Source organism: Diuraphis noxia, unplaced genomic scaffold, assembly GCF_037042655.1.
Source record: "Diuraphis noxia isolate RWA-SAM2 unplaced genomic scaffold, SU_Dnox_SAM2 contig0003, whole genome shotgun sequence".
NCBI classification, from domain to species: Eukaryota; Metazoa; Arthropoda; class Insecta; order Hemiptera; family Aphididae; genus Diuraphis; species Diuraphis noxia.
In genome coordinates this window covers 71,603,928-71,674,090 of record NW_028301713.1, presented here as the reverse complement: position 1 = coordinate 71,674,090, position 70,163 = coordinate 71,603,928, and the positions used below count along the sequence as shown (strand labels likewise).

Sequence of the window (70,163 nt, the reverse complement as noted above, 5' to 3'; positions counted from 1 at the left end):
GATGGGCAAGATCGGTATCTTGTCTCCCAATAGCATCTCTGAGATATATGTACTTATCAGCTCCGAGTCACATTTGATTGTTTCTAATAAAATTTAACCGCTCTGTTTCAATTTTAGCGTATATAATATCAACTAAATATTGATTAAAAAGTGATATACAGTACCTACAATAAATGGTTAATTTTAGTTTGTCTAATCAAGATGTGGTAAGAATAAAATTGCAATGCAGAAACTGTTTTCTGAAGTAGTAATTTAGTTTTTGGATCAATCTGAGAGATATTAATGGAATAACCATTCTCACCATGATAGAAAAGTAAAAGGTACTGGCATACTGCAGTGTATCGTATGAACGGTGCAATTCACTAATGTGTTATAATTTGTTATCATGACTTTGTAACACAATATCTCGTTTTTCAAACTGTTGTCCAACTATGACCAATGATACTTCACTTGCTGTTGGTGCATTATAACGTCTTCTGTGAGCATTATCAGGTTTTCTATCAGCGTGTATTATAATTTCAAAGCTTTTGATATTTTGAAGTATTCTTTCGAGTATGGTTTTAAAGTCCTTTATGTATGTGTTATTATGGTGCAACATCGCTTGTAATTGTTTAACCAGGATTTGCTTTACATCAGCGAAGTTGCTAAATCTTAAGCGTGTTTCTCTCTCATCATCTCCAACGAAATAAATCTGTATAAATTTAGGACTTTGTTAAGGTAAAGCTTGCAAACTACCAATTAAATGATACATTTGACCTTTCATTTTAAATGTAGGAATAAATCCATCTTCGATAATTTGTTTCGCTCCAAATGATGTCATTTGGAAGCAGTTATTGTATTTTCTAACACGGTCCATGAAATGTTTATGATCAAGATCGAACCCCATAATCAAACTATAAAGAGGTTCAGGAAGAGGTAAAAAAGATAGAAATTGTACTTTACCATCTCTGAAACACATTCTAGGTGCCTCTTTGAATTTAAGAACATTCAGTATACGCATTTATGACTCATAGTACCCAAAGACACAGTTTTATCCGTCTCAAAATCTATTTCCAATTCATATTTCATGCTGGAAAAAACTTTTATTTTCCATGGAAGGATTCGCCTTTCTGATCGTCCTCCTGGATTATTTTGTTCATATCTATGAACTTGTACCCTATTTACTTCTGGTTTTTTTTATATATATATACTTATATATTTATATACTTGGCTGCTGCTACTTCATGAACTTCTTGATTTTTTAGCTGATATTTAGTTACAGATTGTATAAGCTGTTTTTTTCTGATATTATTTGTAAATCTTTCCCGTCATTTTTTAGTATGCTTCTAAGAGCTGGGCATGGTATCAAATTGTGTCAACACATAAATCAGGTTGTTATAGCAATCATTAATAAACAAAATTTCTATCGTGAATTTCAAATCCCCGTTTGAGCAACCCTTTAAAATGTGAATTTTGAAAAATTCTTTCTTAGTGCACTTCTACATTGCTTAAGAAACCTCTGTACAAAATTTCAAATCTCTAGACCCAGCGTTTTAGTCTGGGCATTGATGACAAAGTGACAGACTTAACACTTAAATATCATTCTATTGAATATTTGAATTGTCAGACTTTTCTCGATAAAACGAATAAATTTACATAATGATAAACTAAATTGATTATCAGTGTAAGTTTATTACTTAGTATATTTTAACCATTATCTATCTATATGTATAAAAAAATACTACTAGCATGATCACAAGAAACGAATTTAATTAACAGTTTGAGACATTCAAGAGGTAGGATTTTTAACGGGCTACGAAGTGCACGGGTTCAGCTAGTATATGTATATATAATATGTGTGTGAGTTAATATTTGGTGATACACAACTTAACATAATAAATTATAATTATAAATTATGACTACAATAAACATATGTACACTATACAGGTATGTAATTACATGACAGTATATATATATATATTTTTTAATAGTTATTTTAATTTTAATTTTTATAATTATCTGTAGTTTATCTAGATAAAATATTTTTGTATCTTATCTTTTTGTTAGATGAATTTTATTTGTCTATATTTTATCTGTATCTTAGATAAAATGTAGTGTTGTACTGTTGTTATCTTTATCTTTATCCAGATGATATTTTTGGTATATGTTCCTAACACTGATTATTAGCAATAAATACTTATGAATTAATAAGCATAGTCGGTGGCAATTTAAAAATAGGAAAATTCAAAAATAAAGCCTCCATTACATATTCCATAAAAACGTTTACAATTTTTTTTCTAGTACCTAACTAACATTTATAACATTTCCAATTTTTTTGATAAAAGTAAAAAATATAGACGAACAATGTTTTAAATATTTTTTAATTGAATATAAAGCTAAAAATTATAAATAAATAAAATTTAACACAGAATATGAAAATGGTATGCGTGGAGGTATATGTCAGAACCATGCTAAATCAAATTTAAGCTATGTCACTGAATACGTTTGTTCCGAAATCAAATAAAATATTTATTGTATTTTAATTTTGGACTGTGTGCATTTATACGGTAAATAAATGCTTGAAGTTCAACCACATAAAGGATATAAATGGTTTCATGATTTTATATTAAATGTAACATGTAACTACTAGTGTTTAGACTTGGTGGTGTATTTTTATCATTCGTATTTAATTACACACACACAATAATTATTGTAGCTAAGATAAAATCAGTTTTAGAATTAACTTTAAGTTTAAAATATGTTACACGATGAAATAATAAGTATGTAATTTCATCATACTTATTTAATTAAAATAATTATTTTAGTCTATATTTTTAATTGGTATTAGATTAGTATTTAGTTTAATTGTATTTAATCTTTGAATAGCACACCATAAAATTATAAACATAGAATCGCATTATAGTTGATTAATTAAAATAATTATTTTAGATTTTAGTGTATATATTTAATTGGTTTAAGATAATTTTAATTATCTTTAATCTTTAAATATCACATGATAAAATGATATGCATACATAGAGACGGTAGTCATTGAAGTTTTGTAAAAGGTCACGACACCATTTCCTTTTTAATCTGCGATTAGGGTAAGAGTTAGGGAGAGTAAGAATGGAAAGATCTTTTACGAGAGGGTTAGGATGGGTTAGAAGTCGTTTGTGAAAACGTGTGTAAAAAATTCGTGCTTCCTCTTAAATTTTTCTCATATGAAGATCGTTATTTATTTAATTAAAATAATTATTTTAATGTATATATTCAATTGATATAAGATTATTTTAATAATCGACTTTAATCTTTAATTGTTACATGATGAAATTAAATAAATCTGTCATTATTCATTACAATATGTCTGAATCAAAACCCGTGTTTGAGAATGTGGAAAAATAATGACCTTAACATTTTTTTCCCCACTTCATATAGCAATAATGTACAGTAATTGATTTAATTCAAATTTATGAAATATATAATTTTATTCAAAAGTAGATGAATAATTATTTTGATACCTTTGGAGTTTTGTTTTCTTAACTGACTAAACTATTACAAAAAACGTAAATTTGTAGTTCGATCCCCATAAATACGAGTTATATAAAAAATTGTAGGTACGACTGTTAATAACTTATGAAGAAACTTGTATTAAATTTTCAAGGCTTAGATTAAGTGAAAAAATTGTATCTACATTTGTATAAAAATTAACTTTAAAAAATGAAAAATTCCAAATGTATATATAACATGTATACTGAGTATAGCTTAAAAATAGTTAATATACATTTTTATACCAAATAAAAAAGTTTAATTTTGTTAAATACTAGTTTTGAATTAAAAATTGTATTTAATTTTATCGATTATATTGAAAAATACAAGGAGTTTTTTTTAATTTCGACTTCTCAAAATACCCCGGGGTGCCCCAATAAATCTATTTTTAGATGGCTTTTTTTAACGAGTCGAAAGTAAATCCCTAATGTCTGAACTGAATAGGTTGTCTATTTTAGCGTAGGTGGTAGTTCCGGGCAGAAAACGAATAATATGACGTAGGAACTGAGATAGTTCCCAACCACCTTTAAGTAATGTCCTCTACCTTGTTTGGTTAGGATTAGGTATAGAAACCGTACAATTGGTTTTGGTATCTTTAATATTAATTCAGAATACTAGAGATATGAAACAGCGATTCCACTTTAGAGAACCTTATACACGATCCTTCTGCCCAAACCGGCAACGAGCTTGATTTCCGGTGATTGTTACGACAATTGGATGTTTTAAGTCCGAGCATTTTCTGCATGTAATGATAGGTAGGGGGAAAGAAGCCCATGGAAAAAAAGCCAGAAATATAAATATAAAAAAATGATAAATGTGAACACTTATATAATATCGTTTTACACTTTTACCATTTTATCGTTATAATTTTTTAAGTTTTTAGTATTTTGATTGACAATATAGCTTATTAGAGTTTTAATTTCATTACATATTTATTATCATACTACACTATACCCAACAAAATATTTATACTAATATACTATAATATTATTGTTATATTTTTAGTCGACTGACCTGCTGTGACTATAATTATTATTATATAACTATATTATGTATCTACTATTTTTGTATTTGAGTATCCGTAATCCGTATATAAATTTGACTATATTTGTTATACTTTTTTTCCGTGGGCTTTTTTTCCTTAGGTTTTTTCTCCGCAATTCGTAATGATAGCCTCGATTATGTCTTTAGTTCATTTAATTCCTATTCGGTTTATCCATTTTATCATGCTTCTCTTATGACAGTATTATAAGAGAAAATAGTTTAATTAGTATTTCATGATTAATAATACGGACTTTTATACTCGTAGTATTCTGGACTCTGGAATCAATTTTAAGTTTAAGTTATTATTTAATATTTACCTATCAAATATAATACTATACAAAAATCTGTTGGATATCTCGCGGATATCAATTAGTATAATAAATCCAAATATGCTATTCATGATTAAATTAATTTCATCCGTGATATAAGATAATAAAATTAATGTCTACAATAGTCTCTATTTTATAAGTACGTAATAATCCAAATTTATTTATTCGGCAGTTCTAGTTTAGCTTTATTAATTGTAATATTAGAGACAAACAAGCTGGCTAGTGTTTACACCAGGCTTATTAATTGTTATATTATATTGTATATAGGCACTGCGTATTGATACTTTTCACGATAAACAATAGCGGTGGCAGTGGAAAAAATGTTCGGTTTTTCTCGATTCAACTGTAGAAAAAGTTGTTACATGAGAGTGAGTATACTTATTATTCAACTTAAAGGTAATAAGAATAACATGTACAGTAATTTGTTGGAATTTTTTAATTTTTTTGTTGATATTTTAATAACATTTACAAAAAATGTTCACATACAGCTGCGTATACATAAAACTGTATAAAAGAAAGAATGTCATTAGCAGATATTTCCTGTCATTATAATACATTTTGGAAATTTAAAGTCTACATCAATATTTAATAATGGGCTTATAACTATTTAGACATTTTACCAGACACGATTAAAAGTAATTTAAAACTCATGTTTATTGATAAATAATATGCATTTGCAACCTGTGCAGCTGCGCTCATTAAACTATAAATAGAAAACGCCCTGTCATTAGGAGTAGAAAGCATTTCATATCATTAGTAGACATTTCCCCTACCATTCGTTCGTCACCAGTCTTAAGCCGTTGTACACAATATGTTTCTCGCTCCTTCCGTTTTAAAATATTTTAAGTAGTTCTGATTTTACATGGTAAATTTCTATTGAAACGAGTGTTATATTATGGCTGGTTCAATCGCTGCAGCTGTTTACGCGAAGCTATACGTTCTACTGCTTGTATAACTTGTAGAATTAACATAATATATACTCACTGTAGCCATTACACACTTAATTTTGCCAACCACAAGTTCGTAGTTATTGCTATCGACCTAACAGATAAATTATAAGTCAATATAACACCATCGTGATATATAATATAATGATATATACATTATGATATATCATTATTTAGAATTACAATAAAATGTAAATACAGCTGCACAGATAAAAGTTGAAAAATAAAATATCTTTAATCATTAAAACACATTTAATTAAAGAAAATAAACAGAATATTATTTATACAACTATATAAAAATTAAACAAACTACTAATAATTAACTTACTCTTGGATTCTGGACAGTAGATAATCATAATCTTTGTAGCTGTATAAACATTAATTATTTAGTACATATCATAACAATTTACTATAATGTCACGGAAATGAGTAAGGCGGCAACTCGCTAAGTCGAGTACAAAGTCTGCCATCAATATCTATAAAAGCATACACGACAATCAACACCAGTCTCAGTCATCCAGTAGCTCACCCGATGTTATATTTTTAATAATTTGTAAATTGTATATGTGTCGATTTTTTTATAAGTAGAAATAAATTAAATTTGCTGTAATCATTTTTACCGATTTGTTCAATCATAACATTTTAATATACCTCTCACTATTCTGGTCAGATCAACTTCAACTATACGTTGGATTATACAAGATAGTTTTCTACCTGAGGGTTCTTCGAAAGGTAAGTAAAAATTATACATAACAAATATTTTAATATATTTATTTGTTTGGAAAGGAAAAACTCTCGTATCTATCCCCCGTAATATATTTCATGAAGTGATGAGTTAAAAAATATATCATAATAATTCAACACTTAATATATCTTTCAATACTATAATTTTCTTCCTTCTTATTTTTAACTCATTACAATAAAAATATTACTCCGGAATTTTTAACAAAAATGTTTTCATTTAAGAGTAAATGGGTAATATCGTCGATTTTAAAATATACGGATTAGCCATATCGAAGGATTTTTTAGTGAATAAAAAAATTCCGTCGGACGCTTGACAAAGTATACAGGTCGGCAATATTTCATTCTGACAATTTTCCGCGCAAAAGTGGCGTATATAATTGCTTCCACTTCTCATTGGCCGAAAATTGATTACATGATTTGTCAAATAAGTATAATTCATTTCGCGATTCACTGATGTAAGATTTAAGTAATACAATTTACTGTTAAGGAGCAAAACGGCAGCCATTGTATTGTATGCGTATAAAAATATTGCCGACATAATATTTGTATATTTTGTCATGGCTGTACATTGCCTCAATACAAACGGAACAGCGAACCTAGCGACTGACAGCATATTTCTAGTTACTGAAAACTCCTATACAATGGCTTATCTGTGTACTTTTCAATGGTAATAATGTAATATCCTATCATTCATATTAGGCCTGCATCAAAACTACAAGCGAACTTTATCTCAGGAAACCAATACTTATCCACAAATTATCGATAGTTAGTGATGAATATAGCCATCTCTCGAGTACAATTAGATACAATTATCTGTTGATAAGATAGGATGAGATAATATTTTAATAATTCGCGTAAACTCCTCGTTATTAATATGTTAGTTGTTTCAAAATTAAATGTACCTAATAAAATTAAACTGTGATTTGGTTAAAAAAATATTTCTGTGTTCAGAAAATACCTATTATACTATTTCATTCGTTTATTTCCAGAGGCAAACATTTCGCCGGACGCCGATCTAATTATTCATAAAGTCCAATTTGATATTTCAAGAGATCTACTGACGTGGAGGTGCTCGTTTTGGCTCTGTCAATTCACGTCTGAAAAAACCCTATTTGAGTCTCTCTTATATAGTTATATAGACATACACTATACGGCTGTGTATCTCCTATCCTAATGTTAAGAGTATTGTTCTCATTACAATGGTTTACGTGCCCACAAAGGTCAGGAACAGCCATCGACCCACGCTCGCAAGTCGTATAACGTCATGTCCTACGTGAATCTGGCGAGTTCGAACGAATTCTATTCTGACCATGCTGTTCCGCCGCAGTGCGGTGCGTCCGAAGCGGCAAAATACAAGCTGTTTTGTTTTTCACCGCACTCGCCGGACTCACGTAGGACACATTTTTAATATACTGTATATTATGTGCTCATAACTCACTTAAAAATTGAATTATCGTAAAAAGAAACCTGCGTACAAACACAGATAATGTTCTTATCATCAAGTTTCATAAAAGGACGATTCATTGTAATTTTTAAACTAAAGGAGCTACAAGTGTTCTGCTGAGCGTAAATTTGCTATATAACTCACTGGCATGACGGAGACAATAACAATACCACTGTTACGTACTCTTCAGCGTGTATCCTTAAAGTGTGTATCCTTATTCCTTTGTAGTTGCGTTATCGATAATTCAGTATGTATTTTTAATGATAATATTATAATTATTATAATTAAAAATTGTATATTATTAGGATAATATGATGTGCTATTGCTGGGCGTATTGACCTATAGTTTTTTATCAATACATAGTTTTTCACAAGAATAATCAGTTTTACAATGTAATTTTTATTATTGTGTCTCCATCATATTATTGTGATGACTAGATTATTATTTACACATGTCATGTACTTCACAATCACAACATTCACAACATAATCCTAATTTTATCTAATTTGACTCTCAGAAATAAGGGAAATATTTTAATGATTTCTCCAAGGTTATCTATTTTGCTATTAGCCCATGCTTGTTTTACATTTTTTTTTTATCAAATTTGTGTTTTAAAGGTACTATAAAACCTTTACTATAATACCTTTAGTATTATAAGGATGAAGATTCCTATGTAGTAGACGGAATAGGTTTAATAAAATTAATCAACAATATAAGTCTATTATTTATTGAATTTTTTTAAACTGTTTAAATCATTTTACTGGTGTATTTAATAAAATTAGATATTATTGTTAGGTATTAATAACTAGTATTAAGTAATAATATGATATTTACAATTTGTGATATTGTTTAGTATTGAGTTGAGGTTTCACTTTTCATGAATTTCACAACCAAAATTTAAGTGTTAATTTTAGGTGTTGCATATTCGGATGTAAATGTCTGTAAGAAGATATTGTACGTATCAGCGTCTTTTTTATATTATGTGAACACAATATAATATGACCTTACTATATCATTTTATAAATTATTCGACCCAATATTTACATGAATAAATACATTTAAAACTGCAGTTGAATAATTAAACAACGAATATTTTATGTTAACTAGTTCGTATTTCTATAGAAGTAATTCTAGTCGTATAGAATTTATACTATGTTATTCTATTTTATTATCTTTGTCTAATTTAATCATAACTTAGATCAATTATGTATGAGGAATCAAGAAACTTTTTTAATGTACTGCTACACAGAATTAACAAATCATATCAATGGTTTTAGACTTTGTGTATACATAATACATAAATTATTACTTTCGTCGAAATAATACAATATGTAAGCTGTTTAAGTTCTATTAAATTTACATTTTTAATATATTATAATGTGGCGTGCCTAATCGTTTCATTTGACGTACAACATATTTAAATTACGTGACTATTACTTGAAGTTTAATTAATATTATCGTAAATTGTAAAATACATTTTGAAATAAATACGACTTCAAAAATATTCGAAATACATATTTCTCGACAATCGTTATTCATTAGTCTCTACATAATATTATAACTTGATATAACGTGTTTCAAATATCACATTATACTCATATGTAATATGTATAAATGTATATTATAAGTATATATTATTTGATATTTTTCGTGTGTATTTATGTTTATATAATTTAGAGTTCGGTACAATAATCATTATAGTAATTAAAATTTAATTTTTAAGTGAATACTTATAGATTTTTCTCTGAATTCATATTATGCTCATTATAGCCAATAGCTGGGATGCTAATGATAATAGGTATTATAGACAATTATTAAAGATAATAGGTATATTAAAATAATATATAGCTACTGTAGCTATTTCGCACTGAAGGTGAATCCCGAAGAGGTAGATCGTAGGTGGATAGGAATTATGAAATAAATAAATAATAGAAATAAGAGTTTAATTGATTTAAATACACTATTCTATAAATGTATGTATATAAGTATCTAAGTTGGACGTCAGTACATAGCAGACTCAAAGATCCTCTGAAATATATTTACTAAGAAACGATACAAGCTAGTTCATACTTCATATACAATGATCAATTTCACGTGATTTAATGTAGGATAATAATAAATTAGAATCACAATTGTATTGTATTAATATTATCACGAATATAAGCACCGATAATTGTATTAAAACTTGTGTATCATGTCGTTTTTGTACCAGAGACTCAGATGTTGGTGGTTTTTTTTTAATTTATAATTTAAGACACAATTTTAACATTAATATAATGATGTTCATTTGTTATTTCAATTTAATTCAAGTAAATTAGGCCTATATAAGAGTGCCTTGAATAGGATATAAAAAACTATTGGACAATACGCGCCTGTAGTGAACCCAAAGCTATAATGTAAATTTATAAGTACAATTTAGAATAATAAATTATACACGAAGTATAATTTATAATGAAATAATGAGGTATAAAATATAAAAAATGTTTAAAAGCCTACATAGCAGGAAATATGGATCAAAGGTGAAAACAAGTAGTCTTCCTCTATACGCATAATAATGCGATCCAGCAATATTGGGGAATAAAATTATAATATTATAATACACGCTATCATACGACATCGATAGAATCCGCATAAATACGGATTGAGCAGTATGTTTTAGAAGATAGACAGCACTGCTCGAAAGCTTAACACGTTTACGGCAGTTTACTTTGATATATTTGTGTTTAACTATAACAATAAATTGTTTTTTTTTAATAATAAAATGAACCAGTGTTCAATTATTTTACAAATCTTTCTCAACACATCATCTCAAGACTGACGAGGACAGCAGCTACGTCGTTTAAATAATTAATTGTAATTGTTTTCAACGTGTCCTGCACGGCGATCACTACACACCCAACAGGGCATAATATTATCGTAATAATCAGTTTTTTATTATAATATTATCATTAAAAAATACGTACTGCTTAATCGATAACGCAGCTAAACAGGATACACACTCTTACACGACTGCGAGCAGTCGTGTAATTATGGCTTTTCCTGACCTTTGTAGGCACGTAAACCATTGTAATGAGTACAATAATCTTAACAGTCTTAACATTAGGATAGGAGATGCACATCCGTATAGTGTAAGTCTATATAATTACATAAGAGAGACTCAAATAGGTTTTTTTCAGACGTACATTGACAGAGCCAGAACGAGCACCTCCATGCAATAGATCTCTTGAAATATCAAATTAGACTTCATGAATAATTAGATCGGCGTCCGGCGAAATGTTTGCCTTTGGAAATAAACGAATGAAATAGTATATTTTCTGAACACAAAGAAACATTTTTTTATCTAAATTTATCTCTTGGAAATTTGGTGACACTCAAATTGCCTCCCAAATTCCGGTAGGTAACCTTTTTTCACTCGAATCGCCTTCGGATGTTTTCGGAGGCAATTCAAGTATACCCAAACAGTCTACCCGAATTGCCTCCTATAGTATACTTAGATTATCGATAGTTCTTATTTATAAAATATATTATTATTTAGGTACCCATATATATTTAATATTTAGTAATCTGGTTACGTACAGGTGTCTTTGACTAGGAAAATGAGTAGGTTATTTGTTGATGAATTTCTGAGAATTAATATTTAGTGTAATATTGTTGAACCAAACATAAATTTCTGATTACCTACCTACCTATTGTACAGTTAAATTTTTTTCTGAATAATCAGCTCAGTAAAATATTTTAAGTGTTGAAATATAATCGATCAACTCGTTTATTTTCTAAGTCCAGATATAGAATAATGCAGGCTGGCGTGAAGGTGCTCTATGAAGGTACTTGGTCAAATCACGTTGGAATAATGGCCATGTAGAGGTCTCCTATACAGAGGAAAGGATGGTAGAAGAGTAGAACACCTTTTAGTCCTTTTAGCCCTCTCAATATGAGTAACATTTCCTCGGATGTGAATGATGTGATTCACGTATAATATGCTAACTTGTCGAAAATTCTAACTGCCTACGCTGAAATGCGTGTGTTTATCCTGGGCGTCAACATTTTTGTTAGTCTTATCTATCATGCGTATTATTATTTCAAAATATCCATTATTTAGAATATTATTCTATGGTGAAAATTGTTTTACTAGTAGTTAATGATACTAGTTGTTCTGTTTGTCCTGTTCATGCGTACCACGATATGTGACCATCATATTCATATACTTGTGCACTTTTTATAGTTTTTATGATTTTATCCTATTTCCAAGAACTGTTTATTTTTTTGATCAATTACTCTTTATTTATTTTAGATTCTGAGCGGAGCGATGAATGTATTGATTTTACCATGATGTGTTTTTTTTTTTTTTTTTGTGTCTGTCATCACGTTTTGGGGCAGTAAAAATGCTTCGATTTTTGACTTCAGTACCTCGTTCGATCAGAAAGTGAATCTAGTTGGTACTTTGGGGGGGTCAAAAGTAAAAAATTCTTAATACTTTTCTAAATAATTGAGAAAAACAAACTAAAAATTAAGGGAAAAACGGGAAATTTTACGCACACTCATTTTTCGACAAAATCGATTTTGGTTTTTGATGTAACTTTAAAACAAATGACCATAGATACATGAAATTTTCACCTAATGTTTATATAAGTATATTCTATCCACCATGCAATTTTCAAAAAATTTCGACTTAAGTTAAACTATTCATAGGCATTTGAAATTTTCGATCATTATTAGTTTTTTTTAAATTAATATCGATAAAAATTTATTTGTTATGCAGAAAAGCTTGAAAATTTAATACAAGGCTCTTAACATATTGTTACAATAGCAGTTGAAAAATAAAAGAAATTCATAGTCACAATTTTTTTTTATAAGCATTCAAAGTTTGAATTTTGACAAAATACGTAAAAATCACGAAAATTCACAAATTATTTTAAGCTAGAAATTCATAAAAAATTTTCTTTTTAAATCTAAGATTTAAAAATTTAATACAAGATTCCTTACAAGTTTTTCAATCTTTATCACAAATAAAAATTCCACTTGAAATTCAAATTAAATTTTTATGAGCATTTGAAATTTAAATTTTTACAACATTGGATTTTCACTTTTAGCGATTTCCTTATTTTGGTGTAACTCTAAAACAAATTACCGCAGATACTTGAAATTTCGACTGAATGTTTATATAGGCGTTTTATATATTTGATAAACTTTTCAAAATATTTAGACTTGTTTTGAGCTGTTTACTGACATTTTAATTTTTCAACTTTTTTAGTTTTTTTTTCTATAAATATCGATAAAAATTTATTTGTTCGGTAGAAAAGCTTGAAAATTTAATACAAGGCTTCTAACACATTGTAACAATAGAAGTTAAAAAATATTAAAAATTCGTAGGCACGGTTTTTTTTTTATAAGCATTTAAAGTTCAAATTTTGACTAAATACGTAAAAATTACGGCTATGTTCAAAATATTATCTTAGATAGAAATTCATAAAAGTTTTCCTTTTTAATTCTAAGATTTGAAAATTTAATACAAGGCTCCTAACATATTTTTACAATAGCAGTTGCAAAATAAAAGGAATACATAGTCACAATTTTTTTTTTAAGCATTCAAAGTTTGATTTTTGACAACATATTATGTAAAAATCACGAAAATACAGAAATTATTTTAAGCTAGAAATTCATAAAAAATTTTCTTTTTATATCTATAATTTGAAAATTTAATACAAGGCTCATAATATATTTTTACAATAAAAATTGAAAAATAAAAGGAATGCGTAGTCACAATTTTTTTTTTACAAGCATTCAAAGTTTGAATTTTGACAACATATGTAAAAATCACGAAAATTCGCAAATTATTTCAAACTAGAAATTCATAAAAAATTTTCTTTTTAAATCTAAGATTTGAAAATTTTTAATAATCTATAATATATCCTAGACAGATAAACCGTCTTCGCTCAGAATCGTTTTTTGTATACAATGATATAATATCATTGGATTCAAATTTAATTCCATCCATTACAGTAACCCACTTGTAACCTACTGTACAGCAGAGCGACATACACGACTTACCCGCTTTTTTTTAATGTGTATATGATTTCATTGTTGTGTTCCAGGAATTATGAAAATTATCTATCCTATTTTATGGTAAATTCCCAAGGTAATGGCTATGGTTCTATAGTAATTAAAATTGTAATTCGTGTGAACCCTCTTATCATAATGATTATTTAATAAATAGTATTTTGCTAGTCTATACCAATATTAGTGTAAAAAAGGTAAATAATTTTCTTATACTACATTAATATAGTATTATATTTGAATTTGATAAGTTATCAATGATTTCCTTGTACATAGCTTACAAATATTATATTTCCATATAAACATTTGAAACAATGGTCAATATAAAATTAAGTCCAAAAATACTATCAGCCAGTGGCGTAACTAACAGCAAATATTTGGGGTAACAAACACTTTTAAATACTTCACCTTCTCCAATAAGCATAATGAGTGATGAGTACCACTTATACGCATAATTTCCTCCTAAATTATTTTAAAATAATCATTATACTTATATATTATTATTATATTATACTTATCATTATACTATTATTATACAGTTTTATAACACGAAAATTCCGGTAAAACACGATTGCGTACGATTTTTGTCTGCAGCTTTGAAGCACTGTTGCCATTTGCTTTGAACTTATAGAACAGGGGTTACTTCCATAATTTTTTTTTTTATTATTATTGAATAACTATTTTTTATTATATTATTTTAACATTTAATTATTTTATTTAATGTACTATATTATTATAACATAGGTATTTATCGAAAATTGAGATTTTTAAGTGGTACCATAACTTGAGTCATTTTTCCAAAATTTAAATTTTACTGATCAAAAATAAAAACATTAATTTAGCAACGATGCACAGTAGATCGTACGCAATCGTGTAACGTACGCAATCGTGTTTTCAAAAAGAAACATCGTACGCAATCGTGTGGTACCCCGAAAATTCACAAATAACGTATTTTTTTCTTGATAACTATTTAAAGATAAATAAATAGTAAATACACACTGACGCGGATTTTTTTTACTAAATTATATAAATAATTTTGGGGTAACAAAATGATACTCTTGCCACCCCATAAAAATGTTTGGGGTCACGACCGCTACCCCTCGCTACCCCATAGTTACGCCACTGCTATCAGCAATCATTTAACTGTGTTCAAATTTCACTCAAACACAACTGCAGAGTGTAGATTCCTCTCGAAGCTTTATCGTCTTACCCATTTATGCTAATCGCTAGGTTAATCGTTTCACCTTCTAATGATCATCCATTCATGTCACATCTAGATTAAGTATTGATGGCTTATGATTTTTTTTTTATATGTTGACTTGTGATCCATTCTGTTTTATTGTTTAAATACTAAATCTATGAATATTATAATGATGTTATCAGTAAATTATATTATAAGTTTTAACTAATGAATTTCATTAATATCCAGAAAAATAAATACAAATTTCACATTCACACACAAAAAACAAAAAGGGTGCTAGCCAAATTATAAGACTCCGGATCTAGAAAAAGTGGAGCAAGGGTCATATACATACCTATGTCCGAATACAGAATTTGACAAATTATACGGCACTGGTGATTAGTTTCCTTTAGTTCATCGCCTAAGTGATTGTTCATGTTCCATCGTCTTGGGCCGGAGTCCGTGGAATTGTGACCTGCAAAGCTAGAAAATGTTAGACCAAACTAAGATAGACAATGAACCACGTAGGTACACGATATGGTCCAAACATCCCAGCATCCTTTTTAAAAGTATAAGGAATTTTTACTTTTAGTACCAATTTGTTACTGGCCACTGGCGTAATAAACTGTCTTTTATGTAATTAATATATGCAGTTATCACCTGAGTGGCTGAGTGGGCCGATATTCCAGGGGGGTAAGTAATAAATATAATACTAAGAAATTACATTACAATGAGGGTTAACAATTGATAATCGCAGGGGAGGGACGGAGTAGCCAAGCATTCTAAGGGGCGATGCCCGTTTCCACCAAAAGTGTATCTTTCCCTTTTTCACCAATATCCGTTTCCACCAAATAAAATTATTTACCACGTTATTAAAAAAAAATTGTATACTACTATATTCTACGATTGAAAAAAAAATATATCAACCAATTATATATATATAAGTAGATACAATATATACATAACTAAATACACTAATATATAATTTTTTCAATCCAGCATTAGTATTTTAAATAAACTTATCACTGTATTATAGATTTTAATATAAGCGTAGTATAAAATTATTTTGTTAAATTAACCGTGGTTTAATTATAGGTAGATCTCATTTGGTGGTAACGGATATTGGTGGAAAAGAGAAAGGTTTACTTTTGGTGGAAACGTGTTATGCCCGTTCTAAGGTGTCGACTGCAACGCGCACCGTCGCCGGTTTGAATCTAGGTCACGTGCGGCATCTCAGTCTCATCGGACAGTCACGGTGTATGGAAAGAGAAGCCGCCACCCCCACCCGGGCATGGTAGAAACCTACGGTTGTCCCCTAGAATTTCTGCCAAACAGCCGTCCGAACTAGGCTTTTGTGCCTATTCCCGAACGACCCGAACATAGGGCCATACGCAAAAGAAAAAAATCAATAATCATAAAAGAGAAACGATTCTTGAAAATAAATTGAAATTATAAAATAAAAAATGTGAACGAAAATGACGGTCACAGATAGGCAGTGTGCATGAACAAACCGTGGGAACGATAAGTATCATCACACGCTCATAGGCGCGCAATTTCAATAAAAAAACTTAGGGTGCTTATGCTATACATTCTCTCATTTTTTTTGTTAGGAGAAGTTATTGATCCACAAACACGATCATTATTTGAGGGTACTAATTTAAAAATTGCCGGTGCTAATACCTCCTAAGCTCCCTCTCCCTATTTGCGCTTATGCATACGCTTCTAATAAAATAGAATTCCATGAAATAATATTCTAAATAATGAATACTTTGAAATTATATAATGATAAAATAGTAATAATACACATGATGAGAATGAAACTATATCGAAAATGCTGCCACTCAGGACGCACACTCGCATCCAAGCATGGGTAGTTAGCATTTTGACAAGATGATTATTTCGACGTGATTTGACTATGTACACCTGAGCACCTTCACGTCAGTCGGTTCTTTAAATTAATTATTTGGACCAAAATAGTAATTTGGACTTGAATAATAAACGAGTAAAATCGGTTATTTTTCTAAACACTGAAGTAAGAGTTCTGTAACAAATAATTAACAAATTTACACCGTGAATCAAATATTTGAGTTCAAAAAAGAGTTGTTCCTGTTTATGTCACGGACTCCATTTACACCGTTCTACCGTAAATGGTACATCAGTATTAACTTATAAGTTAAACACAATAAACTACATGTAAGGTTTTTGGTGCAAATTATATAGTAATCAGTACTACGCACTCTTATATTTATAATAAGGTATAACCACAAGGTGTGCGTGGGACGTTAGGAGGGGAAAAGCAAAGAATCAGTACTACACCTATAGAAGAAACCGAATGGACCAAACTCAGAACGGTCGTCAGTATGAACACCTTCACGCCAGCCGATCTCTTGAAATTGTAATTCGGACTTAGAAATATTTCAATCGAATGAATTTATTGGGACTTGGAAATATTCGAGTAACCTGGTATTTTCTAAACAACAACGGACTTCAACGGTTGGACTATTTCAAGTGTCTATAATAGATTTATCAGTGTGTGTAATAAAATTAATTAATTAATCAATAAAAGCAACTTGTTGACAAATTTCGACAATCTCCTTTCATGTCCCTCACAACGATTCACCTACTGTATGTGGGATCGCTACAGTTGTAAGGAGATTTCCGACTATAAAAAATAGTAGGGGTTAACACAGGACCGCATACAGTTTGCCCGCATACAGATGCCGTTGACTGGAGACGGGATGAAGCGGAGCTGTTGTAGATACTATACATATAATTATTAATTGCAAAAACTAAAATAGTGTTTGACTTTGTTCCCTCACTGTTTGTTGTACATGTTTTGTGAACCCAAATTATTAACTGCTGCGGGCGAATGAAGGCAATTTCTATAATATTCTGACTACGATTCTGTACCGCACATAATAGATATATTTTCTGTTTTATCCAGCATGCGTACCTACAAATCATCTAGAACTTGTTATTATAATCCGTGTAAATCAAAAGCACGCACGCACCGGAATATTGAATCGTATAGTATTGTCGAAATCTCCGTTTATGATTAATATATTAGTGTTGAGCACCAAATTTCGATCAATCCATATCCGGATTAGTAATTACTTAAATACCTATAAGTTAATAATTTATTACCAATTTGGATCGAAACAAACTTTATAATCTATTTAGTTTGGATTAAAATACTTAAATACCAATCAGGATTTATGATGTTGTATGCGAACAATCAGAGATCAAAATATTGGTGGTTTTTTTTTATCAAATAGTTGATAAAATTTCAACAGTTAATATAATGATAGTAGTTTATTAATAAAAATAATGTTATGTTTGATTTAATCAAAAATTACCTATAAAGTTATATTGTTGCAATATCTATATGTATAACAATCAATTTTTCGTATTGCAATAACAGATAAACAACCGTAAATGGGGACATCACAAGACAAAAATTCAAAACTAGCACAAGTACGTAGTGTGTCTACATTATGAAGACACATAATCAGCATGATTGTCAAATCGATACACTACCGTCAAACGGCCGAACTTGAGGCAATTTTAAAATTCTATATTGTATATCACTAAGATTAATTTAATTAATCAGCCTTATTTTCAATTGGATATTTTTTTTAAATGATTTATTGATTTCTGATGCGTATGAACCGTACAATATTATTGTTTCTAAGGTTTTTTATTTATTTTTTTACTTGCCCCATGTTGTTCTGAATTTCGACAATAATATAGGGAAATCATGTTTTTCTTACGAAAAACCTATTTTATCTTTTACTTAAACCAATTTGGGACACTATTTTAATTTTTTTTTAAATACTAGACAATTTTCTGAATTTTAGAAATATATTTTGTACTTGGTGAGTAGAACATATTATTTTGTACATCATTTTTATGTTTTTATTATTAATATTATTATTTTAGATTCTGAACGAAGTGATGAATGTATTGATTCTACAATGATGTGTGTGTTTTTTTTTTTTTTATGTCTGTGTACAGCATAACTAGTCGAAATAATTCTTAGATTTCAAACTTTGGGGGTGGTTTCCGATGTAAAAGTGAAGATCTTTGGTGCATTATAAAGGTCAAAAGTAAACATTTTCCAACAGTTTTCAAAAAAATCGAGAAAAACAAAAAAAAAAATGACAGAAAAACGGGAATTTTTACGCAAAACCAGTTTTCGACCAAATCGATATTTTTATATGGTTGTAATTCAAAAACTAATCACTGTAAATACTTGAAATTTTCACCAAATGTTAATGTTAGTGATATCTATATACAGTTTAATTTTCACTTATTTTCGACTTTTTTTGAGTTATTTATAGACCACTGAAAATTTCGATTTTTTTGAGAATTTTTTTTTGAAGTGTCGGTAAAAAAATTTTGGACGACCAAAAAAACTTGAAAATTTAATCCAAGGTTCCTTATGAGTTGTTCTTATAGTAGCTAAAAAAAATTAAAAATCGTAAGTCACAATTTTTTTTAAAAAGCGTTTACAGTTCAAAATTTTACGAAATCTGTCGAAAACGCGAAAATTTGCAAGTAATTTTGAAGTTGAAAAATCATAAAAATTTTTGCGTTAATAACTAAGGATTAAAAATACAACACTAAGTTTTCCATAAGTTTTCCTTCAAGTAGCTATATAGAAAACTCGAAACATCATTATAGGAAAAATTTTAAGTGCGTTTGAATTTTTACGAAATAGCGTAACGATAACGATTTATCCTGAAACGATTTTAAATATTTGTTATTATTCAAAAAGTATAAGTCGTAGATACTTGAAAATTTTATCAGTTATTTAGATTGGAGTTTTATTTACATGATTTAATTTTCAAATTATTTTGACTTTTTTTGAGATATTTATAGACGACTGAAATTTTCAATTTGTCTGAAAATTTTTTTTTGAAGTGTCGAAAAAAAATTTTTTGGCCCTATCAAAATACTTGAAAATTTAATACAAAGTTCCTCATAAGTTATTCTTATAGTCATTAAAAAATTATAAAAATACATAGGCACGATTTTTTTTTATTAGCATTTGAAGTTCAAATATTGACTTAATACGTAAAAATTACGGCAATTTTCAAATTATCTTAGATCGAAATTCATAAAAGTTTTTCTTTTTAATTCTAAGATTTGAGAATTTAATACAAGGCTTATAATATATTTTTACAATAGCAGTTGAAAAATAAAATAAATGTATAGCCACAATTTTTTTTTACTTGTATACAAATTTTAATTTTGACAACATACGTAAAAATCACAAAAATTCGTAAATTATTTCATCCTAAAAATTCATAAACAATTTTCCTTTTATACCTAAGATTTGAAAATTTAATACAAGGCAAAGGCTCCTTAAATAGTTTTACAATAGCATTTGAAAAATAAAAGAAATATATAGTCACACATTTTTTTTATAAGCATTTATAGTTCAAATTTTGACTAAATACATAAAAATTACGGCAATGTTCAAATCATCTTAGATCGAAATTCATAAAAGTTTTTCTTTTTAATTCTAAGATTTGAGAATTTTATACAAGGCTCATAATATAGTTTTGCAATAGCAGTTGAAAAATAAAAGAAATACATAACCACATTTTTTTTTACATGCATTCAAATTTTAATTTTGACAACATACGTAAAAATCACGAAAATTCGTAAATTATTTTATTCTAGAAATTCATAAAAAATTTTCCTTTTATACCTAAGATTTGAAAATTTAATTCAAGGCTCCTAAAATATTTTTACAATAGCAGTTGAAAAATACAAGAAATGTATAGTCACATTTTTTTTTACAAGCATTTAAATTTAAATTTTGACAACATACGTAAAAATCACGTAAATTCGCAAATTATTATAAGTTAGAAATTCAAAAAATTTTCTTTTTAAATCTAAGATTTGAAAATTTAATACAAGATTTCTTACAAATTTTTCAATCTTTATCACAAAAAAAATGTCCACAGGAAATTCAAATTAAATTTTTATTAGCATTTGAATTTCAAATATTGACAAAAATTCGTCAAAACCATGAATATTTGCAAATTATATTGTAGTTCAAAATTCATAATATTGTTTGTATTTATATCTAAGGTTATAAAATTTAACACCAAGTTTTCCACAAATTTTGCTTCAAATAGCTATAGAGAAAATTTGAAGCGTCATTATAGGAAAAATGTTTTGAGCGTTCAAGTTTTAAGTTTTTATGAAATCGCGTAATGATAACAATTTATTTATCTTCAAACCAGGTATTCGTATATATAAGGTAATATGAATTATGATAACTACATGATAACTAGATAACTACATTAATTGATTAACCATGCCTTATGCAAAATGCGTCTTAATTGAAAAATAAAATATTTGTTTCAAAATAGAATATATGACAATATTTAAATATAATATATCCTAGACTGACAAATCATCTCCGTTCAGAATCGTTTTTCGTATACAATGATACCTATCAATGCATTCAAATTTAATCCCATCCATTACAGTAACCTACTGAACAGCAGAGCGACATCCACGACTCACCCGCTTTTTATACTTAATCACTGTAAAATCCTATGATACAAACACGCGATAATAATATACCACCACCGCACCCAACAGCGACAAAGAACCCCCACCCACCACAACCGAGCTCGGCGAACACTACAAAACACTTAGAATAATAAATTGTGTAGCGCACTAACGCGTTCATGATTCACATATGACTGGCGACTGCATACACCGCAACGCTTTGCCTCTTTTTCGAATATTTTATTATTAATTATTGCGATTATTCACTATTTCGTTAATAGTTATTAATGTTGTGTTTAATAATTAATTGTATAATTCTGCGTTATTTATATGCTATTAATGTATTTATACAAATTAATGCCGTATTATAAACCATATCATCTAATCAGGTAATCAATCAATTATATAATTATTTTATTATATTTTAATAGTAATAATTATTATTCTATAACAGGTAGATTGGCGGAAACGGGCGATGGCAGAATCGGTCATTTCAAATTTTGGCGGAAACAGGTAATTCCCTCGTAAATAATACGAAAAGAGGTACATTATTAATAATAAATAAAGAAATACCTACCAATACTTAAATTTAATTGAATTGTTATTTCAATTAATTAAACATAGCAAGTAAAAATGTACAGTGGGAAATGCCACTCGCCCACATACGAGCTAAATGCGCATCCCGTGCACTGGGCGTGCAGCTGCAGACCTCGATAATTTATATTATTATTATGTAAAAATATATATTATAATATTACATTTGAACATTGGTTCTTGGAACCTTTGTACTGATGCATAACCCCACGTCCTGGTGCTCACCAATTAATAATCTTTTATAGTCGTAGGTATGACCACATGATTTCGTATTTTCCTTATGTAAATGATTTCACACGAAATGCTTTCTTTCTTACAATTACAAAGTTGGTCGCACCCTACCCTAGCTTGGTTCGGCTGGTATCTAGTCGACCGTGAACTAGACAATGCGGGACGCTAGTCCTTAGCAATACTCTTGATTAGTAATATGTGGCAATATTGAATATAATATGTATAAATGTGTATAAATAAATAAATATGTATAAATGGCCAAAATCTGGAAATATTATATAATACACTTATTCAGACATTATTAATTATTATATGCTATATGAACCGAGAATCGATAGGCAAACATATAAGTATATTTTACTTCTTAATATAGGTAAGTATATTATTTATTAAGAGGACGCTACACCCGCATATGTTATCTCCATCTTACAAGTGCGTAACATAGCAAATTTTATGCTCAGCAGATCACGTTTATCTCCGTTTTTAGTTCCGTTAGTTTAAAATTAAGAGTGAATTCACCTCTTGTAAGAATTAAAGGTACCATTATTTTTGAAGGCTTCTCGTAGGCTTTTTATTATATTTTAATTTTAAAGCGAATTATGAGTATTTTAAGATATACAAACAATTCACAATTTTAAAATACACATAACTCGCCTTAAAATTAAAATATAATAAAAAGGCTATATTATGGTGAACCCTCAAAAATAATGTTACCTTTAATTTTTGTAAGAGGTCAATTTACTCTAAATTTTAAACTAACGGAGCTAAACGTGATCTGCTGAGCATAAATTTTGCTATGTTACGCACTTGTAAGACGGAGACAACGTATGCGGGTGTAGCGTCCTCTTAAGGTTCATCAATTTAAGTTTAGAGAGAATGGTTGCTTGTAACTACTTTTGTCAACTCATTATTATAAATTCTAAGTTTTAATTTAGTTTAATAAAATTGTTTATAATTCACACTATAGTTGTATATATAATAATTACTAAAAAGAATAACTATGCGTCTGTGCTTGTAAATAATATAAAAGATTACTTTTAACTTAAGAGTTAAGAGGATTAAAGGGTTGTAATGAGTGTGGAGTTTGGAAAAGAATTTGGTATAATGGGATTTGGTAATATACTAATATAGTATATCTATGTATTGATTAATGATGGCCAGGTAGATATTAATAATATAGTTCGGAGGTCAGCCTTATCGCATTAAATTTTCGATAAACATATTATTTTTAGGTATATACTTAATAAATATCAATAATTATAAATTTAGAACTATGACACTATTATTCTTTACCGAACGATATAACATAAAATCGCAATTTATATATTTTCATAAGAAAATATTTTATTGCTTCATGATGATAGATAAAAACTATTGTTTTTAAAGACAAACGAACGAATTAAGTTTTAGATTCTAAACGGAGCGAGGAATGTATTGATTTTATCATGTTATGTGTGTGTTTTTTTTTAAATTTTTTCTTGTGTCTGTCGTCACGTTTTGGGACGGTTTTACCAAAACCATGAATATTTTTTTTTGTTTCTGTCAACACGTTTTGGGGCAGTTAAAGTGCTTCGATTTTCGACTTCAGTACTTCGTTCGATCTGAAAGTGAATCTAATCGGTAATTTTTTTTAGGAGGGGAGGTTAAATGTAAAAAATTCTCAATATTTTTCTAAATAATCGGGATAAACAAACTAAAACTTGAGGGAAAAACGGGAAATTTTACGCACACTCATTTTTCGACAAAATCGATTTTGGTTTTTGATGTAACTTTAAAACAAATGACCATAGATACATGAAATTTTCACCTAATGTTTATATAAGTACATTCTATCCACCATGCAATTTTCAAAAATTTTTGACTTAAATTGAATTATTCATAGGCATATGCAATTTTCGATCATTATTAGTTTTTTTTTAAATTAATATCGATAAAAATTTATTTGTTGGGTAGAAAAGCTTGACAATTTTATACAAGGCTCCTAACATATTGTTATAATAGCAGTTGAAAAATAAAATAAATTCATAGTCACAAATTTTTTTATAAGCATTCAAATTTTGAATTTTGACAAAATACGTAAAAATCACAAAAATTCGCAAAATTGTTTTAAGCTAGAAAATCATAAAAAATTTTCTTTTTAAATCTAAGATTTGAAAATTGAATACAAGATTCCTTACAAATTTTTCAATCTACACAAAAAAAATGTCCACCGGAAATTCAAATTAAATTTTTATTAGCATTTGAATTTCAAATAATGACAAAAATTCTTCAAAATCATGAATATTTGCAAATTATTTTGTAGTTCAAAATTCATAATATTGTTTGTATTCATATCTAAGGTTAAAAAATTCAACACTACGTTTTCCATAAGTTTTTCTTCAAATAGCGTCATTATAGGAAAAATGTTTTGAGCGTTTGAGTTTTAAATTTTTATGAAATCGCGTAATGATAACGATTTATCCTCAAACCAGGTATATGTATATCTATGATAATAATATAAGGTATTATGAATTATGATAACTACATGCAATGTTTTTGGAAAAATTGATTGACCATGCCTTATGGAAAATGCGTCTTAATTGAAAAATAAAATATTTGTTTCAAAATAGAATATATGACAACATTTAAATATAATAGGTATATCCTAGACTGGCAAATCATCTCCGTTCGGAATTGTTTTTCGTATACAATGATACCTATCATTGCATTCGAATTTAATGTACCCTAGTCAGAGGTCCACCCCACCTCCTAATGTACAGCAGAGCGATACCCACTTTCCCGCTTTTTACGTATTATGTTTTAAATTTTTTATACATTATTATTTTAAGGTTTTATTTAATTTTATAAGTTTTTATTTTTATTCCCAACTTTTACCTTAAAGCTTCACAGTACTCTGTATTGTATACAGTGCAGTACCTACTGTGTTCAATGTGTGTCTAATGTCTATGTTAGCAGTGGTATTTGTGGGTGGCAAAAAGCATATACCAATGACATGACTTCGGTCCTGAGTCCTGACGTAAGCAATGATAATATGATCCATGTTATGTTTACAGTTAATAATACAACGAATGTTTTATAATGATATACTCACATATTATCATGATTGTAAATTTATTATTTTTATTCAATAAAATAAATAACGGTAAAGTTGCCGCATGCAGATAACCAACAAATTCATTTAATCACTGATGAAAGGAACGATTTGCTTTGTCTGGTCACGTAGGAACCCAGTCGTAGTTGTGACAATGTGTCGCCGGAGTCAAGGGATGGTTCAGTCAGGGTCTCTGTCGCCAAGGACTAAGACATATTTCTTTGGAAACGCAGAGACCTTTGATGGAGCCACCTGCAACTATGGCAGGCTTGACTAGATCGTTTCCTCTCATTAGTGCATGAGCACCATCCATGAGTGCATAAGCATCAGTCAAAGAAACAAGTGCAGGAGCACTGAAAAATACTTCGACATCAGACATTGCGAGTGACAGCTGGACCATTTCTTTTTTAAATCGAAATTTAACAGTGTTGTTTTCCTTTAATCTGAGTGTTTAATAAAAAAACCTTTATTTATCTTATTACGTCAACTGCGCATTCTTCAATCACAGCTGCGAATAAGGTAAGGTGAATGTCGCATGCGCATCAATATTCATATACTTATATAATTTTATACATTGTATTGTATTTATTAAATTGTTTATAATTTAATAATTAATATTTTATTATTAGGTGTACTTGATCATTCTCGAATTACGACCTCGGAACCTTCCGACGATCAGGAGGAAGGTAATTTCGCAAATCTAAATAACTTATAATATAAATCCGGCATTTATTCAAGACTTGTGTCACTTGTGTTTGCCTAACATTTACTTAAACACAATAACTACTATTAATAACAACCTATAGGCTATAGCCTATATTAATAATCTTGTTCGTATCAAATTTTTATATTTTTAGTAATTTTATCTATCGTACTTATTATAATTGTATTTAATTTATTTTTGCGTTATTACAGTTTTTAGTAAAGCATATTATTTTAGGATACCTATTGTAGTAATCTCATCATCCACAGGTGTCATTGACAAATGACAAGGAAAAGGTTGAAATGTAGCCAGTGTATAGACTGTGTATAGAGTATTAAAAGACTTCTTAGACTTGATATCTTTACTGTATTATTGCTTATTGAATGTTCTAATCAAACACATTGTCTAGGGTTACGAAATCCTAGTAATATTATAGGTACTATAATAATAGTGATAACATATTATAAATAATGTAAAATCATACATAGAACAACTTTTAAATTAGTTATGTGGATTTTCAAATATTTATACTTTACACACTCATAACTCATTTAAAAATTAAAATATCGTAAAAAATCAATGAAAGAACACAGATAATGTTCTTACCTAAAAATTTAATGATAGGTCAATTCACTCCTCTTAAAATAGCGCATACGTATAAAATATATATACATATATATAATAATATAACATAATATTTTAATACTTTTGTATTTGTAAATTGATAATCAAAAATCGTCAAACGCCCAACAACGAGTGTAGTTATTGTAGTGAACACGTCGCCTACAGATATCAGTATAGTCAAGGATGATGTTGGAAGGTGACTCTTGAATTAATTTTTCTGAATGACTAGAATAAATTCGGTTTGATTCGAATATTTTCTAAGTTCAGAATATTATTTTACGAGAATTTTCCTAGGTCCAATTTAATTAATTAAAGAACAGACTGGCGTGAAAGTGCTCTGGTTAGTCTGGTCAAGTCGCGTCTGAATACAGGCCGTTTCGGGGTCTCTTATATAGTGATAACCTCTACTCCCCATTGTCTACTTGCTCTTGTCGCTGTTCTCACGGATGTGGTGTAATTATCTAGACTGACGGAAATGTTACTCGCCCACATACAAGCCAAATGTGCATCCCGTGCAGCTGCAGGCCTTGATGATTTATATTATTATTAACATTAAAAATATATATTATTATATTATATATTTTGAACATTTGGTTCTTGGAACTTTTGTAATGATGCATAACCCTACGTCCTGTGCACCCTTATTAAGAACATTTTTATAGTCGTCTGCTCACATGATTTAGTATGTCCCTAATGTTAATGATTTCCACAAAATGCTTTCTCTCCTACAATTACAAAGTTGTTCGCACCCTACCCTAGCTTGGTTCGGCTGGTACCTAGTTGATCGTGAACTATATTATGCGGGACGCTAGTCCATAGCATTATCATCGAATACGTGAGTCATTATTGTGTAAAATATTATCAAAATTGCACAAATTGTAGACATTTATAGAAGATAAAACACATTAGATTTAAACACGCACGATTAACAGTCATATTGAAAATATCTATCTATTCGAAAATCGATGACGAAAAATCATAAAATACCTCACAACAATGTGTCATTATCGCCGGAGTGCCGGATATGTGTGTATTTTTTTTTTTAAACATACTGAAACATTATAAAATGTGCAAGCAAATATTTGTAGTTTACAAATGTTAATAAATTTATTCACACGATTAACACTTCACAGTTATATTTTGGTATGCATGAGATCTAAACATTTAAAAATTCCCTGAATCGGGCCGGGGAAAACTGGCAAAAGTACGTTGTGAGAATATTTAAGATGTATACATAGGTGTAGTAATGACGTAAGTATGGTATATATTATACATTTACTATAAATTTACTATATATTATATTAATAGTAGATTATATAATATATTTAAATATTTAAAAAAAATTTACTACTCGATTGGATGAGTTAATTCTATATGAAACGGTAAACAGTAACGATAAAAAGAAATGGCCAATGACCATTATACTATATGTAATATGTCTGTATGTAAATCGTTTTTAATTAAAATTCGAACATCTCAATTCTCGGAATCAGCAACGAAAGTACGCCGTAAGAATATTCTAATAATATTTAGCTTTAGCAAAGAAGAACTAAGAAGTAGAGCGTAGAACTATATAAGATACCTTCAAAACGGCCTGTATTCAGATTTGTGATTTAACCAAGTACCTTCATGCCAGTCTGTTTTTCTAAATTAATTATTTAGACTTAATTCAAGCAGAATAATATTTTGGAAATAGAAAATAAACGAGTAAGGTCGGCTATTTTCTAAAACCTTTGGAATATTTTACTGAAATAATTTATTAGACTTGTGCATGGACGCATGGTTGTAAAATTTACCACATGATATATTGATATGTGAGTGTTCTATATTACTTAAATAATAAACACATTTACACCAAGAATCAACGTTTCGACAAAGAGTCACCTAATCCCCACTCTAAATTCATGACTCTGTAGGCAACGAGATCACTACACTGTGAAACATGAACAATGTTAAAGGTTTATCAGAGTTGACTAAAAAAATAATACTGTTATTCTATACACATGTGTGTTGAATGACTTGAATGGATAAGCAACAATGAAACGCCCAATATACATATACTACTTGCAAATGTGTAGTGTATTTTTAAGTTGTACATAATATATAAAATATTATTATATTGTCTCCAACCTTTGGAAGATTTGAACCCTTAATAAAATATAGTAATGCTACAATGGCTTCTGTCAAGAACAATAATTACTCGTATTAGTCCCACATGGCCACATGTCACGGACATGTAACAATGCAAAAAAAAAAGATTACACACATACTCGTGCATTACATATAGAATGAAACAGAAATTACTAAAAATTGTAGTTATAATCAATATTTTAAAATTCATATTATATTCAGTCGAATGTTACTACTCCCTAACTCACTTCAAACATTAATTCACTGTCAACACATCTTTTCCACTCATATGCTTATTGTAATTAATAATTATGGTTACTGCAGATTGTATATTTTCATATGAATGTTAAAAATAAATAAATATTTTACTCAATAATTATTAGAATTTGTAAACACTTACGCTATATTTATAATATATTTTTTTTTCATTTTTATTTCTTTAACTGAAAATATTTGGTTTAAATTTAAAAATGGCAAATTTGTTAATCTGATTATAGGAACAATTTTTATGGTAAAAAAATGTATTTAAGTCAAGTAGCTTATTAAGTTGATTTATTAGAATTTTTTAAATATCATTATATTTTTACTGTAAATTTAATTAAAGTTTAGTTTAAATTAAATTAAAATTAAATTAAAAATTTATTTGAGTAGCGTCAATTTGGTTTGTCAAATATTTCTGTTACACCATATACATTGAATATACTGAAATACTTAAGTACATAAAAATCGTATTATTCTTTTTTTTTTGTAATTTTATATTAACAATAGATTCCAATAAAACTGATAATTTGACAACTTTTTGTGAATTTTAATGTTGTTACATATATTATATTAGGTAGGTATCTGTAAAAATGTTCGGCCTTAAAAGACGTTACTCTCGCATGTGTTGTTTTCGTCTTACAAGTGCGTTTCTTAGAACATTTTACGCTTAGCAGATCATGTTTAGTTCCGTTAGTTTAAAATTAAGAGTGAATTCACCTCTTATAAGAATTAAAGGTACCATTATTTTTGAAGGCTTCTCGTAGGCTTTTTATTATATTTTAATTTTAAAGCGAATTATGAGTATTTTAAGATATACAAACAATTCACAATTTTAAAATACACATAACTCGCTTTAAAATTAAAATATAATAAAAAGGCTATATTATGGTGAACCCTCAAAAATAAAGTTACCATTAATTTTTATAAGAGGTCAATTCACTCTAAATTTTAAACTAACCGAGCTAAACGTGATCTGCTGAGCATAAAATTTGGTACGCACTTGTAAGACAACATATGCGGGTAACGTCTTATTAATGGTTTAATGGTGTGTGTCGTCAAATTTTGATGAACGCCCGTTAATTTGGATTTAAATTGCGGTATCGCAGTCGTTGTGAAAAAATAATGGCTGAGAAACACTGTCCAACACATAATATAACATAATATATATAGTTAGGTAATGAGGTAATTGCAAAGGCATGTTCGAGAATTTTGGATTTAGGTGTTTAAATTTTTTTTAACATCATATAATCAATATAAATAAGAAATTAAAAAAAAAAAAAAATTATAAATTATACAATGAATATTTTTTGTAAAACATTTATTCAATTAAAATTATAGAACTGCAAAGTTAAATTTAACCAAATTTAGCAAAGACTACACAAAAATACAATACTTGAAAAAAGCTATTTCTAGTTTTTCAGAATAATATAATATCAATTTAATTTATCTATAACTAAAAGCTTACAGAAAAATAAGGATATGGGTTTCGAGTGAAACTGATCAGCGAATCGTGTAACACAATCTATATATTTTTTACAAAACCTTCTCGTTGTAATTCCCAGCATAAAAATCAGGTGGAGGTCCCGTCAAAATTGGCAGTTATACTTTAATCCGACACTGCAGTTGATGTTATTTGAGCAGCGGTAAGCACTCTATTGCGCAAGGCAGTCGAGACGCACGCGATCTCCGGCGGCGAAGGGCTGCGAGATGGATATCGATTTTCTCGCTATCTGGCAGACCTACAAACGGCGAGTGCATATGGAAACGAATATTGTTTTAGATTTAGTCAAAACAATATAACATAATTCGGCGACGATAGGAACGATGTAAAAAAATAAATGTTCTCACGTTTTTTCGCGGACGACAGTTGTACCTATACGAAACGTTTTCCCGAAAAAATAACTTACCCTGACTTGTATTTTTAATATTTTAGTTGAGTAATTGATAACGTTAGGAGTTTACGTTTACGTTTGGAGTGGACAAAACGCCATCATATGATATGGCATGGAAACTGTTGATAGTCGTTCACAATTTCATCGTATTGGCGCACTGCGGTGAGTATATATTATTATAAAATATTATACTACAATATGTAGGTATCATATACCGGGTGAAGCTTTTATCATCTAACAACCATAAAAAAAATAAATTGTTCATGCGGTGTCTAGTCGTTAAAAATAACATTAAAAAATATATATATACAGAGTGATTCTTTTAAGTGGGTGCACTAATTATCTCGAAAAGTATTTACTTTTTTCAAAATATTTTTTACATGGTTTCAAGTTGTTTAAAACCCAACGTTTTTATTAAAAAATTATATTTTTTATCCTTACCATTTTTTAAGTTTTTTACTTTTTTGAATGACAACATAGAATTTTAATTTCATATTCCTAAGCAGAATATTTTTCTAAGTATTTTGATTCTCAAAAATCGAATTTAGGACGAGTAGTTTATGAGTTATATGTATTTAAAGTTTAGACAAGCGGAGTAGTGGACAAACATATTGCGGGGTAACTCAGCCCGTACCACTCCACTCTGCCAATCTAAACTTTAAATACTTATAACTCAAAAACTACTATCCCTAAATTCGATTTTTATGAATCAAAATACTAAGGAAAATATTCTGCTTTGGAATATGAAATTAAAAATTTATGTTGTCATTCAAAAAAAGTAAAAACTTAAAAAATTATAAGGATAAAAAATATTTAAACATATAATTTTTTAATAAAAACGTTGGGTTTTTAACAACATGAAACCATGTAAAAAAATATTTTGAAAAAAGTAAATACTTTTCGAGATAATTAGTGTACATACCCACTTAAAAGAATCACCCTCTACATATATATTTTTTCAACGTTTTTTAAGCTTTTACTTTTTTGAATGAAGACATACAGTTTTAATTTCATATTCCAAAGCATATTATTCTTAGAAGTATTTCGATGCATAAAAATCAAATTTAGGACGAATAGCTTATGAATTATAAGTAGGTATCTATTAAAAGTTTAGATGAATGGAGTAGCTAGTGGAACAAAATTTATTTTGAGTGGTAACCACGTACTTCTTCGCACAATATGTATGATACCAGCTAGTGATACGTGTGATAATGTGATATTTTTTGTAAATATAGTATAATATATACATATTTTAATGTGTATGTATGTTATGCAATGTGCAATTAGGCGTATAAGCATGCGTAAATACAAATATTATAATTTAATTAATTGTTATGACAAACAAGAAATCGTGATTTATATTTTATACCTATACTATATAGATGACGACAGATATTCAATAGGTAGGTACCTAATGTAGGACCATCGATTTATTAGAGTAGGAAAGTACATTATTGCAACTGCTGATTACATAGATCAATCAATAAATCGATTTTATAATGAAGGCCATTTCTAATTCAACAAACAAATAGTTGATTTAACATTTATATAAATAATTATGTCTGAAAATGCTCAGAATTGTTGTCATTATACCAACCTAAAAAATATTTCTGTATGCACCATTGTCTGAAATTAATAGACATTAATAATGTCACATTATGATGTTATTTAATATTTCCTAGTCAATATCGTACACTGTCTAATTTGATTGGAAATATATTGTTATTGAACGTTAGTTCCTTAATTTACATCATTGCCGGTAATATATATTCATACCTATCAATATCAAAATATGTACCTATGATTATCATAAATGTTTACGTATATTTGTTTTTATTTGTCTTAGTGGACTGGTCGGGAAAAATCTATCAAACAAACGCTGCTTTGGAAAAAGAAAACCTAATGTTCTGTTACGAGTGCAATACCATGGTAAACGGGAAAAGCTGCAGTGATTTCACAGACAAGGACGAATATTTGAGATTCTCCACAAAATGTACGGGAGATAGAAAAACATGCATGGTAAACAACTATAATATAATTATATGATATTATAATGACCTTAAATTTTAAATCAATTGGATTATTCTGCAAGCTGTGTAAGACAAAATAATAAGACAGCATATTGTGTATGCTGCAGCTGATGTTAATCAATATAATTTGATGATACAATAGAACAATATAGGTTCACACCAATATTACATAATATATTAGGACTATAACAATAATATACGTAGTACAAAACTCGTGAGTATAGCCCTAAACAGACAATGAGACATGAGCACACCACGGTTATAACACCAGTCACACAAATAAACAAACGTTTATACCCTGTCGTGTACGGACTGGTAAGGAGGCTATAAAACCGTGACGAAAACCGGTCGATTAGTTCCATACAGCCAAGTCTCCACCGTCAAATTGTATAATTTAAGTACGGGTTTTGATATATAATTCCCAAAACGTCCCTGAGACGTCGTGTGTAACACAATGGAAAAAAAAAATCATACGGTTAAAGGGACTAAAAGAAGTCCGCAGACAAGAAAAAAAAAGTAAAAACCGTTCTAGTATTATAATATTTATTATTTTTGTTTATTGATTTTCACCGACATTTTGGCCTACAGTGAATAAATTGCATATAATCATATTTTAACAGATACCTAGTTTAAAAGACAATAGGTAGGCAAAGTAAAAATATAAAAACAACCAAAATTCGTCAAATTGGAAATTAGACGACAAAATATTAAGCAATAGTACTCATAGGCGTGCGCACGAGGGGGGCAGGGTGGGCAGCTGCCCCTCCTGCGGGCTAAATTTTATCTCCCAAATATAGTTTAAAAAAAAAACATTATAATTTAATTTTATATTACAATGAATACATTTTAAGCATTTATGGTGTACGATAATTTTGTGTTGTCAAAAGTCCAACTTTGTTAAAACCACAAGCGATACCGCGTTGATAATGTGTGTTAATAGATACGCGGTAATCACGGTCATGTTTATACCGTGGTGGTCAAGGTTTATAGATAATATTATCTATAAACCTTGCCGAAATCACGCCAATATATTCTATTATCAATTTTAATGTTCATTTGTTTTTAATTACGATAACGTGACTTTTTGATAGTATTAATCCAAGACCGTTGTATTAATATTTGATGTTTGATGAATTGGTGTTTGTCAAATTGTGAAACATGGACATTAGAAAATTTTTAGTTAGTAAGTATATAAATTATTTATTATTATTGAATGGCTTTTATGTCAGCTAATAGTAATTAGTAACATTGTAAAATATACATAGGTAATGCTATAATATGGTATATTATAAATACCTACTTAATACAAATTATATTATATAATAATATAGTTTTGTAAATTATTAAGTTTTAATTTGTTACAAGAACACTCATTAGTTTTTTATGTAAGTTCTGGATAGGTACAATAGGTACATACAATTTTACATTAGCCATTACTCATTAGATCCTTACTAAATTACATTTATTTATGCTTGTATCAGACAAAGCTGTTCCAAATCCAGATGATCTACCAGTTCCATTACATGAGGACAATATATCAAAACATTCAGAATACCCAATGCCTGAGGGAATTTCATCACTGATGAAAAATTCCAATGATTCATTAGGTATTTGTTTTATATTTTAAAATTGTGTGGTTATTTAAATAAATGTGTTGTGTTAACTGATTGGGTTTAATTTTTTATGTTATTTATTTTATTACATTATAAGCAATGTGTCTTACTAATATATAATATAGAAATGTTCACTATATACTTTTTGATTAAACATTCCTAAAAACTTAGGTAAGTATAGAATTTTATAAATATTTCAAATATGTAAGTAAAGTTAATGGACAATGGTGCTTGTAATAAGCTAGCATTTTTTTTTTGTTATGTAGTTAATAGTTATATGTTTTTTTTTTGTTTAGTTGCTTAATAGATATTTTTTGTTAGCTTTGTCGTGTTGTCAGATAATCAATATTAAATGTTTAGTTTTGTAAATTTTTTGTTTATTGTTATTATTTATTTATTACATATTAGTACAATTTTTTAAAGATAAAATCTCATTTATACCTATTGCCCATAGGTCATAATAAAATGGTCCCTGATATACATCCTGAAGATCCTAAAAATTCTATTCCTAAAAATCAGATTGAATTTAGACAAAGACTTTTAAAAGGCCCATTTCAACCTGTATTGGACATTTTTCCGAGAACCAGTTTTAGTGGCGTAAAACGTAGTTTTCAGAAGTCATGGTACCAACAGTTTACTTGGTTAGAGTATAGCCCAAAGGATGATTTAGCGTTTTGCTTCCCTTGTCGGATGTTTAGCGGATCAACGGGACTTAATATTGGACAATCAGAATTGGTATATTCAAAAATCGGATTTAAAAATTGGAAAGCCTCTACCTCCAAATTTAGTGCACATGAAAAATCCAAAAATCATTTAAATAGTTCAACATCACTGACAAATTTTTTAAATTCAAAGCCTATTGATGAAGTTATAGATGACCAGAGAAAAAATATTAACAGTGTGAAGGAATTAACTCGACAAAAAAATAGAGAGATTATGAGACGATTAATTGATATCACTGTTTGTTTAGGTATTGGTGGTAAGCCATTCCGAGGACATACAGAAAGTAAAAATGATGTTCATAAAGGTTTATTCTTAGATATAGTATGTCTCTTGCGTAAATATGATCCAATTTTTAATGAACATTTTTTATCAGGACCAAAAAATGCAATATATACAAGCAATCATATACAGAACGATCTAATTTCATCTATTAACCAGGTTATCAAAAGGCAATTAAAAGATGCAATACTTAATGAAAAAGTATCTTTAATAGCAGACGAGACGAGTGACATAGGCCACCACGAGCAATTGTCTATTGTGATACGTTATTTTAACAAACATACAAACTGTACTGTAGAACAATACTGGGAAACTATATTCAATAATATATTAAAAATGCTAAAAATATTTGTTACTATTCCTGTGACTAGTTGTTCTTGTGAAAGGGCATTCTCAAAATTAAGCTTAATTAAAACAAAATTACGTAGTACCATGCATCAAGATCGACTAGATGGACTACTCGCCATGTCAATTGAACAGGAATTAGCCTATAATATTAACATTGACGAAGTAATAGAACAATTTAAAATATTAATTCCTTCTGAAAGAAGAATGGTACTCTAAAGAAATAAAGAGGTAAGACTTACTTATTTATATTTCATATTAAATTTGTATACTAATACATTAAAAATAAACTTTGAAGTGTCAATTATTTTATTAAATTTGTAAATAATTAATGATATATAAAATAAAATACTGCCATTTCTAATATTGATTGAACTACCTAACTAATAACCAAAATAATATTCAATTATATATTATATAGTATATAACATACTATATAATTTATTATAGTATAATATTCACTACTGTATAATATAATAATATATAATAATGTGTAATATATTATACATTCTGCCCCCCCTGCCAGCAAGGTCTGCGCACGCCTATGATAGTACTTACTGCAGAACTACTATTCGATGCACTAAGAAAAGCTAAACGAAACGAATGTTACGGTGAAGTTATTAAGTCCTATTTATCCTACCTACAATTTATTACACATAATAGTCCAACTTAATGTATGAACCATGAGTAGTAAAATTAAATTGTTTTAATATTTTGATTCACGTTCGTTTTTTATATAAGTCATAGTGACAGAATTAAGATGATATTTTAATAGTAGCCACAGTATATTAATTTATATTTAGCGGGTGATTCCTAACCTATAACTTCATACATAAATTTTTAATATTGGTCCACATTTTAATGAACAAGATTCAATTTTAGAAGGTAAAAAACAATGTATTAAAGGAAAATAATAATAATTTGACAGGTAAAAATATCGCAATTTGATACTAAATTTAGAGCGTCTTCCAAACTTTTTGGTAAAGTTGGTAGATGTTTTCTACGTTCATAATATATCGACTTTCTTACTAAACTTATGTCATTGCCTCCTATCACTGTATTATTGTCTATGGATGACAATAATTCTTTGCATATTATTTTTCGCGGTGGTTCATGAATGTCATCAGAAGCCTTACGTTTACATTTTACTATACTCCATCTACATCTTCGGAACATTATTTGTATGCGTGATCGTTATACGCGCGACGTACGCCTGTACAATATAGTCATTAACTACGATAAAATTTCAATCGAATTGCTTATTATAATATTTTAAGAAATTAAAAAGAACGCAGTCAGTCTTTATATGATCCACATTCTCATTGATCATTAAAAAAAGTAAATTATTATTTTTAAATTGAGTCGAGAGAGGTGGTAAAACGAGTCCGAACGCAATAATTTATCGCTACCGTTGCAATGTGTCGAATATAATCCTGAGATGATGTGGTTCTGTAATCGTTTCCAGAAATGTGTAGCCCACATGTTTTGGTCTTCAATACTATAATATGTAATATGTGTATATAACTATTAACAATTATTAACTATACAGTCAAGTTAGTTTGTATAGACATCTGCAGCATCGCATATTATTATAAAATCGTATTTTATATAATGTCATTACTCATTGATTCAATAATACATTTATAAATCCATGATAATATATTATATTAATACCTATGTATACAGGCTATTGCCAAGTCCGACTGCAGAATATTCGCTTACACATATCGTCAAAGGATCGTGAGATTATAATATATATGATAATATTATTAATAATTAACCTTCAACTTCGGTACTTACGTGCACATGTCAACGGTATCGTCGACCAAAAATGAAAAGCATGATTTTTTCGCGTAAAACACTATTTACAGAATAAACTTTCACTCGTCGTAGTGGTCTGATTTAATAAATTTTTTTTTTACTACAAGGTGTTAAAGTTTTTCCTGTAAAACATGTTACTGAGCAAAAAACTGGTCACGTGCAGGCCATAGGCGTAGTGCGCAGACCTTTTTGACAGGGTGAGCCAAACCAATATGATTTTGATTTATATAGGTACTTATAGAGATACTTAAAGATATTTTATCAATTTAATTTTTTCAATGTATTTAATTAATGATTATCATGGAAAATTATAATTTGTAATTTTATTATTAAAGTAAAAATGTATCAGGTTACAATATGTGGCCCACCCCGTGCGCACGCCTCTTAATTATAAACTGTGATTCGGCCGATTCGGGCAAACAACACAATAAGTTACCAAAACCAACTAGTACCAAATTTAAACGACCTCGGGGAGACGATAATAATACAATTTAGAATAGAAAATTGATTAATATTGTAATAGGTAATATTGCGTAGGTATTGCTATGGACTAGCGTCCCGCATTGTCTAGTTCACGGTCAACTAGGTACCAGCCGAACCAAGATAGGGTAGGGTGCGACCAACTTTGTAATTATAAGAGAGAAAGCATTTCGTGGAAATCATTAACGTTAGGGCAACACGAAATCATGTGGTTAGACGACTATGAAAGATCGTTGATATAGGTGTGCACAGGATGTGGGGTTGGAGGATGCATCATTACAAAAGTTACAAGAAACAATGTCATAATGTAATATTATAATGTATATTTTTACATAATAATAATGTTAATAATAATATAAATTATCGAAGTCTGTAACCGCATGGGATACGCATTTAGCTCGTACGTGGGCGAGTGGCATTTCCGTCAATCTAGATAACTTTACCACATCCGTGAGAACAGCGACAAGAGCAAGTAGACTATGGGGAGTAGAGGGTAGCACTATATAAGCGGTGGAGTACGATTGCGCGCGTTTTACCTTTTTGGGCATACGATTGCGCGCGGTGCCGAATAACAAAGAACATGCTTTTGACTATTCAAAAGCGTACGATTGCGCGTAAAATTGGATGCGACGTTGCCAATTAATTATTAAAATTTAAAATTATTATTATAATTAAAAAAAATGTTAAAAAAATTTGTTATTTGTCGTATATCATGTTGTTATTGTATTTATTTCTAATAACATTTTAAACGTGACATCACGTGTCAATGAATCAGTCAAAAATAGTATAAAAAGTTACAAATAGTACAAATAGTTACAAAAAATAACAGATACTTTATATTCACACTTAGTCTACCTAAAAAGTTCGGATATTTACCATGCATTAACCTTTACCATAATCTGTATATTTGGCAACATTGCTTAGAAGCAAAAATAATTTAGCACGCGCAATCGTACACCTAAAAAGGTACCGTTGATAAGGACCGCGCGCAATCGTATTGCAGCCTATATAAGGGACCCCGAAACGGCCTGTATTCAGACGCGACTTGACCAGACTAGCCAGAGCACCTTCACGCCAGTCTGTTGTTTAATTTAATTCATTGGACTTAGAAAATTTCTTATAAACAATATTTTGAACTTAGAAAATATTCGAATCAAACCGAATTTATTCTATCATTCAGAATACTTAACTTACATTCAGCTTTCATGTTATAAATAAATATATGTTTTACCACAATAAATAAACAATTAATCTAATTAAGAAGAATTCTACGTTGTGTAATTAACTCAAGAGTCACCTTCCAAACATCATCCTTAACTACTGATACCTGTAGGCGACGTGATCACTACAGTATCGATAAACAAGATAACACAAAATTGGGTACTTATAATAATAATAATATCATAATATTACTGTGATGATGTTATTAGAAACTTTGACACTACTTTTTATCGATATCACAGCTAAACGGAATAGGTATACATACTCTCATACGAACAGTGATGGGTCGTGTGCCACGTCTTGGGGTCATCATGTGTATACGTAAATCATATTATTGGGAACAACACTCTTACAGGGAGGGACAGGAGAAGTAGAGGGTTGTTCTATACAGAAGAGCGCCGAATAGGCCATATGATAGGCAGCACGTGAATCGACAGAGCCAGGACGTGCACCTCCGCGCCAGTAGAACTCTTGAAATATTTAATTGGACTTGGAATCATATCTTGATCAGCGGTATTTTGGACTTGGAAAATAAATTAGTGAAATTATATTTATTCCTAAACACTGATAAATATTTGTTGATTCGAGTATTCAGTAATACTACATATAGATATTAGATATGTTTAGTTTAATTTTAACACACTACATTTTGAATAGGTATTGAAATACGTCAAATACGACAAATTAATCAATTAATTGGTCTAGGTACGCAATTTGTTACGACTCAATCTCATCAATTTTACTTATATCGCTACACTATTAATATTTACCTAAACTCTTAAATAAATAATAAAAATGTTATTGTATTGATTGTTGAATTAAAAACACACTTCTATTAAAATCAAAATACTTTAAATTCATCAGCATATTTCGACTTTATTAGGGGTAGGGAATAGTATCAATTTCATGTGATAACCTCACCTTCGCCCCTTCAAGTTAATTATTCGAAATTGCAATTGTTTGTTCGTTTGATAAAAAAATGAAACAACTATTAATATTGACCGAGAGATTTCTTTATAAACACATCTTTATAATTTGAATAATTGATTATTTTTATTGACTGTGATTAATTTTTTAGTAATCAAAAGCATAAAAAATTTATTCAGGACTACTAGAGTAAACGTGATTAGTTATCAATTTATTATGTACTGTTATAAATCATAAATATGTACGTAATAAAAATAATGTATAGTAGTGTGCACTGTTAATATTATTATTATTTATTATAATTTAAAATAAATTAATTCGATTAAAAAATTTGTAATAATATTTATCAATAAATTGGCAAGCATAACAGTAAAATATACGAAACATTCCGAGAAAAAATCGATTATATTCGAAGGTTAGGTAGTAGGTACTCATAATCGAATAGATACCTCGATATTTTAGACAAGCGTCCATGAAAACCACTAAACGTCAAACTTGTTTCTTGAGAGTTTTGAATATTACATCTTGAAGAATAAAATATTATAATATTATACTATCTTACGTTACCAGTAGTATATTTCGTTCTCCTTGACCCTTGTTCCCAAACGAGTTCAGTGTTCCAAGTAAAAATTATAGATTGTGCGTATTGTGCAACCTAGTTGCAACCTTAATTTTGAAGATATAGCCGCCAACAAACAATTTATTTAACTTCAGTATTGTAGTAAACCCAGTGGTGCCGAAGTGTTTAAAAAATACTATGACATCGTACATTCAGAGGCCCCTCTGGGGCCTGCCCCCACCCTAATTTTTTCACTACCAGGCCCCAGTACCTCTTGGTGGGCCCCCAGCTATAAAATCTACTATGACATATTATGTCATTGATAAATTAGGTGATCGGCGCCACTGAGTAAACCGACGGAGTCAATTTACTATTATATATATATTATGATTACAATCACCGATATTACTAACATACATTAGTGACAAATAACCCAAAGCCGATGCGCATCTTCGGTATCATAAAAAAAACACTTAGTTTTATTACTATTTCATATTTTCGTGGAAACATTATAATAAAACGGCAGAATCGTTTTATTATTTTCAATATTATATATCAATGCGCATCTTCAGTCGTGTGATTTAACTACCGCTGCGGATTTATTACAATTCGTAGAAATATTTGATAGTTACGAATGGGAAACGCTTTCAACTGCATTTGGCAACAACATCCACGACGGTACCTTTTGATCCACCTCCTTGTCTCTTACGTGTAACAATTTAGCCACTAAGTTTCTGCATAAATACAGGACTTGGTCCACAGCAGAATTAGAATTAGTTTGTGTCCCAACCAATGTAGAACTTAGTATAGTCGTTGAGCTTGTCCTCAACATCGCCGCTATACATAAGTTCATTCAATTTTTATTTAATTTTACATTACTAATTTCTCGGGCAGATACTTTACGTTCTGTCCTCAAATTGATATACTTTGTGTTTTTATTTTAGTAAATAATTAATAACTTTAAAGTTGTGTAAATTATAAACTTTACAATCGTCTCCTTTGAAAAACCTGACTGTCAATCTAACGTCGCTGAACTCAAATAATAGGCGTTAGTGAGGGATCACTACAGTGTTGTTTGACTTCTTCTTCAGCTTTTATAGGCCTTTAAGACACATCACTGCTCCACACAATCTCCTCCATTCGTCTCTCTTCAAGTATCCTGAAATTCTGGTTGGGCTCGTCTATCCACATTTTCTTCGGCCTGCCCAATTCGGTCTTGCTGCTTTCTGGTTTCAAGTTAAGCGCATCCTTTATTATGCCATTCGATCTCCATACGTGTCTAAGCCAGCTCATTTTCCTGCATTCAAGTGTTTGTATAATGTCCTCTTATGGATAAACGATGAAAAACGATTCTTATAATTTCTTATCTAACTTATTGGTGAATTTGATTACCAAATTATATGAATATTATTATTAAAATTTGAAAAATTATAGTTTTTTCTCAAGATCATTTTTAAGTAGTAGGTACTTGGTAGGTATATACAGTTGAGTCTCGATAATTTGAAGTAAATACTAGGTTCCTTTAAAATCACGCGGTAATTCGAACAAAAACAATGCATTTAAATACACTTGGTAATTCGAAATTGAATTGGCTATCGAACTATTGAGAACATTATACCTTTTTGGCCGAACGATTTAGAACACTTAAAAATAACAAAGAACTGCTATGTACTGGCGTCCCGCTAGAACACATAAAACCGCATATATATACGTAGATGTACCTAAGTGTCCCTGGGGCATTCGATTTCGCCAACCAGTTATGTTGTATAGGACCTCAATACTGCATAGGCGCCACTAGGGGGGGTGCTTGGGGGTGCTTCTGCACCCCCAACCTTTAAAATTTAGCACCCCCAGATCAAAAACAGCAAAAATGGAAAAATCATATGAAAAAGTTTTTTTTGTTTTACGTAAGGTTGTTATTGAATGAGATGTTGTTAATAAAATTACTTCATCAGAAATATTGGAAATATATTCCAATTCCACTAATAAAAGAAAAATAGTATTAGTATAAAATAGTATATTATATATTATGTATAATATTGTATATTATGTAAACATACTAACATAATATTATTACCTAACCTTTGAGATGATTGTGCCTCATGTAAGTGACTGCTAAAAATGTAGATTGTATAATTATTTTGACATCAGTTATTCGTCGTAGCCCCCAGGGGTCTGTTTCATCTACATAATTTTAGCACCCCCAGTGTTTGGCCTCTAGTTGCGCCTATGCTCAATAGCTGTGTCGAAGGCCAAACTCCCTAGACTTCTCGGAAATTCGGCATCGTAAAGGTTAACTCTACGATATGTTAAATATGAAAACCGAGATAAAATCGCAGTGTCGACATCGTTCAATTTAATTCTACGAAACGCTAAATATGAAATCGTAGTATAGACGGGCACACCTAAAGAGAGGATTAATGTCATCTGGTTAGTGGTTATTGAGATTACGTATCGCGAATAACCAGGATGTGGAGTGTGGACCGACCGGTCGCATGGGCGTGGGTAGCTGCGATATTAGAATAATACACGCGTACGCTTTTGCACGACTCGACCATGGACACATACTTATCTTATCAATAGGAGAGGAAACGCAGGGAGTAGGACTATATAGGAGAGCCAAGAATAGACCAAAAGCAGACGTGAGCCACCAGAGTCAGTGCAAGCACCTTCACGCCTGACACCAGTCCAGTTTAATTATTCGGACTTAGAATATTTTTGAATTAAATCATTATTGTTCAATAATAGTGTTTTATTCACATCATAGATAATCAAATAAATATCTAATAATTAATCACCAATCAAGTTGTTATACTTATTTCACTCAATCCATCACCTCAACACAAGTCGTTCGTCTTCCTGTATGCTGGGACGCTACAGAACTTACCGCTGACCCCAGAAAAACCCAAAAAAGGATACGATTGAAAGCGAATTTACGTGCAACGTTGCCAGATCATTTATTATTTATCATTTAACAAATATTCTTGAAGAAAATCATATGTAATATAAATATGTTTAAAAATGAAAAAAATGTAGAATTTTAAGAATATGTATTATATATGTAAAAAAAGTAAAACATGTAGAATATTATAAAAATATGTATAAAAAATTAAAAAATATGTTATGAGTTTTAGAGTTTATGACAAATGAGTTACCTATGAATTAGTTAAAGCGGGATTATAGCATAATCCAACAAACTCTAGGTATTTTAATAAATTATTAGAACTTTTATTTGCTACATACCATATACATTCATTATGAATATTAATTAATTTTTCCTTTTATTGCCCTGTTCCATTGTTGCTATTTTTAACCGACTATAATACGAATACTTCGTTGACGTTTATGCGACGACTAAAACGCCTATTAAGTCATTCTCTCGTATATCTGGTTTAAAAGTTACAAATAACAACAGTTAATTCGATAAACGTCCGATAAATATTAAAAATCAACTGTATTAATCGTTTAGTCAAAAATGAAAAAGGTATAACGTTCGATAGTTGATTATCGTGCTCAAATTATTGTTCGATTAAATTTGGCAACGTTGGAAATAAAATAAAAATATCGAGCGTTCTCAATCGTGTTACCAAAAATAACGTTCTCAATCGTATTTTACCGATTAAATTTTAGAAAAACTTGCCAATTCGAAGTCTCATTCGCTCAATTCTCAGAAATTCGAAGTACATTCACCAAATGTATTTTATCTGTATTCATATAATCTTTTTATTAGGTAATAATTTACTATACAATCGTGTAGAAATTTAGATTATTATATAAATATTATTATACATCGATAACTATGGAATATTATCGTAAGAACCTTATCGGTTTATTTCTTAATCGTCTCTAATCGTAATTTAACTCGTCGAGTTAAAAAAATAATAATCTTTTATAATAATAATAAATAATTAAAGATGTTAATATAAATAATAAATAACTCTAATATAGTAATAATATGTATCACTTAATTTACTGAAATAATTAATATGTATGTACAATAATAAAAAATTAAATTTTTTTCTTAACTTCCTATAATTCGAATTTTTTGCCCTCTAGTTATTTCGAACTCTCGGTAATTCGAAGTTTTTCAACAGTCCCGTCAATTTCGAATTATCGAGAGTCGACTGTAGGTACTTATAATTTTCAGTTTTAGTCCCACAAATGTATCAACTAGATGCATTTTTCTGCCAATAAACTTCTTCGGAGTTGGTGATCACAGCATTTTGTCTATTAGAAAAAAGTGTTTTCTGACACAACAATAAAAAACACACACCCATCATCATTAAGTCCATATTTTCCACTGTTGAATGTTAGAATCTAAAATCACTAGGTGGTAAGTATAGGTAATTAGATTAGTCTTACAGCGATAATCATAATATTCATAATATAAGCAAGTGCTTCATACTAAACGAGCATTTTTTTTTTCTCAAAATATAATACTCATAATCATAACTGATAAAAAATGTGCTGTAGCAAGTTTGGTGCTGTGGTTACTGATGGTTTTGCGTCTTATCCAGCGCCATCGGTATTCATCTAATATGTATAAAAAAATAAAATATATTGCACATGCTTATTGAAATCTAAATAATAGTCGCGGCGACGGTGTCCACAGGTGAAGCGATATTCGTACACGACGAGTAACGAGAGCACCACTTCCAGCCAACAGCTCTGGTCACTGGAACGCAACTGTTCGGGCAAATGCGAAGACGGGTGCATCGTGATCGGCGAACGGATCAAGATCTACGCGTGTCAAGCGTGCTGCGAGTCACCGCTGTGCAACGTGTCCAACGGATCCGACCGTAGGTCATCGACTCCGCCGTTTGTCGTTTGTCTTGCGTTTTTGTCGTTGCTCTTGACTACGGTCGTCGATCAGCTGCAGTTGCCGCCGCCGAAAAGACCTCCGCCGCCGTCCCCAAAATTCTTTTCCACTTTCGCGTCACCCTTCTCGTCCGGTCCCTTCCACTTGCCATCAGACACTATTAGGTTGACCACAAAAATCAATAAATATTTTGTATTTTTATCACCGATCCATCACCTGTTCACCTCACGGTTTGTCGCTCTCGAAACATCATCGGTACGTTTTTTTCCCTAAAAACAATAAACATCTATTATATAAATACGTCGTACTTTTAGGTTATCGTATAAAAATATTTTTGAAAATAATAGTAGGTAGGTATTACTTACTCGGATATAGATACGTATATAATACCCACAATCATATTATTATGCAATACCTACGTCCTACATGTACTTATTACCTACCTACTAGAAAACATCAGAGGGGCCGAAAAAACACGAAACTCGTTGACAAAATAGGTACCGATGAGTGACGAACGATGATCCAACTCCGTAAAGGCGTAAACCAATTTATACTTTTAACTAATTAATATCGAAATATTATCGTATTGAATAAGCATACCCATTATTATATTATATCACATGACACGAATCATAATATGTAAAACACATTTTCAACGTACCTATCTGTATTACATTATTAATTATTATATTGCATGATTTTGATAAATATTTTTTGATTTATTACTGTGCTAACTACAATATTATTGATACCAATCTACTTTTTACATAATAATATATAATATGATAAACAATATTTTCTCGTACTTTATTTTTGAAAACCAACCATTTTTGACTTTTGTTTCCTTTAAAAATGTTTTGCGGTTCCGTAGTTATTTGGCATTTACCTAATGCCACTATCTACAGGGTCATTTTTTAAATACGTTCACCCCCATTTTTCCCTTTAATAGTACTCACATTTATTCAAATTCTATTTTTATAATTTTTAAGTAGACTTAAAGACCATATTTTCTAATTTCTAATATATCTTGTAGGTACTACTTAAGAAGTACCTATCCTGTGGCAATAGGTACAGTCGTACAGACTTCTATTTTAAAAATGAGAACGCCTATTTTTAACTGAAAATTATTTAGCGGATAATTTTTTTTAAAAATGTTGATGTATCTAAATCAAAATTCAAATGAGTAGTTTCTGAGTTATTAAAATGTTTATACTAATTGTAATAAATAATAATTATTAAAAATGGTTTTATAAAAATAAAAACTTTAGGTATATAATGTTATATGTATAGTATTTATTTTACTTGAATAATTTTTACAAATCAGTTATATTGATAAATTAATATTAATTGCTAACCTTTTCAAATCATCTTAACCCCCACCTACCTACTTAACCTACTGGCTACTACTATCATAAACATATTATCCTTACAACACAAAGTTACATAACTTAAAAGTTAAAAACTACTAGCTTGAATTTTGATTTACATAGGTTCATCACAAATGTCAAGAAAAAAAAATCTGCCTATAAATCAAAAATAAAAAGGAGGTTTCTATTTGAAAAACTGAAATTTATGTTGTCACAAGGATTATCCTTAAGTGGCACAAAAAATATCAATGACTTGAAAAATGGTCTTCAAGTGTGTTTAAAAATCCAAAAATCTGTATTTTAATATATGAATAACTTAACCATAAAAATAGGAAAAGTATAATGCTTAAAAAATTACCCTGTATATTTTAATATGGCTAGTATCAATAAATAATCCTTATACCTATAAGTTTACATCATTAATTATTTGTACAATTTTATGTAAGTAACTTATCTATCTTTTATTAACTAGTAGATAAAAACTTAGGTAACTTAAAACATAACAAAAATATTTAAAATTGTACCTATTTGGCAGGTACACAATGCTTTTATTAATTACCTTAGTTAGCAGTTAGTACTTCATACTGTTGCTGTGTATATAGGTAAATTATCATTACATACCTAATAGACTATAACCATTTTTTTAATGGAAGCAAATAGCAATTATATTAATAATATATCATAATCGACATAATCCATAATTATTATTGTTAAAATATACAATAATGTGTATTAGGTAGATAGTTAACTAATGACATGTAGGCAACATAATAAATCAAACAATCAGTATATAATATATATGTATATATTAATAATATTTCAAAACATTCAATACAATTGGTGGTATTTAATGAGTTAGTTATGCAATGATCACAGACAAGTTTACCAATTTCCTGTTAGTCAGAATAAAGTATGATTTTTAAATTCTTACTACAATGATAGTAATGTTTAAAAAAAAATATCACACAATAAAGTACACCATGTTTAAAAAAAAAAAATACATCAGAATTTAAATAAAATTGTAACAAACCCATATTACCAACACATTTTATATCAAAAATTTACACAAACAAAATATATTTCTGCGAATACAAAATAAACAAACCATAAGCATTTTTTTCACCATCACATAACAATATTTAATGTCAAATCAACTTAGTCAACTTGAGTTATTTATAATTTATCTTAGCGCCTACAAAAGCAATGTAATCATGTTAATTCCACTGTATAAAAAATAAAAGCAATTAAACATTAGCTTATACTTGTGGTAACTAGAAATTTAGCTGTGGAAGACTTTTGGAACATGTTTTTCATTACAATTACTAATATAATCTAGAATTGAGTCGATCAAAGAACCTAACATCTTATTTAGGGACCTAAATGTAATACCTAATATATTTTACACTCCAAGTTAAGTACATAATGGATATTTTTACTATGAAAATGGTTAAAAATAAATAACCAAACATAATAAAGTACTTTATTAAACAATAGATAAGTAATAAATAATAAAGAACAAGTTTTTCATAAATTATTTGAAAATAAAAATCATTTTATAATTTGATGCCAAAAAGATACTCAATTGCTTATTATAATAATTCAGAAAATGTCTTACTCAACTTTACTTTTATCAATAATATTTTCATAGGATAAAAATATTAATAGATTAGTTATAATATGAAAACATGTATGTATTTTGTAATAAATACAGAGTTCAGGAATGTCACTTTCAGTAAAGAAAAATACTTTACATTTCTGTTAATAGTATAGAATAGGAGTCACCAAATGACGGTAGTTTATAATTTTTATTCATTGGTTAGGTTAAGTTGGATTTCCAGATTTATAATGTGGCCCTTAAAAAATATTAAATGGTGATTCCTTAGCCCCTGGTATAAAATATTTTATGTTGCATATTATAACCAACATCTAACACATTTATAATATTATTTTAATTCACATGAAAATAATAATAATAATTATAATATATAATATATATATATATATATATATATTATAATCATAATATATTATGATATAAATGTTGATCTGCTTTTTACTTCAAATTACCTACTTCAACTAAAAATAATAAAAATAATGAATAGGTATATTTATAGTTAAAAAGACCAAAAATATTTTAATTTAATTTAGTAAAGGTAATATTGAATCTAGAAGAATAGTATACTAGTATAATATATATAAGCAATTTGGTTTAGATTTGATCATACTTTTGAATGGTGTTATTGAGCATATTATTTATAAAGAAAAAATACCAATCATATGCTGGTTTAATAAAATTATTTATAACAATAAATCTAATAGTTGAAGTTATAAAATTTCCAATAGTAAAACGTTATCATAAATAATTTAAGATTTATAACAGAAATATTGTAGTATTCTTTTATACATTTTTCTCAACAATATAAATAAATTAATAACTAAAACAGATAAGAAGCCCACATTTCTTCCATTTTTGTAGCTATTATTTTTTTAGTGAAAGAATTATTCTTTAATTTTTTTTTTTAAATTGTTTAACATTGTACATTTATAAAACAACAACATTTGTAACAACGTCACAAATCAGCTCCACACATCAGCAGAATATCTTTTTTGTTGTTCCATTTTCTTAACATAATTGAGTGCTTGGCTATTGGTCATTTGACCTTTTTCCATGACAACTTTAACAATAATACTATGGACATCCTTTGCCATGCTCCTTGCATCACTAAGTATTCAAAAATTAATATCATATATATTTAAAAAATATTTTACAATTTAAAACAAATGATACATACCCACAAACATATAAATGACCATTTTTTTCCCCAATTATGTTCCACAGTTCATCAGCATTTTGTTCTAACAAATGTGTTACATACTGTTTTTCAGGTTGGTCACGCGAAAATGCCAAATGTAACTAAATTATTGAAAGAAAAGATTAGAATAGTTAATTTGATAAATATTATTTAACACATTTTCAATTTACTTTTGTCAAAGTTCCATTAGAAACATATTCTTTCAACTCATTTTCATAAATAAAGTCTTCATTCTTCTTTCGACATCCAAAGTACAGGACCATTTCTCCAATTTCTCTGCCTATGAGGGCAACAAACAGTTAAAAAAATGTAATTAAAAAAAAAGAGGGTAAGTAAGTGGATGTCACTCTGCTGTACAGTAGATTGTAAGTGAGTTACTGCAATGTATGGTATTAAATTTGAATTCAATGATATAATATCATTGTATATGAAAAATGATTCTGAGTGGTGACGGTTTGTCAGTCTAGGATATGTTAGTTATACTCATATTTTTATTATTTCAAAAAAAAAAATAAAAAATAAAAAATAAAATAAAATGAAGATACATATAAAATAAATTCCAAATTAATCAGATCAGATTCATTATGTACCCGACTCACTCAATCATTCATAGAAGTTATATACAATTTATTATAAAGTATTATTGATGTAAGTCATTAACGACATTAACTATTAATATTATAATATAAAGTATACTCTAGAAATTTAAGTATCCACGAACAATATTTTTAAATTACAACAATATGACTAAAATTGTTATTCTTGATTATTTAATATGTAATTTCATTCAAATTTGAACTTGTATTGAATTTTCAAATCTTATATATATATAAAGATAAATTTTTACGAATTTTTAATTCAATATAAATTGCAAATTTTCATGATTTTTCAGTATTTTGTCAAAATTAAAATTTTCAATGCTTATTGAAAAAAATTATAACCATGTTTTTTAAATTTTTTTAAACTGCCATTGTGACAATATATAAGGAGCTTTGTATTAAATTTTGAAGCTTTTTCACCCAACTAATAAAATTTTATTGTCATTTAAAAAAAAAAAAAAACTAAAAAGATTGAAAATTTTAAATATCTATAAAAAGATTTTAACTATTTTGAAAATTTTAAAAAGTATAGAATATTCAAATATAAACTTTCAGTGAAAATGTTATGTGTTTAAGGTAATTTATTTTAGAGTTACACCAACATCTAAAATCGATTTTCTCAAAAATTGATTTTGCGTAAAAATTCCCGCTTATCCATAATTTTTTTTTTTGGTGTTTCCCAATGCTTTTTGAAAATTACTTGAAATTTGACCTCCCAAATGCACCAACTAGGTTCATTTTCCCACCGAAAAAGCTACTGAAGTTGAAAATCGAAGCATTATTTTGACAACTTATCGTATACACAGACACAAAAAAAAACACACACACACACACAAACATCATTGTAAAATCAATACATTCATCACTTTGCTAAGAATATAAAATATCTTTATTTCATTTATTTAAAGAAAATAGTGTTAAAAATATTAATAACAAACCTTCTTTACGTGCATAATCTCTTTCTTGAATAAAACCTCGGAATGGGGCTAGTCCTGTACCAGGACCAATCATTATAATTGGAGTTTGACTTTTAGGAGGTAATCTATAAACAGAAATTGTATCAAGGACTAAGCAAACACATTACTTTTAAACAATTTTAAAATTGAAAATTTTTCTTTCTTTCTTTTAAATGTTAACTTATTTAATACACATTTTATTATTTTTATTTAAACTGCATAAAATATTTACCTGAATTGAGATCGTCTAATGTAAATAGGTATAGTAGGTTGTGGAAGTTCATCGGTAGTTGGTTTTAATTGAGCTAATAAATTAGTTGCAACACCTTTATTAACACGATTAGTAGGAGTAATATAGTCTACTAGAACTGCTGTAATATGAATAGATTTTGGATACACTTTTGGTGACGAGGATATTGAATAGTAGCGACACTGTAATCGTGGAAGTAGTTCACATAAATGGTCTAAATCAGGTTTGACACTTGGTAAATCTTCCAAAATATGAACAATATTACGGTTGTCACGCAAAATCCATTCGTGGAATTCTTTTTTGCCCTCTGGGGTTGAGCTTGCCATAAGCTTTAATTTTTCTTGATCCTAGAACAAAACAAACATAAAATTTCATAAAAGATAAATTAATGGTTATTAAAACAAAAACAAACCTTTGGATCACTTGCATATTCTATTAATTCTTTCATAATATGTGTTCGTGGATTTGAAGTTATATCCAAATAATAAGTTAAAGCTGTCCGATAAGTACAAGGGCAAGGGAATGGATGTTTTTTACTGGATTCTTCTGCAAAAAAAAATAAGTTATTATAAATTTATGTTAAACATATTATTTTTTAATTTATAAAATTATTACCATCAGTGTTCACTAATGAAAATACAGTATCTAGATCTGCATTTAATAATTTTCCAATTTTTTCTACTAATTCAGAAGAATTTTTTGGATAGACGGCAACATGATCTCCTGTATCATACCTCATCTTTGATCCATCAATATCAAATTCAATATGCATACAAGAACGATCACCAGATTTGTGCAGCTCACGATTAACTAAAATTTTGGATAAATATGGGTTCTTAACATCAAACGGGCTGAAAAATAAGCATTTAAATGAATAAATGATATATATAAAACCTCTTAAGAGAATGCCAAAGCCCCATGATGTATTGTATTTGTTGTACAAATGTATAAAATAGAACATTATTGTATCCAGCAGAACCAAATGAACCAATTTTAGGTTAGTATTAATATTACGAGAATTTACATATTATCAATTTTAAAGTAACATTATTTTAGGAATCTTAAAGGCTTTTATTTATATTTTAATTTTTAAATAAGTTATAACTAAAAAAATATTAAAATTTTCATGATTATACTGTAGTCTCTAAGTAATATTGTTACCTTTAAATATGATAATAATTCAATTCACTATAATGTAAATGAATGCTAACAACACAACATTTTATCATACTGATTCAGTATTCCTGAATGTAAATTTTTTATGAAGTAAATTTGTGAGATGAAGACACACACACACAGATTTGGCATCCTCATAATTATGGTAATAAACTAAATATATTTAACACAACTTACAATCTTTGGTTTTCATAAGATTTAAGTCGTGATATTTCACCCGAAAATATTCGTTCTGGTAAAACATCAGAACAGTCTACTAATTTGTACTGTCTAATATTACTTTCTTCACCAGTTTCTTCAATACCATAATGGGCGCAAACACTTTCCCATAATTTTTCTTTCCAAGAAACAAAGTCATCTTCAATACTAAAATATAAAAATATAAGTTAATATATAATAGATATATATATTAATATTAAAACATTGTACTTAAAAATTAATTTGAGTTAGAAAGGTTTTAAATAATTATTAATGCAAACATTTAAATGGATTAGTTAGAGAAAATGTCCCTAGTTTATCTAAACTTTAGAAGCAAGAACTAAAAAGTAATTATTTACATAATACTGCTAGCATTTGGACATCTTTAACTATTAACTATCATCTAATCTCAGAATGTTTTAATTATTTTTTTGATAAACAATGTTCTTTTCAAATTTACAAATGTACTTGGCCAATATTTATTTTTTTTGGTTGGTGTCACCTATCTGTCATCCCTACAGATACTACCAACTGTAGTCTGTAACTGTAACTATGTATTTCTATAAAGTGTCCATGTAAACAAGTTGGTTGCCGAGTATAATTCTTAACTTAAATACAATATAATAGACATTTTATATTTAATTATAGAATTTATAATAATAGTAAAAATAATATAAAATATAAATTTCATTTAACTAAATACAAAGTCATTTGATTGAAATGTATATTTTAAATTAGATTTAAAATATGGTTTATGATAAAAAATAATATTAATATTTACTTGGCGTCATCATCTCCTAGACCAATTTCATGAACTCTAGTAGCACCCAATTCTTCCAAACGTTGATCAATGTAAATAGCAATTTCGTTATAGTGCTCATAAGTCTTATTTCCTAATCCAAATACCTGTAAAAATAGAAGGTAATTTAGATAGTGAATAATATCAAAGCAAATCTATCTATATGGAACTGAAGATCAACAAATTATTATAAATCTATAATATTATGCTAGTTAAATTTTTAAATACTCATATCAGGTTGGTAATAGTAAAAGTTTTAAACAAAATATCATGATAGTTGGTTATAAATTAAAATACAAAACTTAAAATTATGAGTAAAAAAAATAGTTTGTTTAACTAAAAAAAAATGTATACTTAAATATTATCCCAGTAAAAAATTAAAATTTTAGAAATTAACTAGAATTTACCATATAGTAAAAATATATCATACATCAAACTCGTGTATATATACTCGTGGTATTAGTGCTTTATAATTTATGTACTTTAATTCACAATTAGGTTTGTATAAATTGTATGCGTTTGATCAGTATATGTTAATAACAATTATTATTGATTGGTTTAAAATATACATTTGTTCACTATTCATGAATGTCAAACATAAATAGGATGAAGTTGGCTATAACTTTGGGATGACCTCCACTTAACATCGGTATAAATTAAATTAAATTAAATAAACGCACATAGACATTTTCTCAGATATCCATTAATATTGGTAACATACAAGTTAGAAAAGAAATAACAATTTAAATAAAATTACAGTATCCTAAAGAATTAAGTCAATGATTTAGACTGAAGATCTATTATGATGAATTTGATATGGACAGTTGGGAATAAGAATATCAAGTAGAAATTATAAATATGAATGAATATGATAAAATTCAGTAACGACAGAGAACTTTAACAGCAGATTACTATTCACACTAACAATAACAATTTGAATTTGAAATTACCTCAATAAGATACTTACTGCATAATTTAATCCTTCTAGGTCGGCGTCACCATTTTGAAGCCATTCGTAGAAATCCATAGCATTATCTGTTGGGTCTCCCTCACCATATGTTGCTATACAAAAAATTGCCAATGACTTTTGTATTTCTTTCATTTCTACCAGGTCTGCCTAAAACCATAAACTTCGATGATAACTTAAATGGAACTAATAATTTATAAATGGTTATATGTATATATATTAATGTTTTATTTATCTTAACTAGCATTTGATCATAATACAGTTTAAGCTAGATAAGAATTTTGTTAGCTATATAACACAAAAATATTTCAACCAAATGATTCAGCATAAAAATTGTATAACGCATAAAATAATATTTTTTATTAGTTAAAAATTAAAAGTAAGTACTGTTTATAAATACATAATGTCATTTAAAAATCAGTTTTCTATTATACGCTAAATCAAATTAACTATACTTTTTCAGAAAAATTCAACAAATGATTTGTTACTACAATGCCATAAACTTTAATAATAAATTTAATTAAATGGTATGTTAAACAAATTAAAATACTTCGTCTAATGTCTATAATATGTCTTTTAATTGCCTAATAAAAACCCATTTAATACTTATACATTTGTGTACATTAATACATTATATAATAGGATAAATCATTAATTTTAAAGTAATGGATGAATTTTGAATACATAATATACTTTTAAGAAATAATCACCTTAAATTGTATTAAAATGAAAAAAGCAGATAAGTAGATGTCGTTTTACCGTTCAGTAGATCACAAGTGAGTTACTACAATGGATGGTATTACATTTAAATTTAATGATATATAATATCATTGAATATAAAAAACGAGCAGAGACACATTGTCAGTCTAGGATATTTTATACTATATTAATTATATTATGATAATTCCAAAAAAAAAAAATGTAGGTAACTATAAAAGAAATTCCAAATTAATTAAACCTGATTCATAATGTACCCGACTGACTCAGTCATTCATACTATATATATTGTATATAAAATGTATTATATAAGCCATTAACTATTAGAAATAGAAAATTAGAATATAAAGTACCTATGAATGATATTTTTAAATTACAGCAATATAACTAAAACTGTTATTCGTGGTTATTTAATATGTAATTTCATCTAAATTTGAACTTAAAATAACTATAAAATGAAAAATGTATTAGTATAGATTTTAGATTTTTTTTTCTGCAGAATTAATTACTTACATGAAACCTTGCTTTAAATTTTCAATCCTTAGCTATAAAAGTTGAACGTTTTATAAATGTTTAACAACTAAATCATTTGTAAATTTTCATTTTAATACATTTTGAACTTTAAATGGTTATATATATAAAAATGCGCCAATGTATTTATAATATTTTACAACTGCTATTATATCAACTTATGGAGAATCTAGTATTGAATTTTCAAATCTTAGATTTAAAAATATGTATTTTTATGAATTTCTAACTCATAATAATTTGCAAATGTTCGTGATTTTTACTTATTTTTGTAAAAATTCAAACTTAAATAATTTAAATACTTATTAAAAAAATATGACTATGAATTTTTAGTATTTTTTAACTACCATCTTGATAATATATTGGGAGCCTTGTATTGAATTTTGAAGCTTTTTTAACTAATTAATACAATTTTATTGACATATATAGAAAAATAAACGAAAAAAATTTCAAATTTCAAATGTCTTTGAAAAGATTAAAAATTGTATTAAGTATAGAGAGTGCCAATATAAACATTCGGTGAAAATTTCATGTATTTTTGGATTTTTTTTTAGAATTACACTGATATCCATCAACGATCTTCTCAAAAACTGATTTTGCGTAAAAAATTCCAGTTTTCCAGTTTTCCCTTAATTTTTTTTTGTTTTCTCAGCGTTTTTGAAAACAACTGGGAATTTTAAATTTTGACTTTCTCAATGCACCTACTAGATTTACATTTCTACCGGAAAAGCTACTGAAGTTGAAAACCAACATTTTTTCAATAACTTATCATTATCCACACAAAAAAAAAAAATAAATAAAAAACATACATCATCATAAAATTAAAAAATCCATCGCTACACACAGAATCTAAAATAAAATTCTTGTCTAGGATTAAAAGCAATTCATTAATTAAACAGCTAGACATGGTATAGAGAAAGTATGTATTACTGAAAACAGAGTGGTATGTTACAATAATTAATTTGAAAGAAATAATTAGTTCCAAAAAGGGGGGTAAATTAAGTAACCACTTTACTGTACAGCAGGAGTTGAGAGTTACTAGCAATCAAATAAGGTTTATTGTTATTGATGTTTAAAAATTGAATTCAATGATAATTCATTGCAGAAAAATGATTCTGAATGGAGATGGCTTGTCAGCCCATTGCTTATTATCATGAATATATTTAAATAAATATTGCTATTAATTAATATAGTTATTTAATTAACTATTAATAACATGGTATAAACTATAAATAGGCAATAGCATAAAATTAATCTAGATGTTTTAAAAATTACCCTGTCTGTATAAAATAAAATAACATAATATGTAAAAGTTTCAAATATCCACAACAAATTATTTTCAATTGCAATGAAATAAAAAAAATCATTATTCTTTAGTCAAATATTGAATGTAATCCAAATTTGAACTTCTATTGTCTACAAATTTTTTTTTATTATTTGGTTCCAGTATGAAATAACAAAGTATGACTAGCTATGAGGAATCTTGTATTCATAGAAAAAAATAGCCATTTACATTAGTTTTAAATTCTGAGCATAGTGAATACTGAATGATGTGAATGTATTACAATGATGAGTGTTTTTTTCAGAATGGAATCAATATTTGATATAGTGAATATTTTGTAATTTTAAACACCAGCAAATTTTCTGATAGAAAATTGAATTTGGCTAGTACTTGTGAAAAGTTAGAAATTCTCAGTAGTTTTTGAAAGTGTCTTGAAAAACAAATAAAAAATTCAAATTTTCAGGAAAAATAGATTTTATTTTTTATGATAAACTCAAAAACTAGTAGTTGTAGATCTTGAAATTTTCTCCAAAATGTATAATAATTATTAATTTTTAATTTTCTATCTATTTCCATTTATCATACATATCCACACACACAACATAACATGTTATATTATAGTAAAACCAATACATTATTAACACTGATCATAATCTAAAAGTTCAAATAAACCTTATTATAAGTTTATAACAATGCCATCTTAAATTTGATTATTTCTTCCAAAATTCTGTGTAATTTTCATTATGCTCAAGGGAAATTTAAATACCACTTCAAAATGGCCACTAGATTCATTTTCTAAAAAACATAATCAATGAATATAATGGGTTATTTGAAACTTTTAAAACATTCAATTCTGCATTCCTTTCTTTTGCCCAAAAAATGTATAAAGCAAAAAAAAAAACATCATTGTAAAATCAATACATTTCTTGATACATTCAGAATCTAAAATGTAAATACAATTTTGAAGCACTTTTCAAAATTAAACAATGTTACAAAAAACACTGGAAAAAATATTACATGAGTAATTCTAACCTCTGCATCAGAATAATATTCCAAATAATTTGATTTGGTTTCCGATTTATTTCAAAGAGTACATCTGAATTGATTTCTGATTAATTTTAAACAATAAACCTAATAATATGGTTGGTTCATGTTGATGATATATTCCTTTTCCAATTTTATATTACCTAAGTAAAAAAATAATTGTTTACTTTAAGTAGATATTGATAAAATATTTTTAAAAAATTACAAGATAAATAACCTTGATTTATAGTTTTTTTTTTTTTTTTTTAAATAGAATTATCAACAATATAAAATTAGATACCAAACTAATATAATAATTATTAAAATATGCATAATACATGAATACTTATAGGTATATTTAAATTTAGTGTAAGGATTTGAAAGCAAATGTTTATTTTAAAAACAAATTATGGAAATAAAATACATATATACAAATTGTATTATTTTATTAAAATGGAACAATCCTATTATTACTTTTTCACCAATAAATGTTTATTTTTTGCTTTTTCAATATAGGTAAATATTATTTATTACAATAATTCATTTATAATTTATATTGCTTTAAATTTTGAATCCTATACTAATAAGTAGATACCTAGGTTATAATATAATTTGTACATATTGTAAAAAAATTGAATTTTAAGATGACTTTAATAGTTTTTAACTAGTTATTAAAATCATAGGCAGATAGGCCTACTGTGCATTAATATGCATTTAAACTTTAAAGCAATGAGGTCATTTTTCACCGTTTAACATTTGAATAGAATAATTGATAATGAAACCTACTACAGTCTATGGTGTTATTTGGAATCCAGAAATCTGGAAAACCATATAAACAATACACATTATTGATATATTATTATATACCTGCTTAGAAAGTACTCAAAAACACTCATAATATGTATTAGTATTTTATTTTGTTTTACAAAAATTTAAAAATATTTTATTTTCTGGTATATTGTCTAGGTATAACATGTATGTTTCTCAAGGCATCTTATATTTACAACTATGAACCAGTAGTAATTGACTTCCTGTAGCTGGTTCTATCGGAAACTATAATATTTTAAGATGCAGTTAAAAATATGTATTTACAGATTTTGCATTTCCAAATTGTTTCCTTAATATAGTCATTTAAATGTATTTTATGCTTTTATAATTCTAATAATTAAAATATGTTTAATGTTCTATTATATTTTTTTGATTACATAAAAATATTTTATACTTTGACATTGGATCACTATAAAGTAAAAAAGCCTTGAATTTTATGGACACAGCAGTTAGATGACCTTCAACCTCTATTTCAATTGAAACTCTCAATTTTATACTTGTAACCAAATAATTTCACAAACCATCAACATTCAACATTAATTGTTGAGCAAAAAAATTGACAAATAATTTCAAATTTCAGCATTAAAATTATTTTATCTAGGCATAAATTATTTGAAACAAAGAATTACACATAATGAACTATGAAAAATTAACATATTATACATAATAAAATTATTAATTGAATAATGGTATCAAAAATGTTATATTATTGGTTTTATAGTAAAATGTAATGCATGCACTTTCACACCAAAACATTAATACATATTATAATAATATTTATCATTCTTTCATTAACATAAACATAAGTATTTGCTAAACATTAACTCAATTATTTAAACTTATATTTACCATATCACATTCTTCAGGATCGGCTACCATTCCTTTCATTTTATATCTAGCCCCTTCTTTGGCTATTCTTCCAGCAAATTCTTCTGCAGTCCCTGTTTGGCTTCCATAAAATACTACTAAACTACGGCCAGTTGATTTTAGTTTTTTTATAAAGGAACTATTGGAGGTCTGCTCAATAGAATTTAATGAAGATGGTCTAAACAAGTTAAATTCAAGTTTTAGTGATTGAATATAATTTAATACATAGTAAATTTATAATATGATAATCATATAAATTATAGGTACAACATAATATTAACACAGATAACACACAACGCAAATAAAAAACAAATGTTTTTTTTTACTTTATTGATTTAAATCAAAATTAGTATAAATATTAAAATTATTTTATTTTAATTTTAAATGCGATAATTTCTGTATGTTAACACTCATAGCTAAATTAATAAAATGAATTAAATAAAACATATACAGCCATTGGTTAGCTTTACTTTTAAAGCTGTCTTATTTCGTTAACCTTGGTGTATTAAAATGTATAATGGAGCTATATTTTAAATGTCTATGTGACAATTATTGCATTAAAAAAAATCAAGACAGAATGTATGTTATTAGAAGGGTGGATTGTTTTGTTACAAAATTGTTACATTTGCATAGTTTTAAAAAAGTTTATTGGAAAAATTACTTTTTAGTGTTATATGTGTGCAATTTGTATTCTTTTTCCGTAGAAGTGTATTGCAATAACCTTTGACGCTTTTATTATTAACTCAAAATAGGTTAATTAAAAAAAGTAAAGAATTGTAAAAATAGTGTTAAATCACTCCATTTTTAGTATCAATATAAATATAAGGTACACAATGCAACATATTTTGTATTAAAGATTAAATCTTTAATTTAATTCTTATAATTTTTATAATATTATACATATTTATACTTCAGGAATCTCAAGTATTTTATTAAATAAACTTATATTCAAATTTTTGAATATTATATATTTTATAAAATTAAGCAATATGAAAGAACAATTTTACTAAAGGCAAAAGATACCATATAAAAATAAAAAAAGAATAAATGCTGGCAAAAGGTTGTAAATTTGCATATGTATATATTTAATAAAATAGATAGGATTTTTCTATGGTTGATAATTTGATATATAAAGAAAGATTGACTTGGATCTCCAATATATTTGGTATGCCAAATATATTATACCGTATATTATATATGATACCGTGGATAAATAACATTTAAAACTTTTAATGCAGCCTTTGACTGCCTCAAATTTGTCGTTTACCACCATTTTGTGTTCTACTTTATTATTATCATTAATTTTAGAAAGGATACACCATAGTATCTTTGGTATAATTGCTTTAATTATTAACTTAAATAATTTTTTTTATGATATAAATATTATATTTTTTGTATTTTAACAAAAATAAATCAATTCCAATTTTTGTTTAAAATTAAATTCAAATGAGTTTTTTTTTATACATATAGCTAATGTAAATAGATATTATACTAAACAACAACAACAACAATAATAATAATTTTCATTGGTTAACTGTATATTTAAGAGATGAACATACATTACAGAGTTGCTATGGTTGCTGCGTATTATAGATTTCTAAAGTTTGGGTATACTTTTGTATATTTTGTAATATAATGTTATAATGTTACAATATTGCTATCAGTTATCACATTATTAATTTATATTAAATTTTAATACACTAAAACTAACAAGAAAATACAAGAAAAGTACTCAAATCACAAAAAATAATACTTAAATATAAATAATTTAAGGTAAAACTAGTATAAAAATATTGTAGGAAGTAATTCATGTATACATTGAAAAATAAAGATAATACTTACTGAATAGTGTAGGGTTTTTTTTCTGAAGAACTAGATTTTTTATCTCTTTTGAAGTACCAAAAATATGCAACTGTTATAATAACAATAAAAAGACCAATATCTAAAGCACTAATTAATGGCTCTTCTGAAACAGCAGTTGATTCAATTTTCACCCCTTCAGAATTCTCCATTTTAATTTTTAATTTCAAAAAATTGGAAGCTGAAACATGAATTAAACAAAATATTAAATTTAGATGGGTACATTTTAATTTATATTAACTATTAAATATCTTAACTAAATAATATATAGTTAGACTACTTATTATTTTAATTCTTTTAATTACTAGCAACAACAGAATATTAATTGAATAGACCTTTAATTTAACCTTGGGAATTTATATTTTATACAATTGGAGTCTATACCTGTTGGCTATGGAGAATATTCAATAATAAGTATTCACTAACCAGGAACATAGGTTAATATACAGGGTGATTCTATTAAGTGGGTACACTAATTATCTAGAAAAGTATTTACTTTTTTCAAAATATTTTTTTACATGGTTTCAAGTTGTTAAAAAACCAACGTTTTTACTAAAAAATTATATTTTTTATCCTTATCATTTTTTAAGTTTTTTACTTTTTTGAATGACAACATAGAGTTTTAATTTCATATTCCTAAGCAGAATATTTTTCTAAGTATTTTGATTCATAAAAATTGAATTTAGGACGAGTAGTTTATGAGTTTTATGTATTTAAAGTTTAGACAAGCGGAGTAGTGGACAAACATTTTGTGGGGTAATCCCGCACCATTCCACTATGCCAATCTAAACTTTAAATACTTATAACTCAAAAACTATTAGCCCTAAATTCGATTTTTATGAATAAAAATACTTAGAAAAATATTCTGCTTTGGAATATGAAATTAAAACTCTATGTTGTCATTCAAAAAAGTAAAAAACTTAAAAAATTATAAGGATAAAAATATTTAAAAATATAATTTTTTAATAAAAACGTTGGTTTTTTAAACAACTTGAAGCCATGTAAAAAGATATTTTGAAAAAAGTAAATACTTTTTGAGATAATTAGTGTACCCACTTAAAAGAATCACCCTGTATAAGCAACGTAGGTACCTACATGAGGAGTTGTGGGGTTTCAACCCCTCCACCAATGAAATGTTGTATGAAAATATTTTTAACTAATAAATTATAACTATTTTGTATATTATATTAAAAAATATATTAGAGTTTTAATATAAAACTAGATACTCATATTGGCCAATAGTTACACTTGTGATTTATAGTCCCCCCCCCTTTTAAATGTTTTTCTTTGTAAATTACTAACACTAATATTTAAGTAAATTGTATGATACATAAATATTTTATGTTTATATTTTTATCACGATCTATTTAAGTTTAAAAGACAATAAGAAATCAAGAAGTCTTTTCTAAATTCTTACATGACAACAATATTTAAATTATAACTTTTTTTCAATAATTAATTATTAAGATTCACAAAATACCTAGTTACTTAAAATGCTTATTGTGCTATTTACTATTTGTTACTCTGTTTTATTTTTGGACGTTTGTTTTCTTTAGAATAAGAGCAAATAATCTCTTGCTTATTGCCTATTAGTAATTAGGTTCATAAAATCATAATATTAATAAATAGATTAATCCGCCAAAAAATTTTGGGGTACCTCTCCTATTTAACTTTACTGTCTCTACTTATGTAAATTATTAATACTTAATATTACTTTTATACTTATTATAATATTGATCAGTGATCAATACCTATTTGATATTTGTAACGTAAAATATAAATATTAATAATCATCTGTTTTATTTGAAAAGCTGATGGATATATTATATTAATAATAAAATAAATAAATTCTAAAATATTATCAATAATTCACGGATAAATACAATTACAGCAGCGGTTCTCAAACTTTTTTGTTCACAGAGCCCTTATATTCCTAAAAAAAATTACGGAGCCCCAAAAATCAGAAATGTCTATGAGACAACAACAATTCATAAAAAATGATGTCAATTGTAAATGATTTGCTTTTTATTTTTATTTTCTGTAAAATACGAATATATACAAATTATTTAATTAATATTAATAATTTAAATTTAATTAATACAGATATTCTCGGGGAGCCACGGAGCCCCTAGGCTATTCTCGCAGAGCCCTAGGGCTCCTCGGAGCACAGTTTGAGAACTGCTGAATTACAGTATTGTATAACGATTAAACACATTTGATATAATATAATAATATCCTATAGTATAAATGTATCCACCAACACCTTATGACCAAACATGAAAATTTAAATCATGTTGAGTGAAACAAATTATCACCAAATGCAGTAAGTACTAGGTACACCAGCCCAGCAGAACAAAATTAGGATTTCGAGGTATTTATCAATAATTTTATAATTGAATTTAAGTTATACAACTACCTATTTTAAAATTAACTTTATTATTTATAAACTTATGTTAGTAAATGTTAACTATAGGTAAAGTGAGTGGTAAAATTTATTATTCGTGTTAAAAATAGATCAATTGTTATAATTTTGGAAATATATGGAAGTAAAATATTGATTTTATGTAAAACAAATAATATTTATTTATGAATCAAATAGTATTCATCATTAAATTTGTACATTATCTCAGTGTTTTAATATTATTGTTATTAATACTAGTACATACCTATATACTACACAATTATATTATACAATTTGAAAAACAATTTTGAACAAAGTTAGATTTACACAAAAATAAGTCAAGAAGTTAAAAACTTCTTCAGAAATTTTTAAGTTTAATCCAGGGGCATATTTAGGGAGGGGATTCACCCTATTAATTTTTTTTGTAACTCCCTAAATACTACGCCCCTGAATTAAACTTAAAAATCTATTTTATAATTTCTGAAGATGTTTTAAACTTCTAGACCTATTTTTGTGTAAATCTAACTTTGTTCAAAATTTGTTATTCAAATTGTATAATAATTGTGTGGTATACTAGTATTAATAACAATAATGTTAAAATGCTATAATACTATTAACTGTGTGAATCTTTTTCCCCTCAAAATTAATTTCTATACACGCCACTGGTTTAATCTGAATTTAAATATAACATTGATGCATGAACTCTTTGATATTTTGAATCTCAAATTCCAAGTCTCATGGTATATCAAAATATTTAAAACAATAATAATATATGTAACATAGATTTCAAAATATCTGTTTCAAGGATACTTTAAAGAATGGAGATATTATGTTATGTACATTTTATTTTCCTGGGCACTTATTATTCTCATCTTTAACCTCGAAATAATTATAGGTAGTTATTAAAGTAATAATTATTAGATCTAATATTTTATCCAAAACCAGTAATAATTACAAACATTACAAATATAAAAACAAATAACATAATATTATATGATAAAAACCAGAAATATATTTGCATTAAAAAGTCTAAGCAAGATAATTTTAAAAAATCAAAGATAAAAATGTACTAAGATGTTTAATGATTATTAAGAGGAAGCAACACTCGCTTGTATTGTCTACATCTTAGAAACATACAACGTGGACAATTTTATGCTCACAATAATACGTTTTACTCGGTAATTTCTAAGATTAGATTGAATTTATCTTTTATAAAATTTGAAGATAAGAATATTATCTAGAGCATCTCAGAAGATTTTATTGATATTATTATTTTTAAGCAATAGTTATGACCATTCTTAAAATGTTTTTTTTTGTACATTTCAAAACAACCATAACTTACTTAAAAATGACAATATCAATCAAATCCTCATGGATGCCTTAGATAATATTTTTGCCTTTAAATTTTAAAATAGGTAAATTTATTCTAATTTTAGAAATTACGGAGTTAAACGTATTATTGTGAACATAAAATTTGCCATTTTATAGGATTTTGACAGAAATAACAAATGTCCGTGTGGCGTCCTCTTAAGAAATAACATTGAATTTTTATCAGCCTCATTTTAATAAATGCTAGGTATAAATTGAAACAGAATGTTAAAAATTAAAATGTATAGGTGTTTAGTATTTACTTACAAAAACTATTATTTTTGATGTAATTAGTATTGTATAGGATTTACTAATAAGTATTAGTATTATTAATACATACATTTCTATCATAACAAATAGGTCAAATATTTTGACTAAATTATCATTTAAATTCTCATATATTATTTTAGTTTCAATTCTTATACTAACATAATTAATAACTTTTAAAAAAACTAAGAAAATCTTTTGTTACTTTCATTGGTATTATGATTTGTTTACATTTCAAATAGGTAGTGAATAACATACATATTAGCTGATGGGCATATTGGGTTTGTAAAAGATTGTTATTTACAGCCCGATAAGATGTATTCATATTCCAATACTTATGACTCTAAATATTTGAATTTGCTCTTTAACGCAAAGGATTAAAGGATGGGTTGTTTTTTAATCATTAAAGTAAAATCATACATTATAAAATAAATATATATCCATTTAAGTTTTGTTTTAGAATTTAATACAGACATTGTCTAATGGTGAGTTTTAAATTTAGATTTTATCATAATTGTATCCTAACCTACTAGAGTACTTTTTGATTTCAATAAGTTAATGTTTGTTTTTATAGGCAGTGACATAATACTGACACCAATCCCTATAATTTATATTCCGAATCCTTAGATTTGTGGTGAGTTACTGGTTTCTCAGTCTTTTAAGTTTCTATCTGATTAGAGGCACAATTTAAAAAACAGACCGGCAGTGCTGAAGCTCACTACTTATTCATTTAGTCTTTGATCATAGATTACATAATCAGTAAATTCATCCCTACCCTCATGGCTCACACCATTCAATACATATTTAATAACGACTGCCCAAATAAATTTATTAGTATAAAGTAAGAACATTCTAATATTAAAACTGGGGGGAGGGTTCTAAGCACATCAAGATTTTCCCAAATTAAACTTGCCTATGAATCTATGTACTAAAAAAATATTGAAATTACTACAGGGTTACAGCAAAATTAATTTTTTAAGAGTAATTAGTAATTTCTGTTACATTACTACCCAAAACTGATAATAAGAAGTCTTAAAAGTTATTGCTTCATAACTTAAAATTGTAGAATTACAAATTAGTAAGTTTGTAGATACTTGCTATTTATTAAATTGTTGATATCATCTGAGTTGTCAATTGATTTGATAAATTATAAATTTGAAAATATGCTAGTTTGATTGGAAGCATAATATGAAAGGACATAAGTACCTATAAATGATACCTGCAAATTATATTATACTATTTAAAATATATGCCAAGATTCAAAACCATTAAACAGGTTTAGTATTAGTTTCAACAGTAATTAAGAAAATTACAGATTCAAGTATTACCTAATCAATGATTAAATATAATATGCTAGTTATCATCAAGTGAGCATCGGAAAAAAATGAAATCACAGTATTTTTTCAATCAACATAAATGTATTACGTGTTGGCTCGGGGATAATATAAATATTTCGTGAAAACACATTACTAAATAAAGAACGTCATCACGTCATTAGGCTAACTACATCAGTTTTATAGGTAGGATAGGCGTTTGTGCACAAGTTACAAAACGAATATATTTGGAAGTACCATGCACCTACGTTTTATTATTACATGGTTATAATTTTTAATCAATGATTATATAATAATATGTCTACCAGTCCCTAAATCCAGAATCGACCAGAAACCACAACAAACGTCAAAAATAACGAACAATGATTATTACATTAAGATCATGACAAAATACGACTGTATGACAACGTAAATATTAGAAGATAGCATAAAATAATGGTCTTAATCATGCTTATAATAATAATAATAATAATAATAATGATATGGTTGTCAATATACTAGGCATTAGGTAAACGATGGGGGCATAGCCACATGGATACTTACATTATAATTGACGACACCAAACGGTGGCTACTTTTCGTAAATCTAAAGAGATAACAGCGCGTGTATAAGTGATATCGACGTCGGTATGTTATAAATTTATGATATTATTATACTTTTATGATCACACACGATAATAATAACAAAAATAATATAACATAAAAATAATAATAAATAATAATATAACGATATATCTATACGACAATAATAATGATAATACTTAAAAACTCTGGAACCGGATACGCGTGCGCGACGAACGCCAAAACGAAACTAGCGACTACAAGTAGAATATTATACAATTACTACTCTACAGTCACTACTAATATTACTATTACTACTACTACAACTACTGCTACTGCTACTACTATAGTACTATGGTGACGTCACGGCAGAGGAGGCTCGCGGACAGGTGCTGCGATAAACGAACACGATAGGTATTTCCTTATTTATTTTTTTAGAAAATTCGAATTTAATATCTTTTACCGAAACATAAATAAATGTGTTTTCGCGCACCCGCACCGCGTTTTAGGTTTATTATTATATTTAAAACGTATAATATTAATAGTAATTGATAATACTATCGTTGCAAGTTGGAACGCTTCTGTAACCGATTTAGAACTATATAGAAACCACGAATGTCACCACCAACGGCAACATCGACGAGAGGTTTGCATTGAAAATTGAAATCGACACATCCGCAGATGCGCGCGCACTGTGCGTGTGTCTTTATAATATAATAATTTACGCATATAATATACAGCCGAACCGATCACCTTACACCGAATACCGAATATCTTACTATTAATATTATGGTTTATTATTTTTCAACGAGTTAACGAGTGTGGTGTAATAATTAATACGATTCACGTTCGGTGGACATAATATTATATTGATTACGGTTTACGGATTAGACGATGTTGGTGTATATTATTAATTATTTTAATTTACATTATTATAAATAATTTATAATAATGTATTTAAAATAATATGAAAAGATTAGATATTATATCGTGTGATGTCCAAAGAAGTGTAGGGAATACTTTTTTTCGCGTATTCGGGACACTCATTGACTATTGTACGCATGTATACACTATACAGTCACCGTACACATTGTTTTTAAAGTTTCAAGGAAGCCAGACAGATTTTTTTTCAATAATTAACCTTCCCAATTTATTTTCGTATTATCTACGCTTCATTATACATTACACGATGTATAATCTATTATTATTATTTTAAATACGTTATTCTTATTATAAATGATTTGAATACCCGAACAAAGTCCAAGAATAAAAGTCCCAAATTAAAAATGGTTATCTCCCAAAATGCTGCAGTTAATAGTACATACATGTAACCTAACCTAACCCTAACCAATGATACATAGGTACTATTTTGATATTATGGATTATCCACTAAGCAGTGCCGGCCCAAGATACGGGCCAACTGGGCGGTTGCCCGGGGCGCTTTTAATATACGAATATTTTATAAATTTTAGCATAATATTTATTCAAATTGACAATAATTTAGCTAAATTACTAAATTATCTGTGACAGAATATTCTGCTATATATTTGTTTCTATAGATTTTACTCCATTTCCCAGTTTTTATTATTATATTACAAAAAATAAAATAATAATATACAATTATATATATATAGTCATTAACTTGGGAAATTCAAAAAAATATGTGTTACAGCCGATACGTCTTTAAATTGCATCCATATAAGTTTTGCAATCCTTTACCTAGGTATCAATAAATATAAGAATTTTAAACAAAATATGTAGGTAAGTATACAAAGTATTGAATGTATTATGGAGAATTTGATTAAGGGCGCCTTTCAAAAAATTGCCCGGGGCGTCAATACCTTGGACCGACCCTGCCACTAA

The 70,163-nt window shown here is 27.8% G+C and overlaps 3 protein-coding genes and 1 long non-coding RNA gene across 5 annotated transcripts; 3 read left to right on the top strand and 1 right to left on the bottom strand.

Moving 5' to 3' along the window:
- The first annotated feature begins 21,980 nt into the window (after positions 1-21,980).
- LOC149057726 (uncharacterized) lies at positions 21,981-29,639 on the top strand. The gene is made up of 4 exons (XR_016191150.1): positions 21,981-22,186; positions 22,252-22,310; positions 25,846-26,232; positions 26,343-29,639. It is a non-coding gene; the product is annotated as an uncharacterized LOC149057726 (long non-coding RNA).
- Positions 29,640-31,078: 1,439 nt separating this feature from the next.
- On the top strand, positions 31,079-46,935 carry LOC107164764 (uncharacterized). The gene is made up of 3 exons (XM_015512710.2): positions 31,079-31,485; positions 33,170-33,342; positions 45,934-46,935. Exons 1-3 carry the CDS (start codon positions 31,431-31,433, stop codon positions 46,411-46,413), a joined length of 708 nt encoding a protein of 235 aa, XP_015368196.2. The 5' UTR covers positions 31,079-31,430; the 3' UTR covers positions 46,414-46,935.
- On the top strand, positions 33,349-45,927 carry LOC149057725 (zinc finger MYM-type protein 1-like). The gene is made up of 2 exons (XM_089222618.1): positions 33,349-34,536; positions 34,835-45,927. The coding sequence occupies exon 2, from the start codon at positions 35,432-35,434 to the stop codon at positions 36,530-36,532; it is 1,101 nt and encodes a 366-aa protein (XP_089078744.1). The 5' UTR covers positions 33,349-34,536; positions 34,835-35,431; the 3' UTR covers positions 36,533-45,927.
- Positions 46,936-48,296: 1,361 nt separating the features above from the next.
- On the bottom strand, positions 48,297-68,893 carry Cpr (Cytochrome P450 reductase). 2 transcript variants are annotated; one of them, XM_089222615.1, is made up of 13 exons: positions 68,284-68,893; positions 62,353-62,551; positions 60,493-60,688; positions 55,266-55,415; positions 54,281-54,405; positions 53,479-53,667; positions 52,741-52,976; positions 52,538-52,671; positions 52,108-52,472; positions 51,858-51,961; positions 50,491-50,600; positions 50,300-50,421; positions 48,297-50,229 (listed from the first exon to the last, which is right to left on the bottom strand). In XM_089222615.1, exons 2-13 carry the CDS (start codon positions 62,520-62,522, stop codon positions 50,085-50,087), a joined length of 2,046 nt encoding a protein of 681 aa, XP_089078741.1. In that variant the 5' UTR covers positions 62,523-62,551; positions 68,284-68,893; the 3' UTR covers positions 48,297-50,084. The 2 variants fall into 2 exon arrangements, with proteins under 2 accessions (XP_089078741.1, XP_089078742.1); XM_089222616.1 differs by lacking the exons at positions 60,493-60,688; positions 62,353-62,551; positions 68,284-68,893 and adding an exon at positions 58,825-58,947.
- Positions 68,894-70,163: the final 1,270 nt, after the last annotated feature.

Bases quoted from the DNA above. Each gene is read 5' to 3' on its own strand.
- LOC107164764 (XM_015512710.2), top strand. From the start codon at position 31,431: ATGGCATGGAAACTGTTGATAGTCGTTCACAATTTCATCGTATTGGCG. The intron at 31,486-33,169 runs GTGAGTATATAT...TATTTGTCTTAG, and splicing joins CATCGTATTGGCGCACTGCG to TGGACTGGTCGGGAAAAATC. The intron at 33,343-45,933 runs GTAAACAACTAT...CGGTGTCCACAG, and splicing joins GAGATAGAAAAACATGCATG to GTGAAGCGATATTCGTACAC.
- LOC149057725 (XM_089222618.1), top strand. From the start codon at position 35,432: ATGGTCCCTGATATACATCCTGAAGATCCTAAAAATTCTATTCCTAAA.
- Cpr (XM_089222615.1), bottom strand. From the start codon at position 62,522: ATGGAGAATTCTGAAGGGGTGAAAATTGAATCAACTGCTGTTTCAGAA. The intron at 60,689-62,352 runs GTAAGTATTATC...TAACTTGTTTAG, and splicing joins AAAAAACCCTACACTATTCA to ACCATCTTCATTAAATTCTA. The intron at 52,672-52,740 runs GTAATAATTTTA...TTTTTTTTGCAG, and splicing joins TTCATTAGTGAACACTGATG to AAGAATCCAGTAAAAAACAT.